This window comes from Miscanthus floridulus, chromosome 16 (genome assembly GCF_019320115.1).
Source record: "Miscanthus floridulus cultivar M001 chromosome 16, ASM1932011v1, whole genome shotgun sequence".
Lineage (NCBI taxonomy): Eukaryota > Viridiplantae > Streptophyta > Magnoliopsida > Poales > Poaceae > Miscanthus > Miscanthus floridulus.
Window position 1 is genome coordinate 28,781,739 of NC_089595.1, and position 71,472 is coordinate 28,853,210.

At 46.9% G+C, this 71,472-nt stretch overlaps 4 protein-coding genes across 4 annotated transcripts; 3 read left to right on the forward strand and 1 right to left on the reverse strand.

Annotated features, from left to right (window-relative positions):
- The first annotated feature begins 3,251 nt into the window (after positions 1-3,251).
- Positions 3,252-5,322, forward strand: LOC136510485 (phosphatidylglycerophosphate phosphatase PTPMT1-like). The gene is made up of 5 exons (XM_066504912.1): positions 3,252-3,482; positions 3,750-3,872; positions 4,292-4,385; positions 5,143-5,225; positions 5,263-5,322. The coding sequence occupies exons 1-5, from the start codon at positions 3,252-3,254 to the stop codon at positions 5,320-5,322; spliced, it is 591 nt and encodes a 196-aa protein (XP_066361009.1).
- A 4,719-nt stretch (positions 5,323-10,041) lies between these two features.
- On the forward strand, positions 10,042-14,088 carry LOC136511833 (triacylglycerol lipase OBL1-like). The gene is made up of 4 exons (XM_066505865.1): positions 10,042-10,529; positions 11,594-11,940; positions 12,880-12,913; positions 12,999-14,088. Exons 1-4 carry the CDS (start codon positions 10,187-10,189, stop codon positions 13,886-13,888), a joined length of 1,614 nt encoding a protein of 537 aa, XP_066361962.1. The 5' UTR covers positions 10,042-10,186; the 3' UTR covers positions 13,889-14,088.
- A 2,899-nt stretch (positions 14,089-16,987) lies between these two features.
- On the forward strand, positions 16,988-18,272 carry LOC136510486 (uncharacterized). Its single transcript, XM_066504913.1, has 2 exons — positions 16,988-17,021; positions 17,737-18,272. Exons 1-2 carry the CDS (start codon positions 16,988-16,990, stop codon positions 18,270-18,272), a joined length of 570 nt encoding a protein of 189 aa, XP_066361010.1.
- Positions 18,273-29,099: 10,827 nt separating this feature from the next.
- LOC136513005 (MDIS1-interacting receptor like kinase 2-like) lies at positions 29,100-31,755 on the reverse strand. Its single transcript, XM_066507008.1, has 2 exons — positions 29,703-31,755; positions 29,100-29,596 (listed from the first exon to the last, which is right to left on the reverse strand). Exons 1-2 carry the CDS (start codon positions 31,747-31,749, stop codon positions 29,220-29,222), a joined length of 2,424 nt encoding a protein of 807 aa, XP_066363105.1. The 5' UTR covers positions 31,750-31,755; the 3' UTR covers positions 29,100-29,219.
- Between the last annotated feature and the right edge of the window lie 39,717 nt (positions 31,756-71,472).

The window sequence follows — 71,472 nt, forward strand, 5'->3', positions numbered from 1 at the left end:
CTTATCAGTCTTGCCAAACTTTAAACAAGCATTTGTTGTGCCACGAAGGTACCTGAAAATCCACTAAACAACCTTCCAATGTTCTTTACCAGGATTAGCCATGTATCTACTAACCAAACTCATAGCATATGATAAATCAGGACGAGAGCAAACCATGGCATACATCAAAGAACCAACAGCACTAGAATATGGAAATCTTGACATGTACTCAAAATCCTCATCCATACTAGCACATTGTAATGCTGATAATTTAAAATGAGGAGCAATAGAAGTACTAATAGACTTTGCATCATGCATGTTGAAATGATGATGAACTCTCTTAATATAACTTTGCTGACTAAGAAATAACACACTAGAATTTCTGTCTCTTGTAATCTCCATACCTAGAATTTTCTTAGCAGAAACCAAGATCCTTCATCTCAAACTCACTACTCAACAGTTTCTTCAACGTAGTGATTTCTTTCTTGCTCTTGGCAGCAATCATCATACCATCAACATATAACAACAAGTATATAGGTGATCCATCAACAAATTTAATGTACACACAGCTATCAAACTCAGACCTCTTAAAACCATGTGACATCATAAAAGAGTCAAACCTTTTATACCATTGACGAGGAGACTGTTTCAAACCATATAAGTACCTCTTTAATTTGCAAACATGATCCTCCTTACTAGGTACTATGAACCCTTCTGGCTGGTCCATGTATATCTCCTCCTCGAGCTCTCCATGTAGAAATGCAGTCTTTACATCTAACTGCTCAAGCTCAAGATCTCGCATAGCAACAATACCGAAAAATGTACGAATTGAACTATGCTTTACAACTGGAGAGAACACATCATTATAATCAACACCAGGAATCTAACTGAAACCTTTTGCTACTAACCTTGCATTAAATCTTGGAGGCTCACTGGAAGATAAACCCTCCTTTCTCTTGAAGATCCATTTGCAATGAACGGCCTTCTTTTGTTTAGGCAAGCGCACAACATCCCATGTGTCATTTTTCTCGAGTGACTGCATCTCCTCTTGCATAGCGGAAATCCACTTCTCGCGGTCACCAGAAACAACAGCTTCAGTGTACGTAGCCGGCTCATGAATGTTCCCCACCTGTTTAGCACAACTAAAGGCATAATAAACCATATCACATTCCTCAATTAAACGTGGACGAGATCCACAATTCCTCTTTGTTTTGTGATCTGCAATAGACTAATTTTGAGGCTATAAAACAGGAGGTGAATGTTGAACAATATCATGAACATTGTTATCAACAATTTTAGTTTCCCGATCATCTACGTGCTCCACCTGCACTCTAACATGCTGCTGCTCCTCATTAGAACCAACTAGAGAAACATCTGTGGATAGGCTATCATTAAACATAACAGATTCATTGAAAACAATGCTCCTGCTCATGAAAGTCTTTTTAGTTTTAGGATTCCATAACTTATATCCTTTAACTCCAGAACCATAACCAAGAAACAGACACTTAATGGCTCTAGGTTCTAGCTTTCCATTATCAACATGAGCATAAGCAGTGTAACCGAAAACTCTCAACCGTGAATAATCAGAAGGCATACCAGACCATACCTCAATGGGTGTTTTCTTATTAAGTGGGATAGAAGGTGACTGGTTGATCAAGTAATAGGCGGTGTTAGCAGCCTCAGCCCAAAAATGCATGTTCATATGAGCATTGGACAGCATGCAACGAGCCCTCGAGATGATGGTTCGGTTCATGCGCTCAACCACACCATTTTGCTGAGGAGTGTATGGGATGGTGTGGTGCCTGACAATGCCTTCTTCCCTGCAGTAATCATTAAAAGCATCCGAACAGAATTTACCGCCATTGTCAATACGAAGCAATTTTACCTTCTTTTTAGTTTGCCTTTTTATCATAACTTTTCACTCTTTAAAAGTAGCAAAAGTATCATCTTTACTTTTTAGAAAGTAAGGCCACACTTTTCTAGAGTAATCATCAATAATGATAAGCATGTAACGAGCACCACCAGAAGGGGGCTTACGAGACGGCCCCCACAAATCAGCATGTACATAGTCAAGTGTACCTTTGGTAGTATGAATAGATGCATTGAATTTTACCCTCTTGTGCTTACCAAAAACACAGTGCTCATAGAACTTCATCTTACCCACAATGCAGCCATCCAGAAGGTCTATCTTGATCAATTCTGCCATACCAAGTTCACTCATATGCCCAAGACGTATATGCCAGATATTAGTCTTACTTGGTTCATCATTAGAAACAATAGCAGCAGTGACGGAACCATGTAAAGTACTTCCTCTAAGAACATATAACTTTATAGAATTCATATCATCTATCATATGAATGAGAGACCCTTTTGATACCTTACACACTCCACCTGAACCGGAGTGTTTGTACCCCTTAGCATCAAGTGTGCTAAGGGAGATGAGATTTCTGGCCATTCCTAGTATGTGTCTCACATCTTTCAGTGTGCGTATCATGCCATCATGCATCTTGATCTGAACGGAGCCAATGCCCACGATCTCACGTGGGTTGTTATATCCCATGCACATGACATCTCTACTCTGCACAGACTCGTAAGAACTGAACCAATCTCTGTTAGAGCATATATGAAACAAACATGAAGAATCAAGTATCCATTCATCATGACCAGCAACACAACTAGCAACACTACACCACAACCCACCTTTCCCTACAATTATGTGTTGGTAAATCAAGGGTTTTGGCAACACATAATGTGTTGGCAATTCTTTACTTTTTTAGCGTCACTTAAACTGTCGGCAATAGTAATGTAAGGCTACAACTTATATGTCGGCGTTTCTCCTTCCAACACATAAAGTGTCGGCGAAAGTTTTTAGACAAAAAAAGTGTCGTTGTAGCCTACCTAAACCACTGTCCAAGTGTCGGCGAAGGGGCTAAGCCACTAAAACAGGAGGCCCACCCTTCATTCCTTACTCCCTTTCCACTCACGCAGACTTTAGAAAAAAAAAGAAAAAACTCGCTAGCAGGGCTCCACTGCAGGGCGCCTCCAGGAGCTGGTGCCGGAGGCTAGTAGCTGGGTTGTTCACTAAGCCGCAGCCGCCCCCCTTCCTTCCCATTTTGGCGTCTCGAAGCCAGTAGATTAATCCTCTCTTGATCCACAAATCCCTCCCCTCTCTCTATCTCGCTCCCTGAAATCGAGGAGCGCGGGAGGATGCCGCAGATTGAGGCTCCTAGGGTTTGCCGGTTGGATTGGGGCTCCGATCCGGGCGTGCGGGCATGAGGATTCGGGAGCTCCGGGATGGGCTGGAGGTGGAGGACGATGAGCGGGAGGAGGAGGGATTGTGGGGTGGTGGCGGCGATGGGGAGGTGGTCGCGGTTGTGCGACTGCGGGCGAAGCGCGTGCTCGTCGGCGCCGGCGCGAGGGTCCTGTTCTATCCGATGCTTCTCTACAACGTGCTCCGCAACCGTTTCGATGGCGAGTTCCGCTGGTGGGATCGCGTCGACAAGGTGCTGATCTTTTGGCTGTCTCCAAGTTTATGTTCTGGTTTCGTTATTAGTGTTTAGGGGGTGCGATTTTGAGACATGTTTTTGGGGACAGCTAGCGGCCTAGTGTTGTGTGCCCGGTTAAATTTCATCAAATATACGTGCAGTCTTATTATTATTGAGGTGTAAGAGCTGATCAGTTAAATTGGTGATGGAATAATAATAGTCATTCCTTCTTAATGTACAATAGACATTTTAGCCTGATATATCCTTAACCCCCTCTATCTTCAGTATGTTTTGCTAGGTGCTGTTCCGTTCTCTAGCGATGTTCCCCGCCTAAAGCAACTTGGTGTAATAGGTGTTGTTACACTGAATGAAGCCTATGAAACTCTGGTTCCAACATCCCTATACCAGGTAGATGTTCCTTTACCTCTCGTAGCTGCAGGAGTAACTTTATTTGTCTCTGAACTTATAATGTTATTACTTGACCAAGAGAACTACAGGTTATATTCTAACCTAATAAGTATGTACATCGTGAACTTACTGACACTTAAGTTGGGAAGCTGTAGATCCAGCTTTAGGAGGCACTTATTTTTTAAGCCATTGTAGAAGTAGGCAAAAAAAAATCCTCGTCTTTGCATTCTGATGATGTACATCATTTCATTGCCTCCTTATGAATTGTGCAATCAACAAAATCACTTGGTTAGGTTGGCACTGGTGCACATGAGATAGAGAGGTAGGCAGGTAGCAAGCAAGATAGTGTTATGGTACCATACCATATCTGGCAGGTTTTACAACTTATGTCTGAATAATCATATAATTCTATTTTTCAGGCTCATGGAATCAATCATCTCGAAATTCCCACAAGGGGCTACCTGTTTGCCCCCTCCCTGGAGCATATTTGTCGGGCAGTGGATTTTATCCATTGTAAGTATGTTTTGAACCATGTTTTCATTTTCTTTTTGCTTCTTAGGGTTTTTGGAATTTTATGTGTGCTCCATTAATCCATCATCAGGCAACTTGTCTGGATGATGTCATCTCAGTTTTAGGTTGCTAATTTAGTGGTGTCAGTTCAGATCTGGCAAGTAGTTGTAGTGGTCAGCTACGGTTTATGCAATGCGTCATCTGTGTTACTTTGATATTATCTTTGGCTGTTGTTGGGCATTTTGTCAGCTTGAATGTAAAGGCTTATTCTTCAATTGAATTATGATTGCTATTATAAAGTTGTACTCCCTTCCAAATTATAGGTCACTTCAGCGTTGTAGGAAAATTCACCAACATCATTTCATTAAATCCACCATGAAATATTTCTTGATAGTTTTCTTATTTTGTGCTGCATACATCAATGTATTTTTCTATAACCTGGTCGAAGTTAGAGAATTTTGAATTAGGACAAAGCTAAAGTGATCTATAATCTATAATTTGGAACAGAGGGAGTCTTTTTTCAGTTATCATGATGCATGTCAGATGTGACAATGCTGTGAACTAATCCGTATGGTGTGATTAAAAGTGGTAGTTCTTTAATTAGTCAAGGAGCAGGAAAGATAGCTTATAAGCTGTGCTAACCATTGTTGTCAATTGTCATTGGTATTAGTTTATAAGATTTGTACTATGCATTTCTATTTGACATTAATGCTATTTGACATCAATTGACATTAATTGTCATTGGATGCTCTTTTTCCAGGTAATGAAATGCAAGGTGGTAGCACCTATGTCCACTGTAAGGCTGGAAGGGGACGAAGCACTACTATAGTTTTGTGTTTTTTGGTAGCACCTATGCTCTTTTGGTACTTATTTAATGCAGATCAAGTATAGAAATATGTTCTGTTCTTGCATGGTAGTGTTACAGAATCTTCTGCAGTAGTGTACAGAATTTTTAGTTTACTCGTTTTATTTTAGTTAAGTTTTCAGTTTGACTTTAGGTTTCAGAGTATATAGACTTTAGTTTCAGGTTCAGTATAGTTATTAGTTCATTTTTTAATTAACTCTAGTTTTGTTTTAGTGTCGTTTTTTAGTTCTAGTTCAGTTTGCAGATTTCAGGTTCAGTTCAAATCATATTTAGTTCAGGTTCAGTATTGTAGAATCTAGGTTTATGATTTCAAGTTCAGTTTAGTCAATTTTTTTAGTGGTCTTTTTTCAGCTTGTTATTCAGTCCATTGTGTTGTCGGATAGCCTATAGTAATCGTTGTAGTTCAGTCCTCTTTTCAGTTTTTTGTTTTTCAGTTCAGGTTCATTGTATGAGTTTTAGTCTACTGAATCTAGTTCACTTCAGGTTCAGCGTATGAGTTTCAGTTTAATGCATTTGGCTTCAGAGTTCAGGTTCCTGCACTTGTTTTCAGTATACTACATTAGAGTTTCAACTAGCTGCAATAGAGTTTGAGTGAAGTTGCAGTGAACTACATTATGTTGATTTGTAGAATCTAGGTTTATGATTTCAGGTTCAGTTCAAGTCCATTACATTATATTTTCAGTTTCAGTTCAGGTTCACTTTTTTCAGTCCAGTGAATCTAGGATTCGTTTTCAGTCTAGTAACCTGCATTAGACTTTCATTGAACTGCAGTAGATTTTGAATGTTTAGTATTTCAGTTTCATTGCAATCTGTAGTTTGTTTCAGAGCTGCAGTGGGTGTGTTTTCTCATGTCTTAGTCCTCTTAAGCATTGCAATCCACAGTTTTGTTTCCAGAGCAGCAGTGGGTGATTTTCTCCTGTCTTACTTATTCCTTTTTCTAGCTACAGTAGTAAAAAATTCAAGTACCCATTATGACTTTTAATTGGCTGGTAGCTTTCTGTGCAAACTGGCAGCCTCAATGTCCTTATATTTGTTCAGTAGCAATTTCACTCTGTTCTTTCATTTGTTCCTAGTCCAAGTGGCATGTTGCCTCTCTCTCTCTCTCTCTCTCTCTCTCTCTCTCTCTCTCTCTCTCTCTCTCTCTCTCTCTCTCTAATTCATTGCCAGAAATTAGCCATGTTTTGGTCTCACAAGCAGAATTTTGTTTGGGTTGTGTACATAAGTACATTAGGAGGTATTCAGCTTGGAAAACCTAAGACCATGTACAATTTGTCCAGTAATATATATTCCGTCTAAGTTTTAATTGCACCAAGGCAATCATCATTTTTATTTTTCATTATCCTAGTTTCAGTTTAAGTAACTCAACCCTATCATGTTTCAGGTACTAAGTTTAAGTAACTTCGTGCATCAGCTGTAGCTTGGCTTGATCAGAAGCAGCTGCTGATTGCTTGATTCAGCTGCAGCACCATCATTCTAGTGTCATTTGCTCCCGATTATCTCGGGCTCATGAACTGCATTTGGAGATCCAGAGGCAAATGATTTCTCAAGCGGCAACACAAGCATTCTGTAACTGACTAATCTATATCTTGGACCTATATGACTCTATGTACTATGATCATCACTTGACCTGCTGTATGTATATATATATATATATATATATATATATATATATATATATATATATATATATATATATATATATATATATATATATCAAGTTGGTGTATGTATGGAAGATCTAATATATTATTTATGGAAAAATCAAGTGAATTTGTTCAATGTGATGCCTTCTATATGAGCAAAAGTGGATTTGTCAAATTATTTTAATTGTAATTATATCTATGCAGTTTTGCCGACAGTTTTTTTTGGCAGGGTATGGTTTGTAAAATACTCTGGAAATGGTTTGGCCAACATACAAACTATCGGGAAAGGTCTTAACTGTCGGCAAAAGGTTAACTGTCGGCAAAGGTTTCAACTGTCGGCGTAGGTAGACCTTTTGCCTACACATCAAGTGTCGGGGATTCTGTTAACTGTCGGCAAAAGTTTCGCCGACGGCTTCTAGCGCGACTGTTTCTAAACTGTCGGCAAAACTTTTCGCGGGAGGTTATCTGTCGGCAAAGGTGCCCTTTGCCTACAATAGAAAGTGTCCGTAAAAGTATGTTGTGTTATAGTGCAAGAACAATAAGAACGTCTCCTGAATCAGAACTATCAACAGCAGAGACAACAGAGGCCTTACCATCACCATCAGATTTATTTTTCGGTTTATACATACCGTTTCTTTTCCCCTTATTATGCAGCTTCCAACAATCATCAATGATATGAGTATCTTTCTTACAATACCTGTAGAACTTATCCCTGCCTCTGGACTTCGAACGGCCTTTACCGTTCTTGCTCTTGTCTCGATTATTGTTGTTGTTGTAGGTTTTCTGCTCGGGCCTGCCTCTAACCTGCAACACTTCGCCCTTGGAGGACGACACGTCAGACTGAACCATACCTTTCATCTTCTCCCTCGATTGGAGGGCCTCATATACTTTCGCAAGGGTTAGTTCATTACGGATTAATAGTATGGTATCTCGGAAATTTGCAAACGAACTAGGCAGTGAGCATAACAGTAGAAAAGCTAAATCTTTATCATCATATTTTACCTCCATTGACACTAGGTCGGCAACGATCTCCTTAAAGATCGATAAGTGGTTCATCACCGAACCACCTTCTTGCAGCTTGTGCGTGAACAACTTCATCTTCACGTGCATCTTACTGGAGCCAAAGTTCGATTCCAGCTTGAGCCAAAGTTCTGCGGGAGTTTTCTCCTGCAGCACTTCTTGCAAAATATCATTATGTAGATAAAGTTGAATCAGAGACAGAGCCTTATGATCCTTCTTCTTCTCTTCAGCGGTCTATGACTTCTGCCCTTTGCCTTCAAAACCATCCAGCGCCTCATCAAGATCCGAAGATTGTGCCAGAATCGCCCGCATCTTGACTTCCCACAGCGCAAATCTCGTCTTGTAATCCAGCAGCGGTAGATCAAACTTCATCGATGCCATCGTGAAACCCTAATGTGAAACCAAGCTCTGATACCACTTGTTAAAACGATAGGCAATATAAACGATGAAGAACAGTAGATCAAACAAAGGGGACACGAGATTTTAACGTGGAAAACCCTCCCAAGGAAGAAGGGAAAACCATGGGCACCAGCCAACAAATCTTCACTATATCGGGTGAGGTTACAAACGTCGGGTCTTTACAACTTTTCTTATCCCAAGACGACGGCTTACAGGAAGTATATATAGAGATGAAAAACCCCTAATAGGTGATGATCCGCTTCGCTTCGGCCCAAGCCTCCTGGCGACGGGCCTCGTTTCGCTGCGTCAGAAGCTAGCCTTTATCTTATACATAACTGAATTTGGATCACAACTCAACAAGTGTTGGCCTAAGAAAACCGCCAGTGTAGACTATTTATAGTGGCGTTATTTAACAGAAAGGTCTGTAATAAAACTACTATAAATATTACTTCTTCCTCCCCGACAAGGAACTGTTCTGCCGAGCCATCTTCTATTGGTGGCGAACTTGGAGGTCCAAATATCACAAGATACAAAGGGAGAGGTTGTGCTCTTCATTTCTTTGAAGGAGGTCGCTCAAGAAGGTCAGTTAACGCACAAACATACAGCCGCGGCAAAAGCTAACTAGCATCCGATCCGATTGATGTGTGGGGTATATTTTTGGCGTCAACAGCGTCCACACTGAAATTCTCCAATAGGTCGTTGATCTTTAAATAATTTTTGTACATGTACATACATATATATATATATATATATAGGGAGAGGCTATTCAGAGACCAGCTACAGAATAAGTTATTCTGTAGCCACCTGCATTTACCATAATTTTATATACTAATTTACGATAATGTCAATATATATTTACTATAGTTGGGTTACTATAATACACGGGGATATTTACCATAACGTTGTAGTAAACCACTTAGTAAGGAGTTACTATAATCTCATAAATTAACATAGTAATTATCGTAACTCAAAGTGGCTACAGAATAAGTTATTTTGTAGCCAGCTATAGGGTAGTAGTTCTCTATATATATATATATATATATATATATATATATATATATATATATATATACTATGCTCAAGTAAACTAGAGGATAACTCCATGCAAAATTTAGTACTGACCCTATCTAGTTTTCTTTGCTCTTTAATTAATAATCTGAACTAGACATTGTAAGGGCGTGGACTAGGTCTCGTAAGCAATAATATCCTTAAATATAATCTACTAGCAAAACTGATATTACGTAATTCTTCAGTCCAGCATGACAATATACAATACAATAATGCATGATGGCGAAGTGAGGATTTATCACCATGATTATTCCTAAGTCTGTCCACTATATATTCTCTGTGCAGAGATGCCGTCAGCTAGCGTGTCAACAGGTACCACTAACAACCCCGGAAAGCAGCAGGACCACACATGCATGATACACGGGTGCTGAGTTGCTGACTTGACTTGGCCTCCAGCTAGCAGTCAGTCAATCATACTGTATTACTGTATCTACATGATCACATGTTAAGCATGCAACGTCCATGTAATTTTTTTGAGGGAAGCGTCCATGTAATTAACCCTAGAGACCGCCATCAAATCAATCGAACAACATGACCCATGTACAACCCCGGACCAGCCCAGCCCACGTCCCCTACCTGGATATCGACCCGGCCCAGCCCAGCCCTCTATGGAGCCCTATAAAAGGCACCCCATCCTCTCCATCTCAGCTTCGTGCCAGCTTGAGCATGTTCCACTTTGCTAGCCAGCATACTTAATTACACGTAGCTAGCTAGCTTACTCAGCTGTGGTGCACTCTGCGCTAGCCAGCTGGTGTGTGTAGGCCGAGTGTAGGTATCAGCTAGCTATAATCCTCGCCGTTCCGGCGACCATGGCGGCGAAGCAGCAGGCCGTCGCGGCCTCCGGCCACACCAAGATGGGGGAGGAGAAGCTGATCATCCGGCCGGAGAAGGTGAGGTTCATCGACGTCCTGTCGATGCTGTTCCTGCGGCGCCCCATCACGAGCTACGCGTTCGTGGAGGCCGGCGACCGGACCGCCGCCGACTTCGGCAGCACGCCGGGCGACTGGCTCGTCGTGCTCACGCAGCTCATCCAGAAGGCGCTGGAGGCCGCCTACTACCCGGCGCTCGTGATCGGCGCCGTCGTCGAGTTCCTCCTCAACTTCGTCGCGCTCAACAATGGCATACTCGGCATCTTTCTCAACATCTTCAAATGTACGTTGGTACACATGCATGAACGGTTTATATACATATACATGAACTAACATCGATCGCTAATAAGGTTATATTGTTTTGATCTTGTTAATAATTCATAAACACCGACGTTATATTTATAACATAACTTGATATTTATGTAACGACAAACATGGCACAAATGTATGAATGTACTGCGTGCTAGCTAGCTAATAAGGCTTTGCACATGATCAACTGAATAACCAGCTTCTGGACCTTTCAAAAAGAACTTCTGGCTAATTTGAAACAAATATAATGCAATTTAAATCACAAAATGAAGAATGGTCTATAAGCACATGTTCTAATTACTCAACACTAAGTCAACGCCGTGTTATAACATGCATCGAGAGAAAAATGCATATTGCTGTGTGCGAACGTCACAGTATGTCGTCCGTCATCAAAAGGCCGGTAAAGTCACAGAACAGTACAATATGACCCCAGAACGTCTCCCTCTCTTCCTCTCCTCATTGTCTTCCCATTCCTCATCTTTATTTATAGATTCTTTTCATTTCTTTTGTTACAATTTGTTTTTTTTCTTTTTCTTTTTGTTTCTCTCTTCATTACATATCCTTTTGCTAAGCTTTCTGTGTTAGTTTAAGGATTTGTTTGTGCTTAGCTCTTTGTTTCTCACATGTAGATTCTTTTTTCTTCGAACCATAATTAATAGAATCATTATCTTTTTGCAAGGAAAGGTAACCATTTGTTTGTGTTTTTTATTTTCTCTTCTTTATGGTTTCCCTTTCCATTTTTTTGTTAGTTTAGGCAAGCATGTGTCTTGGACAAGATCGAGCTCACAGAAAAACTGCCCACACCTGCTCCTCAATTTTGTATTGTCCATTTGGCAAGTTTTGTTTGTCGTTCAAATGCATGACACTTGCACACATACAGTATGATGAGAAGATAAGTTTGCATAGTAATCCAACACACGCATCCAAGATCGGATGCATGAATATATAATTTCAAAATAGTGATTAAATTATAAATGCCAAGTAAGCCCCGTGCATCTTTATTAAAAATTAAGAAATGCCAATGGACGCTATGGGCAGGTAAGCTGGTGATCCCACACCGGGAGGCGCCCAACTTCCGGTCCATGATCGGGCTGATCGACGGCAGGACGGAGCTGAAGCCGCTGCCGGCCGGGGGCGGCCCCGAGGACCGGCGGCTGCAGGTGGTGGGCGTCTCTGCCACCGGCGACGACGACTACTACGTGGACGTGGAGAGCGGCGGCGGTAGCACGGGCACGGCAGTGGTGCCGCTGGTGCAGCAGCAGTACGTGAACGGGCGGCTGATCCGGCTGCGCACCTTCAGCATCTTCGAGGTGAGCATGATGGCCGCCAAGATCGCCTATGAGAACGCCGCCTACATCGAGAACGTCGTCAACAACGTCTGGAAGGTACGGTTTTATATTACAGACGACCTATAGCTAGCTACAGATTGTTGAACGATTATTTGGAAATCATACAGAAATTTTAATTAATTTGGGCAGGAAGTTAGGCAAATTTAAAATCATTTTTTTGGAATAAAAAAAAGAAAATCACATTTTTCGCATAGTAAAATAATCTTTTTGGGATCTCAAATGACAAGATGATTCTTTCATGGGACGACAACGACAAACGAGTTTCCATCGTCGTTCAGTTCCTGCTCCTGGACAGCTAGACTTAATAACCAGTGGTCTCTGTATTTATCTCCAAATTAAAGAGAGAAATAAATTGGTCTGAATTTTTGCTCCAAGCCCAGCAGCAAATGGTTGTTCAGATCGGTTGCACACTTGCACCATCCATACTTGCAGTTCTGTGAATAACACATGGATTTTTTTTTTAACCTGATGCATGAGTCCTGATGAGAATAAACTGTCAACTTGTCAATTATGCATGACGACGGCAACACTAGTGCAGAGTTGTAGGTATCAACAAGGACACCAATCATTTTGGGACAAGTAGACAACTTCTTCCATGCATCAATCAAAGCCATGGACGACGCTAGCTAGCGCTTGCAATCTGGAGTTTCTTCGATCAAGATCTATGCATACGTACCTGCCCCATATATATAAAAACGTTCACAAGTCACTGCTGACTGTCACTATCTCACTCACTCCATAACCACGTGCATATAACTAATCTGTCATAAACAACTCTTAGATGCCACTTGCCACACGCACTGTCGTCTAATATGGCCACATTAATTAATTATATGATGATTAAATTGTATATACATACAATATTCTCCAAGTGCCAAGAAATTACCGCCCATATGATGATCTACTCTAGTAGTATTTGTTAATAACAAGCTAATGGATCTTGGTTCCATCTCTGCTGTGTGTCTGAATTTGCAGTTCCACTTCGTGGGTTTCTACAACTGCTGGAACAGTAAGTTCAATTCGATGCAATAATTCATATATATGCGGAGTGAAACAATTCAAATAATCAAGATCTACCTGGATGAAATATGCAGAGTTTGTGGGCGACCACACGACGCAGGCGTTCGTGTTCACCGACAAGGCGAGCGACGCGAGCGTGGTGGTGGTGTCGTTCCGGGGCACGGAGCCCTTCAACATGAGGGACTGGTCCACGGACGTGAACCTCTCATGGCTAGGCATGGGCGTTCTGGGCCACGTCCACGTCGGCTTCCTCAAGGCGCTCGGACTCCAGGAGGAGGACGGCAAGGACGCCGCCAAGGCGTTCCCCAAAGCCGCCCCCAACGCAGTCCCGGGCAAACCCGTCGCCTACTACGCGCTGCGCGAGGAGCTCAAGAAGCAGCTCAAGGCGCACCCGAACGCCAACGTGGTGGTGACCGGCCACAGCCTGGGCGGCGCGCTGGCGGCGATCTTCCCGGCGCTGCTGGCGTTCCACGGGGAGCGCGACTTCCTGGACCGCCTCCTGTCCGTGGTCACCTACGGGCAGCCGCGCGTCGGGGACAAGGTGTTCGCCGACTACGTGCGCGCCAACGTGCCCGTGGAGCCGCTCCGCGTGGTGTACCGCTACGACGTGGTGCCCCGTGTCCCGTTCGACGCGCCGCCCGTCGCCGAGTTCAAGCACGGCGGCACCTGCGTCTACTTCGACGGCTGGTATAAGGGCCGGGAGATCGCTAAGGGAGGCGACGCGCCGAATCCGAACTACTTTAACCCCAAGTACCTGCTGTCCATGTATGGCAACGCCTGGGGCGATCTGTTCAAGGGCGCCTTCCTGTGGACCAAGGAGGGCAAGGACTACCGCGAGGGCGCCGTCTCGCTGCTCTACCGCGCTACCGGCCTGCTCGTGCCCGGCATCGCGTCGCACAGCCCGAGAGACTACGTCAATGCCGTCCGCCTCGGCAGTGTCGCCACGGGCAAGGAGGAGGTCTGATGTCACCATCGATGACCACGAGAGCTAGCTAGCTAGCTTGGCTTTGGATGTCACTGCGTGTGTCGGTGTGTGGATGGACTGTGCAGCAAGAGGAAAGCAAGCTGGCTGTGACGTACTGCGTGTGTTCATTTCCATGTGTATCATTGCAATAATTGGATGAAATAAACAGCATTAAGCTTCAGTATTATTGAATATATGCATATCCACTCTCCTCTACATGATCATGCATGAACATGAACATGGCACGGCAGGCCACGTTGCTGAACAGTTCTAGTGCTTGGAAGAATGTATCAAAACTGTGAAGCATGTCCATGTGCACTCTTGTGTACTTCCCAGCTGTGAGTTGTGACTGCTTGCCTCTTGTCGCGAGACGATTCAGACTGTGCTCACTGTTCTGTTCAGCAGATCATCACTGAACTAAGGGCCCGTTTGGTGCGGATTCGGCAGCTCCGGCTCCCACTGCATTTTTTACTGTAAACAGCACTGTGTGACACTGTTAACCAGAGCTGATTTCCTCTCTCGTCTCTCCTCCGAGAGCCGATGGAGCTGAAAAATTTGGCTTCACCGGCTCACATGCCTGGACAATTTATTATTATAATATGCACACATGCCTCGTCTGCTTATTTTGTTTTTTTAAGGTGTACAATTCACATGGTTGGCCTATAGCAGACGTCAAATTAAAATGCCTTTTAATTTTCTCCCAAGTTGGGACAATGTGATATTTCTTTGTGACGGTAGATAAGAAGGTACAATATAAATTAAAAAATACAATAAAAATAGTAATACGATATCGATCATTGTTAAATCAACAAGGGTCGTAGGCAGTAGTTTCGTTGGTCTTGTGTAGCGCTGTTTGGAATTTGCTGTGGTCAGGGCTGCTATTTGTTATCTATATCAGGAGAGCGGATATGGGCAGAACAGCGGAATGCCCACGCATCTCATAGCCTGCTTTTGTATTGGGCCCAAGAGCCCAGCGTGCCAAGGACTTGCATATAATGCATGGCCCATGAGTATCTTGTTGCATTCCTCTTCTACTACCTGGTTGTCACCTAATGGGAACAATTGAATGTGATCGGTTTTTTTATTTTTTATATTTATATATAGGATATAGGAGTCCTTCTTTGTGTTGCCTAATGGCACCAAAAGATCTGCAATATCATGTGTTGGAAGGCGAGGGGACTCAATGACGAGGGAAAATGATCTAGCATTAATTCGTAATCATTTCATCAGGGGCAGTGGATGTGTGTCTACAAGAGACAAAGATGGAAAATTGGACTCCAATATTTCTCAAATAAATAAACGTTACCGACATCATTTTACATGATCGTTTCATCTGAGGTTATTTAAAAAATTCAAAAAATAAATAAAATTTAAAATGTGAGATTTTCAAACAGAATTGATGGGATCTAAATGATTTCAAATGAAAAGTCATCAAATACAAAGTTGTACATCTCTTCAAGGTATATAACGTTGATATAAAGTTGTCTTCATCAGGCTTTGTTTGAAAAAGTTATGAATTTGACTGTGCTACACCAATTTTTAGAGAGACCTCTAGTTCCAACTGCCTTCGCAAATCGATTTCTAGAGACGGGTCTAGATTCAGCCGTATCTAAAAATAGGGGCATTTTTAACAATTGATTTCTAGAGCTGGTCGTTTTAGGAACTATTTTTGGAGACGATTCTAGATAGAGCCACCTCCATTGAAAAATTAGAGGCGTTACTAAAAATCAATTTTCGTTGTAGTGCAGGCCGTTCAAATGGAGATAGATTCGGAGAAGTACATTTAATTAACAGAAAGGACTACAGGGAGGGTGCCGTCTCAATTGCCACTCTACCGCGCCACTGGGCTGTTGGTGTGCCTGGCCTGGCATCGCGCAGCTTGCAAGACTACGTGAACGCTTAAGCACTAGAAACATTCTTAGAACAAGGAGTATGAATCTAGAATCCTACAACTGCGAGCTCTGCTCTCTCTCGGCTGAAGAAACGGTTCAACACCTTTTCCTACATTGCCATTTTACTCATCAATATTGGGGTCTACTGAATCTGATTACCTCCCCAAATGATGGAATCTTTGAGAATGTATTGGCCTTCAAGGATCATATTCACTCCCAATTTTTTATGGTGGCTGTTATCCTCATGTGCTGGACGATTTGGATGGCTAGAAATGATCTGATCTTCAATGGAAATCAGATAAGCTTGCAATACTGCAGAGGATTCTTCTTCAAGGAAATTCTGCTGGTCTCCTTAAGGGCGAAAGCAAGCCTTTCAGTACTTTTTGATCAATGCATTCAGAGTCTTTGACTGATCCCGGCCTTAGTCATATCTTGAACGTTCGGCTGGCTGGTTACCAGCTGGCTGGCTGGTTTCATCTCTCACGAAATCACTGTTCACGTTCTGTCAGAACAGTATTTTTCTCTCACAGCAATCAGCCGGAACAGTATTTTTCAGTCCTGCCGAACATGCCCATCTTTTTTGTTTCTTTTTGTCTCTTGAATTTACTCTTTCCCTTAATTTTAATTAATAAACTGTCTGTAGAGGCTGCGGCCCCTCCGGTTTCCTTAAAAAAAAAAAGACTACCTGAACGCCATCCGCTTCAGCGGCATCGCGACGGGCAAGGAGCTATGATGATATTGAATTCTTCATGATCTGCTAGAGCTACCTACTATGAGCGGTATGAAATAGAGGAATAAGGGTTATTAGCTTTTTGCTGCAACTGCGTGGTCATTTTTTCCTGGTGTATCTTAGCAATAATTAGAACAAGTGCTGCTTACGTGGACATGGCAGGCCATGTCGCTGAACAGTTTAAGGGCTTACGTGGACACTAGTCCGTTCGCTTATTGGTTTCAGCCAAGGCTTATCAGCCATGATACAGTATTTTTCTCTCACAACAAACCAGCATCAACTGGGCTTATCAGTCCAGAAACCAACCAACGAACAGGCCAACATATCAAAACTGCCAAAAGCATATCCATGTGCACTCTTGTACTCTGCTGTGACATTGTGATCACAGTTGAGCAGATCAGTGAACTAGCCATGGTAACTCAACACCACCTCACTTGTCTCGCTATTTCATATTCTTGTTCTAGAAAAAATGAAACCATGGCACCTAAGCCAAGGTCATGGGAACTGCCAAGTACCTTTTAAATTATTGTTTGCACATGATTTGACTGGGCATGCCTGCCTCCTCTTCCTCTTTATTTTATTTTCTCCTGAGGTGAATAATGCACATGCTTAACCTAGCAGACGCCAGAGTGCCTTTTAATTTTCTCATGGTGGGACAATAAGGGATATTTCTTTGATATGGTAGATAAGAAGGTAACAATATGAAGTAAAAGATACAAGCAAAATATTAATATGATTCTGTTTGTGGTTAAATGAACAAAAGGTCGGCAGACTATAAATCTGTATGACCTTTCTTACTTTCTTACAATGGTCAAAACATGGGAACAGAGAGACTGAAAGAGCAAAGGTGGAGAAATTGATGAAAAAGGGAGCTGAGTTCTAATCTTCTACTTGTATTAATTTTCTATGACGACTCCTGTATCTCCAGCTCAAGTTACCCAAATTTCCCTGTTCTGTTGTGCATACGTCTTTTCTTTTTCTTAAAAAAAAACTGTTTTGTGTGTTAGGTTTTGGCTGCATGAAAAAAGGATAGTAATGGGAGGTGCCAGGACATTCAACTGGTTGCGTGGGTTGCTGAGAATCAGTCGATTGTTCCTTCAAGGACATCTGGCAACGTTTCTTGCACTACTACAACAGTTTTACTGCAGGCGGGCGTTTTTAGATTTCTGAGGCGGGCATCACGTCTGCCTAAGTCAAAACAATTGTGCAAATCGGTTTTTTCCTAGGCGCTCCGGCGCTCGCCTTCGAAAAAACAGAAAAAAGAAAAACCCATGACAAGCCCATCCATGGCCCGCAGAGCCCATCCACAGCGTCGACGCCGCCGCCCTCCTCGTCGTGCCTGCCGCAGTCAGAGCTCGGGCCACCGCCAGATCTGCCGCTGGAGCTCGAGCCCCAGCCAGATCTGCCGCCGGAGTTCGGGCCACCGCCAGATCTGCCGCCGGGAGAGGGACCCGAGAGCGCTGCGCCGGAGGAGGAGGGGGCCAGGCCCCTCCTGCCGCGCCGGTGGAGGAGGGGGGCCGGCCCTGGCACGGAGAAGGCCGGGCCGCCGGAAGAGGAGCGTGTAAGGGAGATGGGAAAGGGAGCCTCTCCGGGCTATGCCGCCGGATCCAGCGGTGACGGAGGGACCACAAGATCTCGCGAGCCCGCTGCGCCACTGCCGTATCCTGCTGGAGGGCGCCGCGCCCGCTGCGCCACCGCCGGAGAAGTGAGAGAAGGAGGGACGGTTGCGCCACCACCGGAGAAGTGCGGGAGGGAGAAGTGACCGGAGAAACGAGGGAGAGACCGCTGCAGGTGTACGGAGGGAGAGACCGCTTTCCATATGTTTCTGTTTTTGGCCGCAGTTTCTATATGTTCTAGTATTTTAAGAAACTGGGTTTTGTATTTGTCAGCATTTGTTTTATCTTCGATGGTTGTCAGTATTTTGTTGTTGGTGCATGGTTGTCCGTATTAGATTCGATGTTTTCTAGGAGTAGTATTGTTGTCGGTGCTTTTTAGTATTTTTCTTTTCACGCCTTCTATCTCCCGCTACAAGCTGAACAATGATTTCACGACTCTCTTTACACTGATGCATCAAGGGGTTGTTTGGTTCCCACGGACTAAACTTTAGTGTTTGTCACATCGAATGTTTGATACTAATTAAGAGTATTAAATATAGGCTAATTATAAAACTAATTGTATAAGCCATGACTAATTCACGAGACGAATCTATTAAGCCTAATTAGTTCATGATTAACGAATGTGATGCTACAGTAAACATATGCTAATCATGGATTAATTAGGCTTAATAAATTCGTCTCGCAAATTAGTCACAGTTTATGCAATTAGTTTTATAATTACCTTATGTTTAGTTATTCTAATTGATATCCAAATATTTGATGTGACAAGAACTAAACTTTAGTCCATATATCAAACACCTCGTAATCCACCGATCATCTACTGCTGCAACAGCGAGTACTTTGAGGCCATCTCTGCTCCGCCGACAGGTAATATCTATCACTGGTCACTACAGTAGAAGGCGACACAGAAAAGAGAGAATTATGTATTTGGCATTGAAACAAATCAGTCTTTCATATTTGACACTTAAAAATTTAAACTCTCTTATTTTGGGCTAATCCATTGTAACAGTAGTGTTTGGTAATGTTAATTTTTGTTTTTCTATGTTTAACATGGTAACCTTTTTAGGCCTTTAGAGCAAGCTTTGTGCTTCGTTTCTTGGCCAAATACTAAGATAATAGCACTACTAAAAATGATTTTTACAGATCTCCTTTTTCTAGAGGGCAGCTCTATCAAGAATTGTCTCTAAAAATAGTTTCAGAAATGACACAATTGGTGTTTTTAGCTGCCTCTAAAAATACCCTCTATTTTAAGAGGAGGATGGAAACACCAACCACCTCTAGAAATGTGATTTTCTAGAGGTGGTTGCTCTTTCTAGCTGTCCCTAGAAATGCCCTCTATTTCAAAAGGAGGTTGGAAACACCAACCACCTCTAGAAAATGCTCTATTTGGGTGGCAGACACCTCTAGATCCCTAGAGGCATTTCTAGATGTGGTTGGCAACGTGGCTCATCTCTAAAAATAGGTATAGCAAAAAAATATTACTTTTCCAAGTCAAATCAAATAAAGACACTTTATATGAAAGTTGTAGAGATCGAAGAGATCTATAACTTCTACAACTTTGTAGTTGACGATATTTTCGTTTAAGATCGTTTAGTGTCTCAAAATTACATTTTAAATTTTTGGATTTTGAAATATAATTTTTAATTTTTTTCAAATGATCTAGGATGAACGTACACGCAATACCCAAGAGAACTAAAATTTTGCAGCTCCAACTTTTTAATTTGAATTGTTTAGGGGCCAAACTATTCAATACAAGATTAATCAAAGTTAATATAGGAAAGCATGGTATATGTAGTCACAACTAATTGTTTAGTGTAGTGGTAAGGGTGGGTCGCGTGAGGCTAGTGGCGCTGAGGTCGAATCCTACGCACGCACAATAATTTTGTTTGCTTTTCCAGAAGGTGCTCCCTAATAGGCCGGCTCTCGAGGCTTTCTTAGAGCGCAAACTCAAATAGGCGGTTGTCCGTGCTCCAACGGCACGACCCTGCAGTCCAAGAGCTCGCCGGCGTTAGGGTTCCAGGGTTAGGCGATGTCCTCACCGGCAGCTCTAGAAGGGGGTTTTGGGGTAGTGGCTGCGACACGGTAGTAGAGGCGGGTGAGATGGCGGCGGGGCGGGGTGGCGGGGGAGCCGTCCACAGGGGCGGTGGGAGATGGCGGTTCGGTGCCCTGTGATTAGGGGAGGACGGGAGGTGGGTGGCACGGCGAGGCAGCGGGAGCCGCCGGCCGCAGATGGTGGAAGCCGTAGGCGAGGGCGGGGGCGAGGACGAGGATGGCGTGGTTAGGCGCTGGTCACGCATGCGGGGCTGGGTTGCACGCTCCCCTATTGCGCGACGGGTCGTGCGTTATCTGCCTCCCTCTTAGAGGGCACCTTCAGGATTTTTATTTTTGATGACTGGCTTTTATTTTCTAGAAAATGATTTTTAGAGGTAGGCTATCTTTCTCTGATTTCTAGAGACAATGGAGTAGAGACCGTTGGAAGACCTGCCTATAGAAATCGATTCTAACCGTAACTGAAAATGCTTTGTGTGATAGTGTAGATTACCCGCCTTAGTCATTATGAAAACAACATAAAGCAATTCCTAATAAATATGTATCTAAATTACTTACATATGTTATTATGAAAGATAATAATTTAAGGTAACCCATAAGTTGCACATTTCTTCATTATAATAAATAATCAAATTACGCAACCCATTAGTTTTCATCTAAATTAGCTACCTTGCCATGACTAAAAATAAACAAAATTATCCACTCAAACCTTCGTTTAAGATATCAATATATGCTATTACGAAGAAGAACAAATAACCATAAACCCTGTCTATGTTTCAAATTTATCCACTTCTACCATTATTAATATAAAAAACAAACTCAAAGTACACATACATGTCGTTTGTCACCGGGCACACGAATAAACATACATGGATGAGTGAAAAATGTTGTTTTAATGAATGAGTGATATTTTTTTGCAACGGAAGCTTTTATTAAACCAAAGAACAGTACATCGAGTTGATAAACAGACTTTGGAACACTCCCTACCTCTGCCTGACCAAGAGGCACACAACATAAAGGAAACAAAAAAAATCTAATGACAGTCAACGTAGACTAGACCGCCACCCAAACACCCAGGAATAGAAGACCTTTGCCACCTGCTGCGAGACCACTACAGCTATACCCTGCATATCCGACCGTCGGAGAATATCCCAAAAACGGAGTCGATGGATAGCTGCATAAATAACCTGCAAAGGAGAATAATTTTTCCTTTTTAAAAACAATGTTATTCCTGTGCAACCATATAGACCAGGCAATCACTCCAGCTCCCAAAAGAACTAAAGACCTCAACTCTTTTTTTGACACCATATAGCCAACTACCAAACATATGCAATATACTTGGGGGTTTTGCTAAATTCAACGCTATGTGAGCAACGCTCTAGACCGATCGCGCAAAACGGCAATCAATAAACAAGTGTTGAATTGTCTCGTCCTTGTGACAAAAGCAACAAGTTTTGTTTCCTTGCCATTTGCGCTTAATTAAATTATCCTAACACAACACCTCACCTGAGATACCACAAGAAACTTTTAAACTTAAGGGGAGCTGAATGAGTGATACATATATATTTCTATATATTAGCAATTATAAAAGTGTTTCCTTAATAAATCTTATATCAATAATATAGACAATTCACTTTAAATTATAATAATACCCCACTTTCGGGGTGGGATGAAGAGACGTGAGAGAAGATGAGGGAAATGGGTTGGTTGGCTGGGCCGAAGTCACATTTTGGCCATTGTTGTGGTAGGGTTAATGTTTAGGGCGTTTTTGGTTCAAATAGATTTTATGTGCATGTAATGTTGAATTTGACAAAGTCAACCATTCAAATGAATATCCAATTAACCCATTAGACTCCGAATGATTCATGCATGGTCCAACACACATCATATACACAAATTAATTTAGAAAATGAGAGGGCTGAGAATCGACTTATGATTGGTATAATTCTATATTTACGAATTCAAGCATCACACCTTTTTTTTGGCAAACAATAACATAGCACAAATCTGCAGTTTGTTACACGGCCGTGCCTCAAATAATCTTGTTTCTATTTATTTGTATGACGCAGAATACCTTTAGGGAGAACCTACTCTGTACTACTCTATATAAATTATATATTTTTTTAGAAACTCTATATAAAAGATTAATACAACAACACAAGTACATGGCAGAAAATACCTATTCACTACTGGACACGGGTTCTTTGCCGAGTGCCCTAAACACTCGGCAAACCCAAGTTTGCACTCGGCAAAGAGTTTGCCGAGTGTTACACTCGGCAAAGACCCGCCGGCATAGCTTTTGTCGGCAAAGGGTTCTTTGCCGGCAAAGGGTTCTTTGTCGAGTGCAATATATCAGGCACTCGGCAAAGCCTTTGCCGAGTGCCACGTCAGCACTCGGCAAAGAAAAGTTGACCTAACGGAGACCGCCCGTGTGACGTCCCCTTTGCCGAGTGGTGACGTGTCGGGCACTCGGCAAAATATTTTTTTTATTTTTTTCCAAAAAATTCTTTGCCGAGTGCCACGGCGTCGGCACTCGGCAAAGTGCCCAGTTTTGCCGAGTGCTATGGACCGAGGCACTCGGCAAAGTGCCCAGTTTTGCCGAGTGCTTTGGATGAGGCACTCGGCAAAGTGCCAAGTTTTGCCGAGTGCCATGACTATAGCACTCGGCAAATCTAGGACCTGAGCCAGTTTTGCCCAGTTTTGTCGAGTGCTTTTTTGCTTCCCATCTTTACAGACAAACAAATCACATATTCACAACCATCACATGCCTAGAATTACAATATATATCACATAAATGCCTCGTCCATAGCAATATCCATCACAATATCCATCACATACACGATATAGATCACAATGTATATCACATTCACATCCATCACAATATCCACATCCAACACAACCATCACAATATCCATCACAGGATCCAACACAAGTCTAAGTCCATGAAACATAAGAAAAGAGACCAATCCAAGGTACCTACTGCCACCCTTGCCACCCGGAGTGTGAAGAAGGGCCACCTGCCCCCCCCCCGGGCTGTGGAGGAGGGCCAGCTGGCCACCCGAACTGTGGAGAAGGGCCAGGTTCACTTGGATGCGTCGAGTAGTGCCCTTGAGGAGTCAGGTTCGAACCCGCGGACGGTGGCTGCGCAAAGGAAAAGTGAATTCATGAGTTTCTGCAGGAGGGTCGCACAAGCTAAAGCAATAAACAACCATACTCACCGGACTAGGATCAGGAGTACGAACCACTGGAGCGAGGAGCGAAGGTGGCACGGCTATACCCATCGTGGCCTGAAGGTTCGCCATGAACGCGTAAAGGTCCTGCGGCCTCTTCTCCTCGGCCTCCCTCCTTCGCTCTTGCTCCGCCTGCTCGGTCGAGTGCCTGGCCTCTAGCCTCTGCACCTGGGCCTGCAATATTTCACCTGCAATGTTTTAACAATGCAAAGGCAAGATATATGTAAAAGCAATGAACGATGAATAAAACAGGACTAACCCAGAGTTCCGCCACCTGCTGCTGTGCACTCTGCTGCCGAGGTCGTATAGGGAGGGATGAGCTCGTGCTCCTTGCTCGAATCTGGGAGAGGGTGGGAGTAGAGGCCGTGTCAACTTGGCTGTCCGCCATCCAGTACCGGCCATGCTGCTTCCCTCCTCCAAGCCTCGTCACGAGGTCCACATCCAGGGCTGGGAGGCCGGATCGAAGTCCTCCCCATGGCGCGTGCGAGCCACCGAGGAGTACTCGCTGAGCTTGCTGTGGACGCTCGTGTTAGTGTACGCCTCGGGCGGGTCCTCCGGGTTGTAGGTGAGGTCTGGGGCTGTCGCCTTGCCCTTTTGTGCCAGGGCGTACGCCATGAACTCGTTGCACTCCTGGCCACCATGTGACTGGGACTGCAAGGAAAACACCAAGATGATTACAAGTAATGAGAATTGAGCATTCGAATGAATAAAGAAATAAATATAAAGAGCGTTACCCATGTCTGGGCGTACGCGCCGAGGTGGCAGTTGCCTTGGTGGTGTGGCACACCACCCATCTACAGGCGGCAGTGTAACACCCTCGGTGTTATATTGTAATGTTTTTGCTTAAACACTGCATTAGCCCCATGCTTGTTTGTACATGTGTGTGATTTGGAGTATAAGTCGATATACGGCATTTGAAACGTTCATCCGAGACGAGAAATAAATGTTAAGTTTCATGTCGCTTTATATTGTTTAGTATTCTAAACGAATTTTTATTGAATAAAAATGATGTAGATCGTGTATGTGAACTTTAATAAAATTTGTAGTACGTACTCAGTAGTCGACAATGAAACGGGTAGCTCGGAATTGGAATTCGACGCGAAACCGTGCACGTCACCTATGTCGAACTATGCTGGACTGGCCACGGTCACCACTGTTGCCTCGGCTGCCTGCCACCGCACGCATGTGCACTACGCACGAGTCCTATCAGCTCTGCACCCGCGCGGACAGTCGCCTGGGCACGTCTCACGGTTCCCCGTCGTCATGTGCACGCGTACCCTGCGTTAATGACCGTGGATGTGCCAACGCCACTGTCTCCGCTGTCGCCATGACCGACGGGACCTCTCGTTTTCAATTCGCCGTGACCGTAGCGCCTTAGTGAAATTCATCACGTCTGCGGCTCCGCTAGACAGCCAGCTGCTCGATTGACATCACCTCGCCGATCGTAGCGTCTCACTGTGCTCCAATTTTGGATTCGTCGCTCCGCCTGCTCCATAAGACTGAGGTGGTCTGCATAGACGACATGCCGCACAACCATAGCTTGCCATTTTCAATCCACCATCACTGCTAGCTTCTCCTCCAGCTGCTCATCGCATTGCCCACTTCATTCAAAGCTCCACCGCCGTTTTGCGTCTTCTTCGTGGCCGGCGGAACCTCGCCCGAGCAGAGTGAGCAGGCGACCGGCGGTGCGTTACTGTTCATCTTAGCTTGCTGACATCAGCATGACGTCACCCCTACGTCACACGTGTTTGTGGCCGCTTTTCATGTAGGAAAATAAAGTCGTAATACGTTGAAATACGCCACTGGGGGCCGCTGCCGCTGGCTGGGCCGCGCTGCTCGCGCCCGCTGCCGCTGTTGCCGCCGCTGCCGCGCCCGCGTGCCCGCCCGCTCGCGCCTGCCCACGTCGCGCGCACGTCCGCCATTGCTGGGCCACGCCCGCGCGCCGCGCGTTGCTGGGCCGCGCCCGCTGCTGGACCGCACTGCCGCGCTAGGCCTACGCCGCGTTCGCGCCCGCCGAGCTGGGCCACGCCCGCCTGCTGGGCTGCGTCGGACCGTGTGGGCCGCGAGTAAGGTTTCATTTTCTTATTTCCAGCTAATTTGCTACTGCTTATTCAATTTAGTTTCAAGCTAAACTTCGATAATTAGTAGTAAATTGCATGGTTGTCTAAAAATAGTGAAACCAAGTTTGTTAGGTTCGCAAAAATGCCATCTACCTGTTAGTACAGTTAGTTCACCATTAGCTGTTAGGATGGTAGGCTCATAAGATTAACGTAGAAAGCTTAGCGGTATATCGCTCTTTAATTGCAGGATTTGTTGTGGTAAACCGACAATAGTTTTAGCTTTGAAATTGTTACGGTAGGGTCCTTAGACCTTTACATACTTGTTGTAAAATAGGTAGCCGTAGAGCGAGTCGCTTAATGGAGTAGTTATTATCCTTGCTTTAGGGTATGTATCGTAAACTGGCATTAGGAGTTGGAATATCCATAGTCACCGCAAGAATATATGACGCGTTCATACTTGTTAGTAGTGCTGGTATGTAGCTTACACTTTAGTGGGTAAACCTCACTTAGTAATTTAATAAGGGTACTTTTGCATTGAGAATTGCTGTTGCCATAGTGTTAATCATTGCATCGTCATTTCATGTAGATCACGAACAGGTAGACTTCGTACCCGTCGGTGAGCCGGAGTACGACGAGGTGATCGAGGAGTACGAGGAGGAGCTCTTCGCACAGGAGGGAGCCCAGGAGCCTGCTGGTGCTAACTTTGCTGACCCGGCACCTGCCCAAGGCAAGCCCCGGTGCATAACCCCTATTTTTAAATGATTACTGAATATATTTATATGATATGCATTTATGTTACAGGCATTTTATGGAAACTACATGCATAGATATATCCACCATGAGTCCTACTAGTGCAGGTCGAGTAGCTGCTATGCTCAGGATGTCGGTAGCGTGAGTAACCTGACGTTACTCGCAAATAGGTGATTACACTATGATATCATGATGAAATAATGGAAAGGAAAAATGGTGATCGGACAGGGATGTGGATTTGGTACTGGTGGGTGTGAGGGGTTGTGTCCTGCGGCCAACAGGGCATAGCCCGGTTACACTTTTTCCTTGTCTGTGTCGATTAAGGACCGATCGTTGCATATGACTCTAGGCAAGTCACAGACTATTGTCCCGAGCACATACTTGGGTATGGGTGCAGGGAAGACTTGCTGCTCTCTTGTCGCGGATTTGGCTCTTTCCGGACCGACTGATGGGAAGAGGAGGTGGTGGAGGTCCTTGCACCACACTGAGTCCGGGATTCAGAGGCAGGGGCTTGGAGTCCAAGTTTGGACGGGGACTTGGACACCCGGGACAGGAGAGTGGTGGGTTAGTCCTGCTTGTGCCTAGGGTACAAGCGGGGCGTGTGTCTTCGGGGCACCCAGCTGGGCACATTGATTCGCGAATCGCCGGGTTATCCGGTATGGCTTGTCTGCGGTTTAGCACCGTAGTAAGAACTGGAAGTGGAAAAGGAGAAGGAACAGTAACGATTGCTCAACTCTTTCTTGAAAGTAGCACAGGTGCTTATATAGATTGACTAGATAAAAACTTAATACGGCTAATGATAATAATGTATCAATAAGGACCCACTATTAGTTCTGCTTTTGGCTAAAGAGAACCAGCAACCATAAAGCCTAGCATATTCCTTGGAGTCAGGAAAGTATTCCCACTGATCGGATAAGTCTTGCGAGTACATTGTGTACTCAGGGTTTATTTACCCCTGTTGCAGGTGACGCTTGAGGAGTTCCTTGTGTGGAGGATCCATCTGGTGGGCTCAGACGGAATCCTCGTTATCTTATCGCTAGATGTTATCTTTTAATATTCCGTTGTTTATCATTTCGCACTCTGTATTTGGTATTGTAATAATGTACTTTTAAGAAATTCTAATGTATGAGATGGACTTGTGTTGTAACTCGTTTTCATTATTGGATCCTTGGGAAAAATGTGGATCTTTCGGATTCTCCCTCGGGGTGTGCCCGACGGATACCGCTCGTTGTAGTTGCTTTCGGGGTGCTTAGTGTCTGGTGGAAGACGAGCGCCTCCGTAAGTACGCTATTTCGGGTGGTTCTGCCACAGGCAGTCCCGATGGATGTTGTGCTTTTCCATCCACTCATTCGAGCACCACCTGTCGACAATGGCCGCCCAGCAGGCTCTGTCCTTGGCGCACCAATCAGGACACATCTGCAGACCATCAAGTATATAACATGTCAAAAGATAAAATGAAGCCTACCTATTCTTCATGGAAGGAATCAGTATTAATGTTTCGTACTAACCTGGAGGTACTGCTCCTTGGTGAGCGTCATGGTCCTGGCCGCCTGCTTCCTCACCACCTCACCAAGGACATTCCCGTTGTAGTTGATGATGCACTAGAGCCGCGTCTCGTGGTACAGGTCTGAGAGTTGGTTCCTGCAGACCTTGTCCTGCACTCGCTCCGCCCGGCCCTCGTACCCTGGGGCGCACCTGAAGAAGTCCTGCATACATGCATCATGTATCATTTCATTATTTTAAGAACGACCAATGAATACAATAAATTGACCAATGTAGTGCGATGAAGACTTACCCAGTGCTCCTGCTTAATCCGCGCCGCCTTGGTGCCTGCGACGTTGTCCTGGTTTGTAAGCATGGTACGTGACAACGTGCTCGAAACTTTCTCAAATTTTTACCACAGCCTACGCAAACGATAACACGGCATCTCCACAAGTTTCATGTTTTTTCGATTTCGTTTGCATTTTATGGAAATAAAAAACAACTCGCGCGCAATTTGGTGGCGTTGCCCCGTGAGCAAGTTGATAGAAATTTCAGGTCAGTTCCTGGATTTGGCCTAAACTTACACTCACAAACATGAATGTCATTTTTCGAATCATTCAAATCCAATATTCGATGCACCTGCAGTTCAAACTCGTATTTTTCGAAAAAATCAACAAAATGGAATAAACTAATGAAATATAGAAAAAATCAGTCAAAATGTGCAAAATTTGAATATGTGGTTCCTGGTACTGTTGTAGGGCTACCAAAAAAATTGGTGGCCAAAATAAAAAAAAAATATTTGCCTAGTGCCAATCCGTGGCACTCGACAAACTTAATTATTTGCCGAGTGCCTAACGCCTGGCACTCAGCAAAGTTGACGGCGTTGGGTCCGTTATGCCTCTAACAATATTTGCCGAGTGCTCTAGTTTGCCGAGGGCCTGACACTCGGCATATTAAGGTTTGCCGTGTGCCTATATTTTGCCAAGTACTAGGCACTTGACAATATAGCCTTTGCCGAGTGTTTTATTTTGCCGACGGCTGCACTCGGCAAACTGAGTCTTTGCCGAGTGCCCGATATTTGGCACTCGGCAAAGTATTCGACACTCGGTAAATTACCAGTTCCCGTAGTGATTTATTTAAGGAAGAAAAATTAGTTTCCGTGAATGTTAATTATCGAAGTTCAGAATTGGGGATTTCTATTATATATACTTGCACTTTGGTTTGAATGTTTGTCATGATTCATGGGTACAAAAAAGTTTCAGCATATAATACAAAAAGGTGACTAACTTAGGAGGAACTACCTGATTTTTCATTGAGAAGAAAAACAGACACCTAAATTTGAGTTGAAGAAGATTCAAATCCTAGGTGGTTGCGTGTATGACCACACCTTCTACCCAACCGGTTAAGTTAGACTCACTTCCTTCGGCGTATATACAATACAACATGTGTCTAGTATTGGTCACTTTTGAAACAAGAACAAATGCGGCCAAATTATTCCTGACACTTGATATTACAGTGGCCATCATATATTCTGTATGGTGTAGCAGAAATCATGCAAATCTTGTAACTTGACTTCGTGAAGTGGCTTGAGGATGGCTGCTGGGCAGCTTCTGTTTGTTAGTGCTTGGCACACCTGCTGCATTGTTGGCCGGGCTTTTGGACAGATTTGCAAACACCCAAAGGCAACAAGAAGGAGCAGAATGATATCCTTTTCTTCACTGCCTTTTGGCTGTACAATGCGCTTGTCCAAGATATCTTTGAGCTTTGTATGCTGCTGCGTTTGGCAAAAGAATGGAAGCAGAAGATCTCCTGGATGCTTTCCCATTGCCAATTCCATGATAACCACACCAAAGCTATATACATCACACTTCTCTGTTAATAACATTGTAGATGATAATTCTGTGACAAAAAAAAAATAGAAGAATCAAAATCAGGATATATCCTTTAATACTCATCAGTAAATCATGTAGCACTATAATAATTTTAAAGGATTAAAACCATGTACCTGGTGCCATATAGCCGCATGTCCCTGCAAAGATAGTACTCGAACTTGAGGAAATATGCTTCAACTTCCTTGCCATGCCAAAATCTGAGACATAACCTTTAAAATCACGGTCTAATAAGATATTACTACTTTTGATGTCACGATGTATAATGGGTTCATCACAGTCATGGTGCAAGTATGATAGAGCTTGAGCTACATCCCTCACAATTCCAACTCTTTTGGGCCAATCAAGCTCTCTGGCAAGCTGTTCCTCATGAAGAACTGATGCTAAACTTCCCCTTTCAATGAGATCGTACACAAGAAATCTGCACTGAGAGTGAGAACAGTACCCATACAGCTTCACTATGCATCGATGCTTTGTTTTTGTTAACACGTCAATCTCAGCACGAAATGTTCCTTCATCAGTGTAGTCGTCTTCCATTGCATGGAGCAGCTTGACTGCGAAGACACTTCCTCCTTGAAGCTCAGCTCTGAAGACAGACCCGTGTCCTCCAACACCAATGCAATATTTTTCATCAAAGTTTTCTGTTGCATTAACTATGTCTTGGAATGCAATCTTTCCGTTGAAATTGCATATGGAAAACATGTCTCTAGGCTTGCTTCTGGTCCTGCATTCTGCAATTTTTCTCCTCCAACAGAAGGCCGCAATGCTTCCTGTTACCAGAGAAATGAAGCCAAAGAGACCAAAAGCAAGAAGTAGTGCCAAAATAAGGCGTTTATTATGTCTTTTCCCCTCGTCGTTTCCATCAAGCCCTTGTGCTCCACAGGGTGTTAAGCCATACCGTTGATCACCACAGATATCAATATTGTGGTCAAGAGAAACTAAGGCTGAAGGGACAGATGTGCCCCCAAATTTGCCACCCAAACAGTTGAATGACAAATTCAGGCTCTGTAGTTGGTAAAGCTGCACAAGAGTGACCGGGATGGTGCCACTAAGATTATTTCTACTGAGATCCAACTCATACAGGCCAGTACACTCCCCAAGATCTTGTGGTATTGGTCCTGTCAGTAAATTGTCTGATACCCGCAGCTGCAACAGGTGGTGACATTGTCCTATCTGAGGTGGAATGCTTCCTGTAAATCGATTGCTGCTTAAATCCAGATGCGTGAGATTAACTAGAAATCCTATTTCTGGTGGCAGCAGTCCATTAACCTTGTTGGAGGCAAGCACAAGTTTTTTTAGAGATCTCAAATTCCAGAAGGTGGAAGGGATGGAGCCACGTATTTGATTGTTGGAAAGGTCGATTAATTCTAGCCTTGTTAGGTTCCCAAAGCTTCCAGGAATGGAGCCACTGATGCTATTTCCAAGCAGATGTAGGAATGACAACCTATGCAGCATTCCTAGTTCATGTGGAATGTCACCCGATAAACTGTTGAAGCTAAGGCCTAGGAAATTCAACGTGGTTAGATTTCCCAAACTAGGAGGTATTGGGCCAGAAAAGCTGTTACGGCACAGATCAAGCTTCTTTAGATTGTGTAGCATGCCAAGTGCAGAAGGAATGTGGCCGTTTAGGAACTGATAATTCTGTGAGAGATCCAGGAAAGTGAGTGCGGTAAGATTACCTATGGATGGTGGGATCGGTCCTGACAGGGAATTGCTTGAGAGATCCAATAAAGTGAGCTCACCAAGCGTACCGATGCTTGGCGGGATTAGCCCTGAGAGGTTGTTGTCGTTGAGGTCGAGATGGGCAAGACGAGGCAAGGACACAAAGTCCAGCCCATCTAACCGGCCAGATAGGTTACACATGGGAAGGGAGATGCTGGACAAGACTGGGACGACAGCGGCATCGTCGTCGTCACGCCAGCCACGAGGCACCGTGATGCTGCAGACGATGCCAGTCCAGGTGCAAGGGTTGGTGCGCTTGCTCCATGACTTGAGGCAGCCTGATGGCCTGGCGGAGTCGCAGCTGGATTTCCATCGGAGGAGGGCTTCTGCTTCCCTATCTAGTTGCGCTTGTGCCACCGTCGTCGAATTTGCACAGTAGGAAAGGAGTAGTAAGGAAAGAAGCAGCGCCAGAGGCATGATCTGGAAGGCCAGGAGACGCATATGCTAACTGTGTGTTGGTGATGAGGCTGCCCCTGCTGCTCTGGAGATATAAACACACTTAGGACGGGTCATTCACTGTGAATAAGTCACTATATGTCAGATATCGTCATCACAGACGCGTCATTCACTGGTTGATCGAGGACCACATGATACACGGTTACCTTGACTAATTATTGACTCAGTAGTTGATCGAGAACCACATGATGCACGTTATCACAGACGCGTCATTCCCACTTTTCTTTGGCCTTTTGACTAGAGTAGCTTCTTTCTCCTCACTAACGCAGGGGAGTGTAGAAAAAGCTAGGAAGCCGTACGTGGAACAATTCTGCGTCAGATTTCCACTCAAGGAGCTTTCTCTCGCTCCCCATTGCTTTCCAGCTGCAAGAAGCCTGCTACCCTCGTTCCTGCATTGCCGGTGCTGGGAGGAGGACAATTTAACAGGCACCGCGTAAACTACACGGAATAATATAATTGCAACACTGGGGAAGGCGATGTGCTGCAACCAGCATGGGGAAAGGATGTGAAACAAAGATGCACTAGTACAGAACACAACATTCCTGCTGGCCTATTATTGCCAGGTGTGATAGAGCTAGCAACGAGAAAGCTTTACTAACGGGTCGTAAGTGATCCGGATAATGATTGTGTAACACCCCAGAAGAAACACAACAATCCTCTAGAGAACTACCACACTACACTACAACAACAACATCTTCTACTATTCAAAAGGTACCGACAACAGCTAGGAGCATAGCCACAAAATGATTATACCACAGATAAACATAACCACATATATGTACAAGTGAAACAAGGGAGTAAACAGAGCATCTAAGAAAAATCCAACTCCTATCCAATAAGTGCAAGTTTGTCAAGTTTTAAAGTGAATCAAAATTTTAGCACAACAACTTAAGCCTAGAAACTATAACCTAGGCCCCGATTACCAACTGTAACACCACATAAGAAAACACAACAATCCTCTACGGAATGACCACGCTACACTACAACAACAGACTACACGGAAGCAAAAAATACGTCATCTAGATTAAACATTAAATTAAGTCTTCTACGATGACATAACAATAAACAAAGTTGAGCTACAACTAGCAACTTTGAAAGGAAGCAAAGATACAACTCCAACATCAAAGAGAACTCATTACAACATAATTGATTGTTTGAAGTGTATATCGACACGTGTGCAAACATGTTGCTACTCCCATCCCACCAAGCAAATCATGTACCTGAGATGAGGAAACAAGCGCATGAGATTTATGGAAAACCTCAGCAAGCAAACTGCTTCAACCAAGTTATTTAAATCACAGTTCGATTAAACATCAAATTTTAATTGCATAATAATAGAGACATCAATTGCTTCATAGAAATATAAATATACTTCCAAGTGCAATGCAAATGATGCAGTGCAATGCATGACTTCACTTCTACCCACATGTCCTAAGAAGAGGGAGTCAGGGTTGCAACCACAATGCTCATCAATGTGCGTTGTTGTACCTGTACTTACCGCACCAATTCGGCTATGGTTTCTTCAAATGCATACCAACGGGAAGAGTGCAAATGCAAATGTTGCAATGTATGCACTTCACATACTTCATATATACCTCATAATTCATAATTTAGAGAGCAATACCACAAGCTATGAAAAATAGCATACTTTAAAGTCAATAAATAACTTCAATTTAAGATTATCTGGCTAGTGTGAGAAACTAAAATTTAGTCGAGGCAATTCAAACAACAAAGCTAAAGCATGTGGACCACGGCGCCACGTTTACCTGCCTTTACCGACGATTCATCAAAAGAGCTAGGCACACTCCAATGGCAAACCACCTGATCACAAGTAATACTCAGTACCAACACCATTACACAACAATGACATGAATAAAAACACCCAAACCCATAGATTAAGCCACTACCAATGCACTTCGGCTCATAACACCAGCACTGTTGCTTCTCTATTTCGTACAGTTTGAACCATGTATCCAAAAATTCTCAAAATTTACCAGATGATAGGAAACTTCATTATCTACAACTTTGGTATAATAAGATTCAGCATAAGAGATCTCCAATATAGCATAAACAATCTCTGAACTTAACTGAATATTTTTGAAGATCAAAACAGAACAGTAAATTTATAAAATCCATAACTGGAGATATACTCATACAACAAATGTGTTCTTTAACAATATGGAAAGCTTAAGAAAACTCCTACAACTTTTGTTTATACCAAAAGTTCAGATTCTTCAATTACAATGGCCAAAAATTGAATAGATGTAAAACTGTCCAGATTCTCGTCGCTGAAAAACAGTCTAGTTAACATGATCATGTCTCGAAAGATACAGAGGCTATGAGGGAGATCTTAGTGTCGGAAGAAAGGTATTGAAGTCCTATACAACTTTGTCCATAGTGACAAAATTTATTAAGGCCACTAAAATGACCTAAAATGGCTATGAACAGAAACTGCTCGGTCTGACAGAAATTCCGAACAAGGACGAAAATTGATTTCAAGAATTTCGGGAATTACTCCAACTAAACCCCTTCTAATTCAATGATTCGATCCACAAAACTTGATCCAAAGAAGTAGATTAGGATTTGGCATCTCACCTAGGGCAACCGTAGCGAGAACGACGACAAATCCTGGAATATCCACACCTTCCTTCCTTTCTCTTCTCCTCCTCACGGCGATCTACGCCGGTATGACCGTCTCACGTTTCCAATCTACGACGAACGTGTTGTGGCCTTCATGAGCAGCGAGGGGAACAAGAAATTGAGGGCAAAAACAGGGTGAGAAGATGTCGCCTAACCAAAAATCAAAGGAAGGACGTGACCGCGAATGACGATGGAGGCGTGGCGGACGACAAAGGCGATGGATGACGGCAGCGGAAAGCCCTAAGCCCTCTCTTCGTCTTCCTTCTCTCTTGTCCTGTTTTTTCCCGTACATGAATACGAGTGGCGGCTATAGGTAAAGATTTCCAAATGTGCCGGCACGGCACTACACGGCCCTAGCCCGCCTGGGCACGGCACGGCAGGCACGGTTGATGAGGCATGCCGTGCCGTGCCACCGTGCCGGAGTTCAGGCCTAGGCACGGCACTAAACTTGCTGGACCGTGCCTGGCGTGCCGTGCCGGCACGGCAGCTCAGCGTGCCCGTGACGGCCCTGGCACTGAAATTACCAAAACATTCATTCAAATCATAAGTTCACAGAGATAACTTCTAACTCATTAAAAATATCAGACAATGCCAGCAAAAAACAGCAAAGAACACAGGCAAGCTTTGAAACTAAAACTAATTAAAGTAGGAGTTGTGCAATGGCTGCCTCATTAAAAACCTGTTTAGGTAAAACTCACCCTTGTGAGAAACCCTAAACAGGAAAAGAGTACAGCCAGCTCCTAAGATTGTTCATAAGTTCATTACATCCAGCCTCCAGCATGTCCAAGTCTTAATAGCTATTACAGAACCATTACATAAATGGGGAACTTAATCAACATCAAGATAAAGTGCTTCAAAGGCCTCTTCTGGCTCCTTATCCTCCACCATGTGCTGCAGTCTTGATTCAGCATTCTCCCAGTCCTTGATGCAGGTTAGTGCCTCCACAGTCTCAGGGGTCAGCCTCTGGCGACGCTCCTCGATGATCCTGCCAGTAGTGCTAAAGGTAGATTCTGAAGAAATGGTTGACACAGGCACAATAAAAATATCTTTTGCAAGAATAAAAAGTATAGGATAAGTAAGCTTGTGCTCATGCCACCATTGCATGAGGTCAAAATCATCATCTAACTGGCTGACTGTGTCAGAGTCCAGGTAGAATGCAAGCTCACTAGAGTTAGAAGCAGAAGCTACCTGTAGCAAAGAAGTGGCAGAAACACCCCTGGACTGATCAAGATTAGGAGGGAGGGAAGAACAGCCAGCTCCAATGTCAAGCTCATCATCATCATAAATGTCAGCCCAAGCTGTTCTTTTTTTACCAGAAAGGGATGCAGGAACAACCCTTTTGAGCCTAACAGAGCCATACATTGCATCATACCTGTTGTACATTCTAAAAAGAAGAGCTCTGGTGTCCAGCAACTTGTTAGTGCAATCAATATTAAAAAGAGAATTCAACTTTCTAAGCACTTTGGTAAAGCCCTTAATCTTAGCTCTTGGATCCAGTATGAATGCAATGGAATGAAGATCAGGTATGTTCTTCCAGTACTTATTATATTTGTCAATCATAGACTGCACAACAGATCTCAGATGTTCATCATGTTGATATTTATGCAGGTGAACAGCAATCTTAACAATATGATGAATCATAAGTGGAGAAGTAGGATAGTACACACCAGATAAAGTAACAGTAGAGTCATAAAATAGTTCAAGAAATTACAACATCTTAGTTGCCATATCCCAGTGATCATCAGTCAACAGGAAAGGACTACCTGTAGGTCTAGGGTAATTAGCCTCAATGAAAATACTGAAAGTACTCCTGTGAGGTAACAATGTTTTCAGCATAAGGTAGGTGGAGTTCCACCTAACATCCATGTCCAGTGAGAACTTCCTAGGTCTAACACCGCTAGCAATGCAATAACTCTTGTATGCAGCAATTCTTTGATTAGAGGAGTTCAAAAAAGAGATTGCAGTTCTAAAGTTGTCAATGAGAGGATTAACAGCAGCCAATGCTTCCTTAACAATCAGGTTAATAATATGACAAGCACATCGTTGATGCAAAAATAGATCAGCACCTAAATACTCTTTAAGTATAGGTTTCAGTTTATCCATTGCATTTTTATTGGCAGATGCATTATCCAAAGTCATAGAAAAAACCTTGTTAAGTATACCATACTCAGCAAGGACAGTTTTAACACACTCAGCAATGTTTTCAGCATTATGGGAGACATCAATCAACCTTAAACCAAGCACCCTTTTCTCTAATTGTCAATCAGCATTAATGAAATGAGCCACAACAGACAGATAATCCTCTTTGGCCTTTCTAGACCAAATATCAGAGGTAACATCAACAGATGAAACAACATTGTCTTGCAAACAAGTCATTAATTTTTCACGTTTACCATTGAAGTGCTTAAACAGATCTCTACCAGTAGTTTGCTTAGAGACAGGTACAAAGGCAGGGTTATGAGCAGTTTTAATGTAATCTTTAAAGGCATCAATTTCACCAATCAGTAAAGGTAAATCTAGCCTAGCAAGCATACGAACAAGCTCAACACGAGCTACATCAGCATTGTACTCCCAGCGACGAACAGAACCATCAGGATTAAAACCAATTTGAGTTTGAGACATGCGACATTTCTCACAATGCTGAACACAAACCTTAAGATGTCGAGTAAGATGTCCAGTGCCATTAGCAAAATAAGCAGAGTATTGTTTCTTGCAATGTTTGCAAGTGGCAGCATACCTGACGGGTCTCGCCTTACCTGGCACCTTCTTGAAGTGCTTCTCAAAATCATCCCAGACAGCAGAGGTAGAAGGCCGATTGGAGCATGCCACCTCACTGTCGCCACCGTCGGCATCGGGATTGGCCCCTTCCCCGTGGACCGGGACCGCATCTTGGTCACAGGGAAGGGGATCAGTAGCAGACCGCCCAAATAGCTCGGCGCAGTCCTCATGGACATCGTCCTCCTCATCATCCCCGGCTAACCCGCACATCCGCAGCTCATCGTTTTGGGAGTGATCAAACTCCCCTTCATCGGCGTCACCTACGCCTCGGGCCATCTTTGCCGTCTCCGGTTCCTCGATGGCTGCATCAATCAACAACAGAAAAAGACGGTTAGGGTAGGGGATTAGGGTTAGGGTAGGGGATTACACTTACCTCTAGAGCCGGAGCGCCGGAAATGACGATGAGATGGACTGGATGCACACCCCCGGTATCTCAACGGAGACCGGAGCCCCGGAGGTGGCGGCGGCCGGCGATGAGAACGACGGACAGAAGACGGAGATGCGTCGAGGATGCTATGAACGAGTCTCAATCGACTTTCAGTGATGAAGAACAAGGGAACAGATGGAGATTGAAGGCGGGAACCACCAGATCTGAGAGAGAAGAGGGAGATTGAGGGCAGAGAGGGAAAGCAGGGAGATCGAGGATGGAACCCACCGGATCTGACCCCTTACCCGCCGGAGAACGCCATGGACACGGCAGAGCAGGGGAACGAGAGCACGGCTGGGGCGGCGGAGCAGGCGAGACGAGAGCAGGTGAGACGAGAGCGGCATGGACACGGCGGAGCAGGCGAGACGAGAGCAGGCAAAATGAGCTAGGGTTTGGATGGTGGGGGGCGGCCGCGGCGGGTGGCTTATATACCGCAGCCCCGCCGGCGCCCAGAGCCGTGCCTGAGCCGTGTCGCCCGTTGGAACGGGCCATGCCCGGGCCGGCACTACGGCCCGACTCCTCGGCCCAGGCACGGGCAGGGCATCGGGCCGGGCTAGGCACGGGCACGGCTAGGGCGGGCTAGGGCCAAGCTAGGGCCGGGCTTTTTCGCACCGGGCTCATGCCAGCCCATTTCAACCGGCCCGTTTGGAAATCTTTAGCTATAGGGCTGGACGTTTTGGTTGGGAAACAAAAGACCCACGAGAACAAAAAAAAAAGGAACACGGCGGTCAGGCTAGAGGCCAAGTCAGTCACGGCAACAAGAAAAGTCACGTAATGCTCCTTTCCACTTTTGTTACTGTAGCCTTTATTTTTCCTTTTTCTTATTCTTTCACCTAGCGATGAATATAACTCCGTGATTTAAAATCCGATTAATATATATGAGTAGTCATTCAAAAGGCATTTGACAAGCTCTACGCATTGGCAGTCTCCATTCATCCTTCCGAGCAACGGATCAAAAAGTCAAATTACTAGTTTGTCCTCAAATCTGGTCAACCTTTGCTAAAACACACTTAATCCATATTAAAAAAAATCTGTATTTACCGTGCATTCTCGGGTGTTACAGATTGGATCCTGTTGACATGAAGGTGAGAGGTGTCTGGTCAAACCATGACCTGGTAGGGGTATATCACTGCCAGGTAGAGCCACGAGTTGGTAGTGATACGGGGATATCACTGTCGGGTCAGGCCACAACCCTGCAGTGACATACTAATGGCGGGTAGTTGTTTGACCCGGCAGCAACAACATGATATAACTGCAAGGTTGTGGATTGACCGAGCAGTGTCCTACCGCCGTTGGATTCACCTATCACTGATTACTCGGTTCTTCACCGTCGGATCCAGCTACCCTAAGCCCTCAAAGTATGTGACCGTGGCAAGCCGGTGCTTTATGGTGGAGTTTTGGGCTTCTTTCGGTCGGGACCATGCCCGCCGGCTTGCAGAGGATCATCGTGCCCAGGTTGGTGTTTGACTATTTGAATTTGTTTCCTTTGCTTTGGTTTTCATGAGGACGCATGATGCTTGGCAGGGTTCGAGGACCAAGGTGACTGCGAGGGCTGCCGGAGGCGTGTCTGCTGGAGATCAAGCCGGGGGTGATGCCACGAAGTTCCCGGTGATCAAAAGCTCAACAGCGGTTGCGGGTCGTGAAGCGGAGGTTCCTCCCGAAGGCTTCGCGCCAATAGGGACCAGTCCAAAGGTGTAGATTCTATCTTTAGGAGAAGACTTAGTTGCTTAACTTTTGTATAGGTGATGGGGTATTTTGGCATGCCTGAACATACTTTGTCCTGCATAGGTTTCCTTCTGTGGGCCTGTGTAGGACGTGAATCCCATAACAATGATGTATGATGGTTTATATGTTGACAGAAAGTTGTGGGAGTTGTGGAAATTGAGTCATGATCGGCATTCGATGGCCGACTTTTAGCGTTTCGTGGAGAGCACATATGACGAAGGTTCCGAGTTTACGAGATTGTTTGTGTTTCGTGTCGTTTGATAAATTTAGTTGCGGCCTTTTGGCGGAACGTTCGTTTATTTACCCTCGGGTTAATTTTCCCCCTCGTGGGCTCTTCCGACTATTGTAAGCTTTATGTATGTTTGTGTACTGTTGAAAGGAATGTGTTTGATGTACACCCCTTGAGGGCCCTCTTCATGTTTGATTATTCCACCTTCAGCGTCGCGAAGGTTGGAACTATTTTTGGGTTTGGATATCTTGTGCGACGTTTGGGCCTTCGGTGGCGCGAAGGTCTTACCCCCTTAGGGGTGTTTTTGAGTTACTTGCTGAGCATTTTCCTCCCTCATGAAGGATTACTGGCGACGTTTTGCGTGGTGCCTTTTTGGGGCGTTGCTCCCCTGAAGGTTTTTGACCGTGCAACTTGTCACATATTTCAAGTTGTGAACATAATCGAAGGCATTGCGTGTTATATGCCAAGGATAGAAGGTAAATTTACATTCGTTTTGGATAGAAGTGAGCTCGTTATGTGTTCGGGTTTTTCATTTCTAGTCTAGGTCTCTGGAAACAAAGAGGCTTTAGCCCTTCGGGATAGGGAAACACAGGCACTGGCTGGCGCCTTTGTATTCCCTGGCGTTTTGGAGGTTCGTGGTGAAGGCTGTTGAACTCATGCTTGTTGGGTTTCTTTGGCCTTCGTCTCCTTCGAGTGCACACTAGAAAGGTTGATGGTTGGGCGCTCTCACTGCTGGCTCGAGGTATTTTGCCGGGCCTTCGGCTTTCCACCGTCAGGTTTGGTGCGAGCTGGCATTGACATCTTCGAGGGGATGTTACGAGACTTCCCGTGGTATCCCTCGAAGGTCTCTGCCGTCTGCCAGTCCATGGCTGGTCGATGTCACGCACTGTTGGCTGGTGCAGGTGTCGCAGCAATTCGGCGCCTTCACCGTTTTTCCCGAGCTTCATGTTTTACGAGCCTTCTTATGGTATCTTTGGTTTGCCAGGGTCGAAGGTCTTTTGCTGTACATCAGACTCCATGTTTTGAGGGTGAGTGGCGAATTGGTGTTTAGGGGGGGCTATGGCAAGGTGCCTTTGCGTGTCTTGGAGGTGGTCGATGCTGCTTGTGTTGTGGGTTGGGGGGGTTACCTTTGGTCTCCTTTTATAGGCCTGAGGTGTGTGTTACATTTATGGCCTGGTGGTTGGTAGTTGTTATGTGGTCATTGGCCATGTTAAATGCCTAGCATTTTGCACTTTGGTAGGTGGACCTTTGATTGTTAGGCCTTCGATGGTTTTTGGTCCTATGTTGTAGTTTAGTTCTTCTTTGGTGAAGGTTTTTTAGTATTTTTAAGGATGAGCCTTGATACCTATTTGTGGACAGGACTTCGTTGGGTTGTGTCCTTTATGACAGCAAAGGGTCCTAAGGCCTGATTTGATCAGGTCTTTGTTGGGCTAGGATTTTTGAGCCTTCGAAGGCTTAGGTCCTGATGCCTGAACATGTCAGGTCTTCATCAGGTGGAGGCTCTTGGCCCCTCAAGATCAAAGGTCTCAATGCCTGATAGTGTCATGTCTTCATTGAGCGGAGGCTCTTGGCCCCTTGAGATCGAAGGTCCCAATGCCTGATCGTGGTCAGGTCTTCGTCGGGTGAATTTTCAGAACTCTTTTTTTGGGGGGTGAAGGTCCCGATGCCTGATTGTGGATAGGCCTTTATCGGGTAAGGCTTTTTTGGCCACGGAGGTCACTTCGATTCCGTGGACCTTTGGTTTCCTTGATTACGTAGGGACCTCTTTCTTGGTTGCTTAAGTCGAATGCTGTGGCTTCGTTGCTAGCTGCTTTCGACCGTGCAATTTTTGCTTCTTTCTCGTGGGGGAATACCTCTATATATTTTTAGAGTTTTTTACATAGGTCCTGCCTCATTAAAAACCTCACCACCATTAGGAGCCCCCTTTGTGAGGAATAGAGTATAGGACCTTGGATGCAGGGAAGGTAACGAATGGAAAAAACTTTTTGGGTGACTTTGTTTATATTTGCACGAAGCCACCCATACTATCAAATGTAGTATTTGCGGAGGTTGTTAATGTTCCATGCATGGCTGGTTTGGGGGTAGACTCTAGATTTCTGCTTGCAGGATTGCAAGTTGTTCCCTGACCTCGATTGCTTGTTGTGTTGTGAGGGCTGCTCTTTGATTCGCAGCTGCAGCTACGACCAGCCTGTCTCTCTGCTGTTGGGCTCTCTGCAACTTGGCTTGAAGTTGCTGGAGTAATTGCTCTGGTGTTAGGTCGAGGGTCGGTTGCGCCATCGTTGGCACTGGTTGTTCTTCCTCTGGTGCGTTTGGTTCCTCCTCTTCGACCTTCGGGTTCTCTTGTGGGTCAGGCGCAGCGGCATAAGTGCTTCGAGTGTTACGCCAAGGCCTTCCTCACATGGAGGCTTTTCTCTTGCGTGGCATGTTGGGTCTGGTTGTGGCCTAGCACGGTGGGTGCCAATGTTGGGATGTCAAAATCCCACCAGAGTACTAGACCTACTACTTCTCAACTCAAGCCGACGAAGGCCCTCGCATGGGGGGCTTATCCTTCACCCGGCTCAAGCACGGATACCAAGGCAAGAGTTTTTTGGTAGGTGTGCCAATTGATCTCTCTTTCAATGGGGTTTGAGTCCCCCTTTTATTGGGTACGGTTACATACAATTCCATGTACACAATTGCTCTTTGCCAGCTGGGGAATATTCTAGCATATTCTCCCTTTCTCAGAGTATAAGGCCCCAAGGGCTCAAGGGACTTTTACACAAGCAACTGCCTTTCTAAATGGGCCCTTGTCAAGCCATGGTACCAGCTCATTGAGCAACTTCGCCCTGCCAGGGCATCTCCGATGCGAGGGTTGCCTCCTTCACCAGTGAGGGGAGGGGCTGCTGGCACTGCCCATTGGTGGTCTTCTGGGGTCTGTCAATTCACCGTCTTTAGCCTCTGCTAGGGCTACTGGCACTGCCCGCCAGTGGTCTTTCGAGGTCTATCGATTCACTGTCTTCGGCCTTCGCTAGAATATGTTTGAGCTTCCTTAAACTTACGTCGGAGGCTTGGCAATCTCAGCGCGAAGGCTTAGTTAGATGTCCCTTGCCGAAGGTCCTCTTAGGCCATGGAGGACCTTTGGGCTAGTCAGGTCCTTCCCTAGAGTGCATCTGGCCATAAAACTTGGCCTTTGGCGCTAGCCCTCCGCTCGGTCATTGGCGGATCTTCGTGCTAGTCAGCTCCTTTGCTGGAGTGCCTGCGGCCATAAAACTTGGCCTTTGGCACTAGCCCTTCGCTCAGCCCTTGGCAGACCTTCGCGCCCGTCAGGCCCTTCGCTAGAGTACCTTCGAGTGTAAGGCTTCGCCCCCAACAGCATGCAAGTACACGGATATGCGGCTTCAATGCCTCGGAGGCTCAGAGTGAGCCGGATAGACAGCGAAGGATGGCTCAGCATAGCTGGCATCGGCGAGCCCCTACCATTCTCCAGAGCTCTTCCTCAGCTCTAGTGTCTATGACGAGCGGATTGACACATGGGGGCATGGCTGCATCATGGCTGAGCTCCTCGTTGGCATGGCCGTTTCTTTCTTCGGCTGCGGATCGGATGCCCAGGGCCTTAAGGGATTGATGCAGGTAGTCGGCGACAAGGGCCTCATGGAGTGGTCTGGGTTGCAGCATGTGGAGACGACGAAAGAGGTGAGCAAGTTCCTAGAGGAGTACTGCCAAGACAACGGCCTTTTGCGGGCGGAGTCCCCAAGAAGATGCTGTCACAGGCCAGATTCGATGTCCTCGATGGCTTGCTGCAAATCAACCCAGACCATCAGCTTGTTATGTAATCTGCTGCTCCCTTGAATGAACGCACGGCAGGGATAGGTGCTGAAAGGCTCCTTGTTGTTGCACTGTAGCCGCTGCAGGGGCAGGCACTGAAAGACTCCCCTACCACACTGTAGCCACAGTAGGGGAAGGCGCCAAAGTTAGCCCTGCTGTCACATCTAGTCACTGTAGCAGCATGGCATCATGATATATCTGTGTACTAGGATTAGATGGATAGAGTTGTATATATAGCTTCCCACTACAACTGAGTAAAGAGAGCGAGTTCAGTTTTGCTATCACCTCGGTAGAGCTCCGGTCAACGCTCGTGCTTGTGCTGTGTGTGTGTGCGCTCTGTTCTCCCTCCCTTCTTCTACCTCTAGCCATAGTGTGTGGTCAGCAATACTGGTGAGTGGTCAGCTCACCCATTTGCCAAAGATCCAAGGGCCAACAAGTGGTATCAGAGCCATACAAGCGCCGTCGCCAGACTAACCGCTGGTGATGATGGACGGTTTGGAGATGGGCGACAGCATCGGAGCTGCTATGGCTGCCCAGCCATGATAGGAGGTCATTGTGTGCACGATGCGGGAGGTCAGCAACACCAGTTGGCTGACATTGACTCGCACAAACTATGGCGAGTGGTCGGTGATCATGATGGTCAAGCTCAGAGCCCGACAGCTCTAGAATGCTGTTGACAAGGGCACCAACAATGAAGAAGACGACATGTCAGCATTGGAGCCTATCATCACTGTTGTGCCAGCGGAGTATAGGGAGTCATTGGGGGCAAAGAGCTCTGCTAAGGAGGTGTGGGAGGCCATTAGGCGATGCGCATTGGTTCCAACCGCGTAAAGAAGGCGATGGCCCAGCTACTGAAGCGGGAGTACGCCAACCTCAAATTCAAGGATGGAGAATCGGTGGAGGATTTCTCCCTTAGCCTATAGACGCTCATCAGCAAGCTAAGGAGCCACAACATCACCATCGATGAAGATGAAGCGGTCTCCAAGTACCTCCACTCCATGCCGGCGAAGTACATTCTGATCGCTCTCTCCATTGAGACAATGCTGGACTTGTCCACCCTCACCATTGAGGATGTGAATGGTCGGTTATGGGCGGTGGACGAGCACCTGGAGCAGGCAACAACCACCACGAACAGCGGCAAGCTGCTACTAACAAAGGAGGAGTGGGCTGCTTGGAGGAAGAAGTCCAGGGAAGCCTCCTCCAGCCGTGGTGGCAATGGCAAGTGCCGCGGCAAGGCTACTTCAGAGAAGAAGAAGAAAGTCAACCCAACACCTGCTGGCGCTATGGGAAGACGAGCCATTGAGCAAAGGAGTGCCCAAATCGTAAGCAGGAGAGGAAGGCTAAGGCTCATCTGGCACATGCTACTGATGATGATAAGGCCACTCTCCTGATGGCGACGCTTTATGCACTGCACGACATTGAGGCCATGGAGAAGGGAGAGGGGATGGCGGTAAAAGGGCATGGGAAGGCTCTGAAGGCCATCCACATCGATGAACTGCGCACCCAAGTCCATCTTGGATGTGTGGGCGGCGAGCAGGAGCAGTGGCGGTACCTGGACTCTAGCGCCAACAACCGCATGATGGGCTCTAAGGTAGCCTTCTCTAAGCTCGACGATGACGTGACCGGCACGGTGAAGTTCGGTGATGGCTCAAGGGTGGCGATCCAAGGGCATGACACCATCATCTTCAGGTGCCAGAATGGCTAGCACCATGCGCTAATGGATGTATACTACATCCTGCAGCTACGTTTAAGCATCATCGGCATTGGCCAGCTGGATGAGCGCGGTAGCGAGGTACTGATCAAGGACGGCATCCTTAGGATCAGGGACCGGGGGCAGCGCCTTCTTGCCAAGGTGAAGAGGTCCTGGAATCGGCTATACCTGCTCGACCTCAAGGTGGAGCAGCCCATCTACTTGTCTGCACGGCACACCGAGGAGCCATGGCTATGGCATGCCCAGTTCGGCCATCGCAGCTTCGACGCGCTTGGTCGGCTAGAGAAGATGGTCCAAGGGTTGCCCCACATCGAGCATGCAGGCGAGCTAAGTGATAGCTGTCTGGCTAGGAAGTAGAGGAGGCTATCATTCCCAAAGGCAGCCAAGTATCGCATGGTGGATGCTCTCGAGCTCGTCCACGGCAATCTCTGTGGGCCAATCATGCCAGCCACAAACGGTGGTCGGCGGTACTTCCTCCTGCTCGTGGATGATTGCAGTCGCTATATGTGGCTGCAACTCCTAATGAGCAAGGACAAGGTGGTGGCGACGATCAAGAAGTTCAAGGCATGTGTAGAGGTGGAGAGCGACTAGAAGCTGCACGTGCTGAGGACTGATCGTGGTGGTGAATTCACTTCAGTGGAGTTCGCTGCATACTGCGTAGATCAGGGTGTGGTGCGACACCACACCGCGCCATACTCTCCACAACAGAATGGCGTGGTGGAGCGGCGAAACCAGACGGTGGTTGGCATGGCTTGATCCATGATGAAGGCCAAGGGCATGCCGGTAAGGTTCTGGGGTGAGGCGATGACCATGGTGGTGTTCATCCTCAACCGCGTGCCCATCAAGGCCCTGAAGGGAAAGACATCGTTCGAAACTTGGTATGGGCGCAAGCGGAGCGTGTCCTTCCTCTGGACATCTAGCTGCATCGGCCACATCAGGAAGACAAAGCCGATCCTCACCAAGCTAGAGGACAGGAGCACACCAATGGTGCTCCTAGGCTACGTGGAAGGTACCAAGGTGTACTAGCTCTATGACCCACATGGAGGCAAAGTGCTTGTCTCATGCGATGTCATGTTCGATGAGAAGGCGACATGGGACTAGGACAGTCCAGGCATGGGGGAAGCTGGCGGCTTCACCAACACCTTCATTGTCGAGCACTTGGTCATCTATGGTGGTGGAGACGCTAGAGAGGAGGTGCCGACCACTCCAGCAACAGAGCTGAGCACTCTTGGGGTAGTGCCGAGCACTCCGAGAGGGGTGCCAAGCACTCAAGGAGTGGTCCCGAGCAGTCCTATAGTGGTGCCGACCACTCTAGGATGGGTGTCGAACGCTCCCGTAGCGGAGCCGAGAAGTCTTGCAGTGGTACCGACCACTCCAAGACTAGTGCTGAGCACTCCAATAGTGGTGCCGACCACTCTAGAAGTGGTGATGAGTAGTCCAGGAGTAGTGCCGAGCACTGCAGCCAGGATGTCGAGCACTCCAGGTGCAGTGCCGACCACTCCAATGGAACTGGGAACTCCATCGATGCCGATCGAGTTCGCCTCACCTCCAAGCAACATCACAGAGTTTGTGGATGCCTTCCACGATGGTGAGGAGGTGTAGTTCCGTAGGCTAGACGACATCGTTGGTGGCATAGGGCCTTCAGGCCTGGCGAGTGGACTGCTCAGTGACCCAGAGCTGCTTCTTGTTAGTGTAGAGGAACCACCCACGTTCGAGCTGGCCGAGCACGATGCAAATTGGCGATGGGCGATGCTGCAGGAGATGAAGGCGATCGAGGAAAACGAGACTTTGGAGCTCATCGATCCACCTCCAGGATGCCATCCGATCAGCCTAAAGTGGGTGTATAAGGTCAAGCGGGACGACCGCGGCACCATTGTCAAGCACAAGGCACGCCTTGTTGCCCGAGGCTTTGTCCAGTGCGAGGGCATCGACTTCGAGGAAGTCTTTGCGCCGGTAGCACGCATGGAGTCTGTTCGACTGCTTCTAGCTTTGGCAGCAGCGATGGACAGGCGTGTCCATCATCTGGACGTAAAATTGGCCTTTCTTAATGGCGAGCTGGCGGAGACGATTTTCGTCAGGCAACCTGTGGGTTCGCCGTCAAGGGAGCGGAGCACAGGGGGCTCCAACTGCGCAAGGTGCTTTGTAGGTTGTGGCAGGCCCCATGAGCGTGGAACGCCAAGCTTGACGCCGCGCTCGGCGAGCTTGGGTTCACGTAGTGCGCAACTGAGCACGCGATCTACACGCAACAATGGGGGAAGGAGGAGCTCGTCGTCGGTGTGTATGTGGACGACTTGATCATCATCGGCGCGCGTGCGGAGGACATCGACAGCTTCAAGCACGAGATGGTGACTCATTTTTGAATGAGCGATCTAGGCGCGCTCTCCTACTACCTTGGCATCGAGGTGAGACAGGGAAAGGAGGCGCTCACGCTCGGTCAGAGCGCGTACGGCTCAAAGCTTTTGGAGCAGAGCGGCATGGCTGAGTACAAGCCATGCGTGACTCCGATGGAGAAGCGGCTGAAGCTGACAAAGGCTAGTACCACGGCTGTGGCAGAACCGCCTAATTTAATGCCTCACAGGAGTGCTTGTCTTCCATTAGACACTAAGCACTCGAGGGAGAACACTAAATTATTTGGTTCCCTCGGGCACACCCCAGGGGAGAACCCAAAAATCCACATTTTTGCCATCTGGATCACAAATGAGAGAATAAAGCTTACATCATTCGTAACCATTTCTTACATCACTTTACATGTACATCAGAGTATAATATTTATTAACATAACAGCGGAATAAAAACATGTGAACAGAGTTACAGTGGAAATAAACTTCTAATAATGTCATGATGAAGTATTGATATATAGACTACGACAACAGATTATGAAACTTTCGTTTATAAAAGTATTTGGTGAGAGTTATAAATAACAACTACGATCGTAGCGTAAGGAAATCCTCTCTGAGCTCACCAGAAGGACTCCACACACAAAGGTCAGCTCAAGCGTCCATCTGTTACCTACAACAGGGGGAAATAAAACCCTGAGTACTCAATTGTACTCAGCAAGACTTACCCGACAAGAGAAAAGAAAAGACTCCAAGGATATGCAAGGCTATCTGGCTTGTGGGTTTATTGTATTTGCAAGAAGCATTACTAAGCGTGCGTCCTTATGTTCGATTTTTTTATTAATAGCCGCATTGGTTCATTAACTAACCATTCTATGTAAGCACCTGTGCTACTTTCAAGCAGGTGGTAAGCAATCAGATTACCTTTGTCCATCTTCCATCTTTCATCTTTCAGTTCTTACTACGATGCTAAACCGTAGACAAGCCGTACCGGATAGCCTGGCGATTCGCGAATCAATGCCCCCAGCTGGGTACCCCGAAAACACACGCCCCGCTTGTACCCCAGGCACAAGCAGGACCAACCCATCACTCTCCTATCCTGAGTGTCCAGGTCCCTGTCCAAACTAGGACTCCAAACCCCCACCCCTGAGTCTCGGACTCAGTACGGTGCAAGGACCTCCTCCACCAAAAACAAACCCTGACAGTCGGTCCGAAAAGGGCCAGATCCGCGACAAGAGAGCAACAAGTCTTCCAAGCGCCTATACACATGTATGTGCTCGGGATAAGAAGTCTGTGACCTGCCTAGAGTCTTATGCAACGATCGGTCATTAACCGACCAGACAGGGAAAAAATGGTGTAACCAAGCCATGACCCGCCTCCACGGCGACACATCTTCTTACACCCACCAATACCCAAACCATATCCCTGCCCGGTCACCATCTTCCTTTCCACCATTTTATATATTCCAAGTGATGATCATATAGTAACATATTTCCTATATCTCACGAGTGACAGTCAATCACTCGACTTCTACCGAGGTCCTGTAGCATAGCAATCTACACGATCCTGTCATATTAGTAAGACTCATAGGATAAAGATATATATGCAAGTGGGTTTTATTCAACTCCTTGGAACTTAATGCACAAATATAATTTAAACTGTAGAAAAGTAGGGGTTATGCACCGGGGCTTGCCTAGGAAAAATATAATCAGAAGTTAGCTTTCCATCATGGCGACATGATCTCCAAAAGCACCATTTCTTCAGCAACTCCTGATGACTCCGTGATCCATCGACGTCCCTATCATGATATGCAATGTAATGAATTGCAAGGGTATGATCAACTAACTGCAATCGTCACTCGTATAAATATGCTCTACGTCCCTCAAGTGAACGAGCTAGTTCTAACGACGACCGTACTTAGGCTACATATCCATGTTGTCGCATAAGACGTTATTTCTCAACAATTCTTTTAGTTAAATAAACCAACGGTGTTTCTTTATTTTATTCTATCGATTTAATCAGTATTCAAAATAAGACATCATTATCTATTTAGCAACTGATTATTCTAGAGCTACAAAAATTACAGTGAGTACCTAATATTCCTAGGAACTTACTGCAAAGATTTCAGATCCAATACTATTACCAATTTATCACGGAAGTCCCTACAAGTTTATATTTTACAATATTAAGTATCGTAGATTAATTATATAGCTTCCAAAAATATTACCAACCTACATGAACAAAATATACTAATATGTAGATCATGAATTTAGGAATCTAACAAAATTGGTTTCACAATTTTATGATTTTTATTTGATTTATTACGGATTTACAAACTTCAGCCATATTAAATAAAATAGCCAGCTCAGCAACCCGCAGTCGCACAAGGCCCAGCCGGCCATCAGGCGGTGGCCCAGGGCGTTGCGTGGCCCACCAACTAAGCACGGCCCAGCCAGGGCGCGCGGCGCGCGCGGCACGCAGAGGCGCGAGGCCCAGCAGATGGCCAGCCCACGCGGCGCGGCGGCCCAGGCGGAACGCAGCCACGGCAGGCCGGCCCAACACGGCCTAGGGCACGGCGGCGACGACATTTTTGCGAAGTGGCCCCTACGCTCTTCTCTAATCAATCCAAGGTCCAGATTACTGTTCAATGAGTCATGTATTTTGCAGAAAACACCCTGTGTATTTCTATTCCTTGGATTTCCACCCTTCCTCACCATGCTTTCTTCTTCCACGAACAGAGCACGACGAAGGCCATGGCGGTCGCACACGCGCTCGCGAGGGCTGGCAATGGACGGCAGCGAGGCGGGGTGCTGCGGCAAGAGGCAGTGGTGGCAGAGCTGGATCGAGGAGCAGCGGGACCGGAGCGCGGGCGGTCACGGCTCGATCGATCACATGCGCTCGCGCGGTGCGGCGCTCTAGGCGTGACGTAGAGCTGCGACGCCGGCAGGACAGCTCCGTGCACCAGGCGGCCGACCATGGCGCAGCAAAGCCCACGACACCGGTGGCGTGTAGTCCAGCGCGGGCGGCCGAGGAGCAGGGAGGTGCTTCGCGGCTCGGTCATGGGCAGCGAGGTCACGGCCACATTCAGCATGGGCGCACAGGGCTCGGCGTGGGATGGCGCTCCAGGACGGCGTGGCGAGGACGATGCGAAGCTGAGCCACGCGCAAATGCTGTAAGGCCACGGTGGCTCGGTGAGCAAGAGGGAGGCGCGAAGCTGCGCATGGGCACGCTCGCTCACGGGGGCGACCAGCACCAGTGGGGTGAGCGGCTCAGCGCGTAGTGGAGGTGGCGGTGCCGCTACAGGTGAAGGCCGGTACTGGCGGCGCGAGGCGCGGTGACTGCGAGCATGGCCCCGGCGAGTTGCTTGGAAGGGCGGGGGCCAAGGGCGTCGGTGCTCGATGAGGCCAAGATGGGGTCGAGGCTTGGCGTAGCCATGGCCTAGTGGTGGTGAAACTCGGCACTGGCGGTGGAGCGACCATGGCGGCTCGGATGCGCCTGCACGTGGGGTTCCGAGAAGCGGCGTCGACGACTGGCTATGGCGCGCTGCGAGTGCAGAGGCGCGAGGGCGTGCGGGCGGGCGTGTACAGCGGCGGGGTGTAGCGCGGGGTCACGGTTGGTGAGGCGGCGCGAGGAGCTCGGGCGCTCATGGCGGGCGCAAGGCAGGAACCGAGGAAAGGAGGTTGGTAAAGACGGCTCCGACTGCTCGCCTGGTAGAAGAAAAAGGGGAAAAAGTCGGGTAGACAAGGACAGCAGAGGACAGGCAGAGATAAGACACGGGCAGAGAAAGACGGGGAGGATTTGGCCTGGCCAAAGATGGCCGGCAGAGCGTGTCGGTTGGCACAGACAGCTCTAAGGAGGTGCACCTACGCGTGGTCAACTGCAACAGCGACGCGAAAGGACAGTGCAGGGACATCGATTGAAATAAAAAATAGCAAGCCAGAGATGGGGAAAACAGTGGGAAGGAGATAATAGCGACCAGTAGGCAGACAAGCGGAGACCAGAAATATCGAGGAGCAGTCGGTCAACTTGTACAGTCAAACGCTACAAGCATACGTTTGCTCTGCCTTCTAATCCATTGTTTACGCATACCGTCGTAACGTATATATACCTATATATATATCGTTCAATTTATTTATAGATTTCATTTTACTTATAAAAGTCGCTTTTCCTGCCTGATCTAACAGAACAAACCCTTCGTCATTTACTTGCTAAAATCGTTATCGGACATTCCTGAATATCCCTACGTACGGCGTAATTTAACTTGAGCGTGTATTTGAGTCCATGAAACTAAGTCATACAGGATTCATTTATCGCCTTGAGTACGTTTTAAATTAAAACCCGAGAAACTTGATTCGAAAATTTTTCCTTAGGCCTAAATCGCAGTGCTAAACGAGACCGTAACACCGAGGTGTTACAGCGGCGAAGGTAGATGCAACACTCTACTGGAGCATCGTCGGCAGTCTACGCTACCTAGTCCACACGAGGTCGGACATTGCGTTTGACGTGGGCTACGTCAGCCGTTTCATGGAGGATCCCTGAGAGGATCACTGGGCTGTAGTAAAATGGCTACTACGTTACGTTAAGGGGACGGTGGATCATGGGATCGTCTTTCCTAAGACCGGCGAAAGTGGGCTACAGCTCACTGTGTTCAGCGATGCAGACATGGCGGGGGACATCGACGGACGGCAGAGCACCTCTGGCGTGCTCGTCTTCCTTGGGTCGGCTCCAATCTCATCGCTGTCGCTAAAACAGAAGGTGGTGGCGCTCTCCACGTGCGAGGCAGAGTACGTGGCGACGGCCACAGCGGCGTGCCAAGCTGTGTGGTTGCATCGGCTGCTGGGCGAGCTGACCGGTGTGGAAGCTCACCCACCAACACTGATGGTGGACAACCAGCCCGCCGTCGCCCTCGCAAAGAATCTGGTTCTCTACGACCAGAGCAAGCACATCGACGTCAAGTTCTACTTCCTCAGGGACTATGTCGATGGAGGGCATCATCATTGAAACTGGTCGGCAACTCGCGTACGTCCTCACCAAGCCACTCGGCTATCTTCGGTTCATGGAGCTGAAGAAGATGATCGACATGATGGAGGTTATATGTTTAGCAGCAAGATTAGGAAAATAATTGTTAAGTAATCTGCTGCTCCCCTGTATGAACGCATGGCAGGGACAGGCGCCGAAAGGGCCCCTGTTGTTGCACTGTAGCTGCTGTAGGGCAGGTGCCGAAAGGCTCCCCTGCCGCACTGTAGCCACAGCAGGGGCAGGCGCCAAAGTCAGCCCTGCTGTCACATCTAGTCACTGTAGCAGTATAGCAGCCTGACATGTCTGTGTACTAGGATTAGATGGATAGAGTTGTATATATAGCTTTCCACTGCAACTCAGTAAAGAGAGCGAGTTCAGTTTTGCCATCTCCTCCGCAGAGCTTCGGCCAACACTGGTGCTTATGCTATGAGTGTGTACGCTCTGTTCTCCCTCCCTTCTTCTACCTCTAGCCATAGTGTGTGGTCAGCAACACTGGTGAGTGGTCGGCTCACCCGTTTGCCGGAGATCCAGGGGCCAACACGGCTCACCGCAGCAGCCGCGCTCATGATGCCATGGTTCCATCGCCATAGCTTTGCAGCTTGTTTCACTTTGCCTGTGTCATGAACTTCGATCTGAAGTTCTTGATCTTCCATCTGAAGATTAGTTTATATGTGTTTCAATAGTATCGATGTTGATCATGAACACTTGAATTGTTGACATCTCTTCTCTTGGATTGCTGTGCCTAGGCAACAGGCATGTGATTTTCCCAATTTTATTTTCCCACATTTCCTTGCCTATAATATTGCCGCGGGGGTCAAATCTTGCAGTATTCTTGCACCTAGATTTAGCAAAGCTCTTTTTTCCCCTAATTCTTGCTGATTCATGCACCTAGAGCTGACTAATTTAATCTTGCACCTAGATTTATTCTTGCATGACCGTAGTATTCTTACCTTGCTCCAAGGTTAAAAAGCTTGTTTGTCCTGGGATTTCCATCAATCAGTGATTCAAAGATGTTTGGAGGTGACCCTAGGGGGTCACTAATTTGCACCCCTAATGGACCCACTTTAAGGGGAACTGCTGGAGAGAGTAGAAACTTTATAGTTTTTTAGTTGCTCCCAAAAACTACTTTTAGGGCCAAATTTTATGGGGCGACACTCTTGGAGATTGCCTAGGCCAATGTTTTCATGCTCTCTGGTTGCCTAGACTAATTAATTAAGTGATATGAAAATAAAACCCTAAATTATCTCCATGACAATTATTATTATTTTCCTTAATCGAGCGTATGCCCATGATATGTTCATCAGAGGAACGTGCGATTTTACAATATCTATGATGGTGTTATGCCCTGATTCATCATATGAGGAGACTGGCTACTATTTACTTAAACCTATTTCTAACTTTTCATGTTGAGATTAGGTGATGGCTGAGCAGATTATAGCCATAACATATATTGTTAAAAAGTTTGCTGGGTTTTAATTAGTGAGATGGTTTGTATGCCCCTTCACTCTTTAAGTTTTGCATCAAAGTTTTGTATTGTTACATTTGTCTACATTGGATAATTTCCCTTGGGAGAGCATTCAATTTATCAACATCTGCCTGTAGGCATTGTATAAAAGGTGCAATACTGAATATAATTCAATATATTGTTCTGTGGTATATAACAAATTCTGATGATGAGGTTGATGGGCTGGTCTAATATGTAAAACTTGCTTTGGGCATCCATAGGGTCATAGATAAATTAAAGGAACTTCAATCGATATTGCTATTTCAAAAATTAACTTTGTTTGCATTTTGAGTTTATATTGTACATTTGAGATTCTACTAATCCTTTAATTTCCTTTTGACACATGTTTTGACAAAATTAAGTAAATTATTACTTTGCTATAGCTTTGACTAGGGAGCTCCAATTCATGAATCTGGCCTTTTGATGCATGTTATGGTAGTATCAGGGCCTGTTTGGTTACTTAGACCGAATTTTAGTCCCTATCCCATCGAATGTTTGGACACATGTATGAAATATTAAATATAGACTAAAAAATAACTAATTACATAGATTACGACTAATTTACGAGATGAATTTTTTAAGCCTAATTAGTCCATGATTTGACAATGTGTGCTACAGTAAAAATGTGCTAATGACGGGTTAATTAGGCTTAATAAATTTGTCTCATAAATTAATCTCCATCTGTGTAATTAGTTTTATAATTAACTCATGTTTAGTCCTTCTAATTAGCATCCGAACATCCGATATGACATGGACTAAAATTTAGTCCGTGGAACCCAACACCCCCTCAATGTCCTAATAAAAATTGTCGTGAGCTTGTACAAGAAGGACCCTGATGGAGTTCTTTGGCGATGATGCAGGCCCACCCTCACTGCCCTGTGGTCTGCATACACCGCTCGAGAGAGTAGCTGCGCCGCCATGGCATCGCGCACCTCGTCCTTGCAGCATGTACCGTCGTAGTTCATTGGCTCTATGACAACAGTTTCACGTTTTTATGATACTCTGTTAAGGTTTGTACCACCGAAATAGCATGTACCGCCGCAGGTTCATCTTACCGCGAACTCCATAACGATGAAGTGGTTCTCGGTCCAGTACTCCAGTCGTCGACTCGTCGTCGAAGGTCGCCAGGAGCTGCACGACGTTCGGGTGGCCACGGCACCAGGGGCGGAGCTACAGGGTGGTCCCTGTGGGCCGCAGACCACCCTGTAGATTTGGCCCAAAGTCTAATATCCCTCGGTATTTTAGCCCAAAGCCTATTCGCCTGTGCTGCCGATCGAACCTGGTGGAAGACTCGAAGCGACGTCCGCAACGCAAGACCGCGACCTGCCCCTTGGTTTCTGACTCCAACCGCTCAACTCGACGGACTGCAGCGTTGCAGTTGCAGCAGCGGAGCGCTGGAGCGGCCGCCGCCCGCCGCCCAGACGTCGGAGTCAGGGGCTAGCAACGCACTTCAGTACCTGTATGTTGATCCTGATATCCTTTCTTTACCAAAGTTCTATCACGTCTCTCTCTGTATCAAGTGATTAAGCCCTAAACTGCTAAACAGGAGACAATCAACGATCTAGTGATCTGCAGTTCAACTTCAATTCACGGCACATCCCAGTTTGGAGTTCGCCACTGCCGCGGTATGCAGAAATAATTTAGTTTCTATTTCATCGCAATTTTAAAATTTTATTGTAGCACTAAAATGATTTAAATATTTAATTAAAACATTGTATCATTGGACATTGGGATTATTTATTGCTCTTTCAGATTTGTAAAAAATGAAGAGTGGTGATATTGTCTCTCTTTTTCAGAAATATGAATCAAAGAAAAAGGTTTCTTCTCCATCTCCGTTCCAGAAGAACAAATTTGTAATATTTCAATTCTATGTTAAGAAAACTATACTCATCTATTTTATGAACTCTGTATGTCCTTTTATGCTTAATCGCATTTTGTAATTCATATACTTGTGTACCGACGAGTTAAATTTATAATGATTAAAAAAAATTTAGACAATGGACCACCATAGCTACAAATCCTAGCTATGCCACTGCGCGGCACGCCTCCAGAGCCATGGCCTCCTGCGCGAACTGATCGGGACCCTTCACCACGCACTCGTCGTGGGCCGGCGCGATGAGCTGCTTCACGGCGACGAGTTGCTCGTCGACGCTGTCCCAGGCCGCGTACACCCTGGTGAACATTCCTCGCCACACCATGGCCGTGTCCTTGTACCGATCCGCCACGGCCGAAGGCCAGCTGCTGGGAGCCGCTGCCTTTCCTGTTAATGCGCTGTCCTTGACGAACTGCATCTCGACGGCCGCCGAGACAGCAGCAGCAGCCATCATGGATGCAGTGGCAGATGCAGAATAGAATTGAAGAGGGCTGGCCTCTTTTTTTTCTCTCTCTTCATTTTTCTTTTTTTCTCTACCTCTTCTTCTCTCTCACCTTCCCAATATTTCCATTGATGCACCAGTTGTAGGAGGCTAGAGCCCCCCAGCCCCTTGTAGATACGCCCCTGCATGGACGCGATCTCTCTCCGCGCTAGGACACTATTGACGCTGTTCTTGCGACGAAACGAGAGGCGGGTGCCGGCGAGCTAGGGCCTTTTTTTTCTCTGGCTACTCTATAAACAGTTCTAGTTCTAGCTTTTCTGAAGAGGTGACTTCTCTGAACAAGTTGAAGTCCTTTTGAAAAAAAACGTTTGATAAAACAACTTCTCTTGTTTTTTTTGAAATAGATGAAAGACATCAAATGTCTATAACACCCCTACTTATTTGACTTGTTATATATAGATTTATATATGATGTTACTTTATAATGTGCAGAATAAATAAATATTATATATGAAAATTAAGATTAATGTTTTTAAGTAAGAATAATGTGGGACCCATGTGTGTGTATATATATATGACAACGCTATTTGGTAATAGTTACCCAGACCTATCTGACAGCCCAGCAACCAGCAGGCTGGGACCCCGGCAGATTTTTTTTCTGCCGTGATTTGAGGCTAGTTTTTCCATGGAGTGGAGCCCACGGGCCAATTCTTTTATGTCCGTGATCTGAGGATAGTTTTTTTCCGGTTCAATTTTTGTACTTACGTCCATGATTTGAGGTTAGTTTTTTTCGTTCAATTGTCCTGTGTGGAATTCATTTTAGTTTAATAAAATCATGATTCAGAACAGGTTGGTGTGGCTTATGTCGCTTAAAATTAATGAGATAACACAAAATAATCAATCAAAAGGCAGAAAAATAGATGAGCCATGCCTACTTATTCAAATTATTTTTGATGCTCTATATTCTGACCATACGGCAAAGACGTTGTATTACATTTGCGTAGTAAGAAGGCTAAAAATCCAGAATCATTTGCATATGCCAAAACTGGCCACATGGATCATAAACCTAGTAAAATGCGGGGCCTTCTCCAGATAGTAACGATTGTATACAATCGGATTGTCAAGGCTCATAATGGCCTCACCAGTCCCCACCACTGCAAAGTTGAACCCTCAGTGGACACAAGCTCCATGCCGCCTCTATGTAATTGTGTTCGAAATTGTGCTCTCTGCTTGCTTCTCCTCTCTCCACTTCACTATAAAATCTTCAGATACCTCCTTGCTTGGGTGCTGTTTAGTTCCTCTCATCTTGCAAATTTTTTCAAGATTTCCCATCACATCGAATCTTTGGACGCATACATAAAGTATTAAATATAAATAAAAAATAAAACTAATTACACAGTTTAGACGAAATTCACGAGACGAATCTTTTAAGCCTAATTAGACTATGATTGGACACTAATTGTTAAATAACAACGAAAGTGCTACAGTACCGTTTCGCCAAAAATTTCGCCAACTAAACAAGGCCCTGGGCTCTCGCCAATATGTCCTGAACAGTTGAACCCAAATCAGAAGCCATCTTTCCATAGACCTGAAGCTCATAGCCGCCCATTTCTCGCGTACACCGCTGGAGGCAGTGCATCGTGGGATGAGGGCCCAAGCCCAAGTATATAATACACCATACCATTTAGCTATAGTCCATTAGGATTTAGGATTAATGAGAAGATGCAGCGGCCCATCAGCAAAAGGAGTCGTCAGCCTCTTTCTTTCCAAAAGGCAAGGAGCCGAGCCGCCAACATGCGCACATAGCTATCGCGAGTCGCAACTTCCGGACTTCTGGCGAGACGCGAGACTGCAAGAGACGCAGCGCCGATCACCAGTTCACCACACGATCACCAGCGCAGATCACCGAGACACCGACACCCGAGTTCCAGTCTTCCAGAATCCAGACGACGACGGCGACCAGTGTGGCAGAACCGCCTAATTTAATGCCTCACAGGAGTGCTTGTCTTCCATTCGACACTAAGCACTCGAGGGAGAACACTAAATTACTCGATTCCGTCGGGCACACCCCAGGGGAGAACCTGAAAATCCACATTTTTGCCATCAGGATCACAAATGAGAGAATAAAGCTTACATCATTCGTAACCATTTCTTACATCACTTTTAATACAACGTCAGAGTATAATATTTATTAATATGACAGCGGAATTAAATCATATTATCAGAGTTATAAACAATTTACTTGAACAGCGGAATAGAAACATGTGAATAGAGTTACAGCGGAAATAAATATCTAAACCTGACATGAGGAAGTATTGACATATAGACTATAACAACATATTATTAAACTTTCATTTATAAAAGCATTTGGTGAGAGTTATAAATAAAAACTACGATCGCAGCGTAAAGGAAATTCTCTCGGAGCCCACCAGGAGGAATTCACACACAAGAGTCAGCTTTAGCATCCACCTGTCACCTGCAACAGGGGGAATAAAACTCTGAGTACCCAATTGTACTCAGCAAGACTTACCTAATAGGAGAAAAGAAAAGACTCCAAGGATATGCAAAGTTATTTGGCTTGTGGGTTCATTGCATTTGCAGGAAGCATTACTAAACGTGCGTCCTTATATTCGATTTTTATTAATAGCCGCATTGGTTCATTAACTAACCATTCTATGCAAGCACCTGTGCTACTTTCAAGCAGGTGGTAAGCAATCAGATTTCCTTTCTCCATCTTCCATCTTTCATCTTCCAGTTCTTACTACGATGCTAAACCACAGACAAGCCGTACCGGATAGCCCGGCGATTCGCGAATCAATGCCCCCAGCTGGGTACCCTGAAAACACATGTCCCGCTTGTACCCCGGGCACAAGCAGGATCAACCCATCACTCTCCTGTCCTGGGTGTCCAGGTCCCCGTCCAAACTGGGACTCCAAACCCCCGCCCCTGAGTCCCGGACTCAGTGCAGCGCAAGGACCTCCTCCACCAAAACAAACCCTAACAGTCGGTCCGGAAAGAGCCGGATCCGCGACAAGAGAGCAACAAGTCTTCCAAGCGTCCATACACAAGTATGTGCTCGGGATAATAAGTCTATGACCTGCCTAGAGTCATATACAGCGATCGGTCCTTAACCGACCAGACAGGGAAAAATAGTATAACCAAGGTATGCCCCGTGTCCACGGTGACACAACTCCTTACACTCATCAATACCCAAACCATATCCCTGCCCGGTCACCATTTTCCTTTCCACCATTTTATATATTCCAGGTGATAATCATATAGTAACATATTTCCTATATCTCGCGAGTGACAGGCAATCACTCGACTTCTACCGGAGTCCTGTAGCATAGCAATCTACACGATCCTGTCATACTAGTAAGATTCATAGGATAAAGATATATATGCAAGTGGGTTTCATTCAACTCCTTGAAACTTAATGCACAAATATAATTTAAACTGCAGAAAGTAGGGGTTATGCACCAGGGCTTGCCTGGGTAAAATATAATTAGAAGTTAGCTTTCCATCATGGCGACATGATCTCCAAAAGCACCATTTCTTCAGCAACTCCCGATGACTCCGTGATCCATCGACGTCCCTATCATGATATGCAATGTAATGAAATGCAAGGGTATGATCAGCTGACTGCAATCGTGACTCGTATAAATACGCTCTACATCTCTCAAGTGAACGAGCTAGTTCTAACGATGACCGTACTTAGGCTACATATCCATGTTGTCGCACAAGGCGTTATTTCCGAATAATTATTTTGGTTATATAAACCAAAGTGTTTCTTTATTCACAATAGGACATTATTATCTAATTAGCAGCTAGTTATTCCGGAGCTACAAAATTTACCACGAGTACCTAATATTGCCAAGAGCCTACTGTACAAATTTCAGATCCAACACTATTACCAATGTATCATGGAAATTCTTATAAGTTTATACTTTGCAATATCAAACACCTTAAATTAATTATATAGCTTCCAAGAATATTATCCAACTATATGAACAAATTAGACTAGCAGGTAGATCATGAATTTAGGAGACTAACAAAATTGGTTTCGCATTTTAATGATTTTTCTGCTATTTATTTTCAAATTTGGAAGAGCACTGACTTAACAAAAACTAACACAAAAAGAGTAAGGGCCTGAGCGGCCGGCTTGGCCCGCAGACAAATCGCGCGGCCTACTGGCCGGACACGGCCTAGCGGCGCAGCCAGGCCAGCAGCGCAGCAGCAGGCCAGCCAAGCAGGCGGCCTACAGGCGCGGTGGCCCAAGGCAGATGGCGCGCGGCAGTGGCAAAGGCACATGCGGCGCGGGCAGCGGCCCAGGCGGGCGCGTGAGCGGCCCACCAGCCAACTCACGCAGCCAAGGCGACTGGTTTAGCAGGGACAACCCACGTGGCCAACGCATCACCTTCTCCTACCAATTCGCGAGCAGAGCAGAGGAACGAGCGTCGAGCCTCACCGATGGCCGATTCAGCAGAGAAGGACACCATGGCGACGACAGACGTCCCTCCGCGACCCCAAGGCGGCCGTTGCACGGCCAAAGGCGGTGCCAGGCGTCGGGGCCACGCACCGCGGCGGCCGTAGAGCAGAGGAGCGCCGATGCGGAACTAATTCGGCGGAGTGGCCACCGGCGGCATCCACGTGGGACAGCACGGGCTCGGGCGCTGCGCGAGGGAGGTAGGGCGATGGCGGGACGGCGCTGGTCACCGGTGGTGTGACGATGGTGCACGCGCGGGGGAGGAGTGCGCGGTGGTGTGGAGAAGGAGGGGAGGGGCATCGGTGCTTCACGGCCCAAGCGCGCGGGGGTGGTACTACGGCTCGTGCGGCGGGAGCTCGCGGGTCGTAGCTGGCGAGGCGAGCTGAGAAGGGGCGGCGCCGTGGATCAGTAGAAATGGCGCGGCAGTGGGGCTCACGCGCTGGAGGGGGAGCACCGCGGAGCTACGTTATGGGACCCAGGGGCGCAGGCCAGGGCGGCTGCGGCTCGGGCGTGGAACCAAGGGAGCGGCGCGTGCTCAGGTGGCGAACCATCGTAGGCCGGGGGCACGTGCGTGGAAGGTCGGCCTGGCGCGGATGGCCATGGCATGGACGGGAAAGCAGCGCTGCTGCGGGGAAACAGAGAGCAAGGGAGGCGGTGGTGAGGCGCTGCAGTTGGATGAGCAGCGGGGACACAGGCGCGCCTGGCACGGACGCGCTGCACGTGGAGCAGCTGGTGCCACACGGGACCGTGGGGACGCCAGCGCGTGGTGGCTCGGGCACTGTGGGGAAGGGAGAGGAAGAGCAGCAGGCGGGCGTGGGGCCGAGGGGCGCGCGAAGCACGGAGGGACAGTGCTCGCGGCCTGCGCCCGGATTTCACCGCGGAGAGAAGGAGGAGAGGGGATGGGGGAAAAGTAGCGCTCGGCCAAAAATCAAAATGACGGGGCAGTGGAGTTCCTGGCTGGGGCGCTCCCTCCTCGGCACAACAGAGAAGAAAGAAAAAGAGGGGGGAAAGCGCTGGAGAAAATGACGACGCCAGACGCAGCCAAGGCTGGTGCTCGGCTTGCAAATTTCGTAGAGAGAGATGCAGATGGAGCCAGCAAGGCAAGCAGACAAGAAAAGGAAAAGCGTGGAGACTTCTCGCTGGCTCGCCCCAATTTCATAGACGTGACTGGGGGACAGTGGGAGGACATCGTAGCATGGTCGTTAGCTGCTCGCCTGCGTGCACACGGAACACGAAAGGACCTGATGAGGATAGGGCAGACAGCAGTATGCGGATCATGCATGTCGTCTACACACCGACACTATGAACACGTCAGGAGCTGAAAACATAGACAGCCAGCGACAGGCAAGGACGATCAGAGACAGAGCAAGCAAACAACGTGAAGGTTCGGCCAACTCCATCAGTGCAGAGACAGCGCGGCAAAATTGACACGAGTTGACTAAAAAACAGGACCACGTACTTCTGACTCAGGCACTCTTATATATAAATGGTCGTAATAGCACTTTGCATTGGAGCACGTTCATCCGTCGTAACTTTTACGCGGTTTACTAATTTACGTAAGCTTCACTTATCGTTCCCCATATATGTTGTGAATCAAAAATTCGAGAAACTCGTTCGAAAGTTTTACTTAGGCCTAAATCGCGGCGCTAAAAAGGATCGTAACACCGGGGTGTTACAACCAACCCCCCTTAAAAAGAATCTCGTCCCGAGATTCGAAACTGGAACCAGAAAAGGGGAAACACAATTACATTCTGTAGATCAGGGATTACACGAAAGACTACATGACTTCGAACACTAAACCACACGGGGATCTAGGGATACCTGGTTAAGAGCAACTTGATACACCCAAGACCTACTCCCAAAGTCGGGATAGACGAGGACAATGGAGAATCAACAAGAAGATGATTATCCAAAACATGGCGTAGCACCAACAAATCCAGAAACAGTCGACTAAGAAGTAAAACATCGTGAATCCTAAGGCCAACTAACCAAGGGGACTTGAACTTCTTCAACGAACCGGATCCTTTCTTCTTCACAGATCACACCATCACCTCAGACAAACGAACCTAGCTTCCCAACATCACCTAGATTTTGTAGTTCTGCTGTGAAAGCGAGAGGAATGGGGATGAAGAAGAGCAAGGACCAAGGGTATCTTATATAGGCGAACGGAGGTGGGAAGCAACACACCGGAGGCGGATGCGGCGGGGATGGGCTACACCGATGGTGCATGCTGTGGAGATAAGGTCTGAAACATGGCGTGCTTCCTGCGCAAGCGGCGGAAGGGAAAATAAAGAAGAGTAGAGGAGCTCCGCTCGACGAGACAGGCATGCGAGCAGTCGTGTCACCAAAAGAAGAAAGAAAGAGAAGGGGAAATGGGGGGGTCCGGTACGGAGACGAGCCGCGAGAGTCGGGAGCCGACCGGATGCTGGAAAAAGGAGCAACGCATAGTGCACAAAGACGGCGAGCACTGCACGATGCCGCAGCCATGCGAAAACGGGGAGCTAAAGACCCGATACAGACAACGTTCGTAGGGCACGCAACGAAATGACCCAGCATGCGAAGCACGGTCAACTAAAAATAGGGTTGGGACATGACGTCCACTCTGACTTTTCTATTACTCCCGGCTATCCACTGTTAACCTTCCTTACTACTCTTCTTTTTCTTTTCTTTACTCGACCACATCCGTCTTTCAAGTGGACTGGGACCATGTCATACTTTCTTTCCCCAAAACCATGTCTTGTTTACCTTGAGAGAACACCTCTGCATCAACCCATTGTGGAATTCCTGTTTGAACACCTGAACATTTCCAAGGAGAAAATTTTTAAAACAAAACGGTATGGCGGTGTAACTTGGTAAAGGTACTTGGTTAACAACCTCGATACCAGCGCATGCCGAGCAACGTCACATGTGGCAGTTGTTCCACACGGAGCCCTCGGTTTTGTCGCGGCACCATAAGCTTTTAACCAGGCAACTATCACCAACTTACACGCCATGAAGACGGTGGGGTCATAGACCACAGAGTAAGGGGAGTATTGCAAAGGAAAATTAAACAACAAAAGTTCCCTTCACAACAAGGGACAAGGAAATCCAAATCCAACGATGGATTTATTTTAAAGAAATTCAAGTGTTCTGCTGGGGCATCCATAATTAGTCGATACAGTGTCCAATAACATCCAATCGTGGCTGATCTGCTGGTATCTGAATGGCAACTTCTCTTGTAACTCACTTAACATCGCCCTTGAAAACTTGGAGCATGTCTAACGAGACTTGAAGTAAAGGAACACAATAAACACAACGAAATAATTAAAATGCATATTCCAATGATCTCATACGGGTACATCCTACAGGCATTCAGGCTCACATTCACGGCCTAGCATTCACCTACGGTCGGACGATCTCAACAACTATGGACGACAACAACGGCAAGAGTACAATACCGGGGACAGCAACAAAAAACACTAATACTACGGGCACAACGTCCTAAGGCAACTAGTCTACATCCTCACGGGGCAACGGTTGAGTGAGAGGAATCAAGGGTTCTTCTTCTGACACTACTGAGGGTGGAGGTGCTGGCGGTGCTGCAACACTTGTTCTTCTTCTTTCTAGTGGGTGGATAGGGATCCCTTCCAAGATCGGGGCATCCTGCCTTCCAGCAGCCAACGTCCTTCGTTCAGCCCTGGTGACAAGTAGGCCACCCGTAGCTGATGGACATGCCGATCTTCAGCCCCCTTTAGAGCTTCCTCCATGGCAGCCTCTTGGCTCTCAGCAGCTGCAGCGCTGGCATGCGCTTCGGCGAGCTGCACCTAGAGCATCCGATTGAAGATCTCGGCTTCCTCGGCGCGCCGAAGGCACACCCTTAGCTCCAAGGCTTGACGGTCGTACTGCTCATCCAGAGCGAGCAGGTACGTGGTCAAGTGCACCATGGTGGGACTGTCCTCTTGCATATCTTATCCTTGCAAAGCCTCCATGCGGGCCCTCCATGCCCACCGATTCTTGTCCAAAGGAGGAAAGAACCACATGGGGGTACGGGCAATGGGCTCCTCATAGATCTGGCAGAGGTATCGCAAGGCTTTGCAGGCCACAACCTGGTAGGTGCCAACGAAGAGAAACCCGATTGCGGTCACACTCCATGCTTCAGTGAGGTCGGGGAACTCCTCACTCTTCCCGATGTAGATGGTAACCTCACACTGCTCAGTGCCATGCTCCTCATACTCACGGCCCTCATACTCGGGGCGATCATTGACTCTGAGCTTTTGCAGGGTGGCATGCAGGATTTTGGGAAAACCCACAATGTTCATGCAGTAGGTACTAACCTAGGCTCCTGCCATCTTTGGCGGTGGTTGCAAGGAAGGCTGAGCGAAAAGCTGGCTCAAAGGAAAAGCTAAGCGAGCTAAAGTGCGCCGAGTGGTGGTACCAATGGCTAAGCTAGGCTCTATTTATAAAGGCAGAGCGCTCAGTGGTCCTGGCGCTGTTCACCAGGGTTCCCGTGCAAGATCACTATGATGAATCGACCAAATTCCGCACGTTCGAGGCGAGCGACATGTGGTGCCATTACTGACTAGTACGACTACAGGGCAAGGGTCCGATAAGAGCGCAGAAAGGGGTATGGGGAGACATGGGTCATGACCAGCGTGAACCATGGGCGAATGCGGAGCACGAAGTCATAGTGCGGACCTAACTCTAGAACAGGAACGAGTCATTCGTGCACAATACGACATGCGTGACACCTATGGATGGTGTATCTACCAGCAATATGAGCGCTACAATGCACCAACGAAATATGCATGAATGCACGTCCTATACATCCTTCCACTGTTGCCAACATATAGGGCAACCGTTCTCAGATTTTTGGCACAGCGTTCTCTCCCTGTAACTAGCCGATACTATTGAACTATGCTCGAGTCAGTGTACCTGCAGAAACTTGATTAACCCTATCTAAGTCAGCTGAGTGCCATCTATCCTGGATACATAACCATAGTAATAGGGCTACTTATATAACTTCGCATACAAACGTCCTAACTTTTTGCAATAATGGGTTGTCAAATTTTAGTTTAGAAAAGGTTTTCGAAGCCTTATTTTCTCATTTGCGCTCTGATACCACCTGTGGCAGAACCGCCTAATTTAATGCCTCACAGGAGTGCTTGTCTTCCATTAGACACTAAGCACTCGAGGGAGAATACTAAATTACTCGATTCCGTCGGGCACACCCCAGGGGAGAACCCGAAAATCCACATTTTTGCCATCAGGATCACAAATGAGAGAATAAAGCTTACATCATTCGTAACTATTTCTTACATCACTTTTAATACAAGCAGGTGGTAAGCAATCAGATTTCCTTTGTCCATCTTCCATCTTTCATCTTCTACTTCTTACTATGATGCTAAACCACAGACAAGCCGTACCGAATAGCCCGGCGATTCGTGAATCAATGCCCCCAGCTGGGTACCCCGAAAACACACGCCCCGCTTGTACCCCTGGCATAATTAGGACCAACCCATCACTCTCCTATCCCAGGTGTCCAGGTCCCCATCCAAACCAGGACTCTAAGCCCTCACGCCTGTGTCCCGGACTCAGTGCGGCGCAAGGACCTCCTCCACCAAAACAAACCCTAACAGTCAGTCCGGAAAGAGCCGGATCCACGACAAGAGAGCAACAAGTCTTCCAAGCGCCCATACACAAGTATGTGCTCAGGATAATAAGTCTATGACCTGTCTAGAGTCATATGCAGCGATCGGTCCTTAACCGACCAAACAGGGAAAAATAGTGTAACCAAGCTATGCCCCGTGTCTATGGCGACACAACTCCTTACACTCACCAATACCCAAACCATATCCCTGCCCGGTCACCATTTTCCTTTCCACTATTTTATAGATTCCAGGTGATAATCATATAGTAACATATTTCCTATATCTCGCGAGTGACAGGCAATCACTCGACTTCTACCGGAGTCCTGTAGCATAGCAATCTACACGATCCTGTCATACTAGTAAGACTCATAGGATAAAGATATATATGCAAGTGGGTTTCATTCAACTCCTTGAAACTTAATGCACAAATATAATTTAAATTGCAGAAAGTAGGGGTTATGCACCGGGGCTTACCTGGGTAAAATATAATTAGAAGTTAGCTTTCCATCATGGCGACATGATCTCCAAAAGCACCATTTCTTCAGCAACTCCCGATGACTCCGTGATCCATCGACATCCCTATCATGATATGCAATGTAATGAAATGCAAGGGTATGATCAGCAGACTGCAATCGTGACTCATATAAATACGCTCTACATCTCTCAAGTGAACGAGCTACTTCTAATGACGACCGTACTTAGGATACATATCCATGTTGTCGCACAAGGCGTTATTTCCCAATAATTATTTTGGTTATATAAACCAAAGTGTTTCTTTATTCGCAATAGGACATTGTTATCTAATTAGCAGCTAGTTATTTCGGAGCTACAAAATTTACCACGAGTACCTAATATTGCCAAGAGCCTACTGTATGAATTTCAGATCCAACACTATTACCAATGTATCATGGAAATTCTTATAAGTTTATACTTTGCAATATCAAACGCCTTAAATTAATTATATAGCTTCCAAGAATATTATCCAACTATATGAACAAATTAGACTAGCAGGTAGATCATGAATTTAGGAGACTAACAAAATTGGTTTCGCATTTTAATGATTTTTCTGCTGTTTATTTTCAAATTTGGAAGAGCATGGACTTAACAAAAAGTAACACAAAAAGAGTAAGGGCCCGAGCAGCCGGCTTGGCCCGCAGACAAATCGCGCGGCCTACTGGCCGGACACGGCCTAGCGCGCGTAGCCAGGCCAGCAGCGCGGCAGCAGGCCGGCCAAGCAGGCGGCCCACAGGCACGGCGGCCCAAGGCAGATGGCGCGCGGCAGCGGCAAAGGCTTAGGCGGCACGGGCAGTGGCCCAGGCAGGCACGTGAGCGGCCCACCAGCCAACTCACGTAGCTGAGGCAGCTGGTTCAGCAAGGATAGCCCACGCGCCAACACATCACCTTCTCCTACCAATTCGCGAGCAGAGCAGAGGAATGAGCATCGAGCCTCACCGATGGCCGATTCGGCAGAGAAGGATGCCATGGCGACGATGGACGTCCCTCCGTGACCCCAAGGCGGCCGCTGCACGGCCGGAGGCGGTGCCAGGCATTGGGGCCACGCACCACGGCAGCCGTAGAGGAGAGGAGCGCTGATGCGGAACCAATTCAGCGGAGTGGCCACCGGCGACATCAGCGTGGGACAACGCGGGCTCGGGCGCTGCGCGAGGGAGGCAGGGCGATGGCGGGATGGCATGGGTCACTGGTGCTGCGACGATGGTGCACGTGCGGGGGAGGAGTGCATGGTGGTGCGGAGAAGGAGGGGAGGGGCATCGGTGCTTCACGGCCCAAGCACGCGGGGGTAGTACTACGTCTCGTGCGGTGGGAGCTCGCGGGTCATGGCTAGTGAGGCGAGCTGAGAAGGGGCGGCGTTGTGGATCAGCAGAAACGGCACGGCAGTGGGGGCTCACACCTTGGAGGGGGAGCACCGCGGAGCTGCGTTACGGGACCTAGGGGCGCAGGCCAGGGTGGCCGCGGCTCGGGCGCAGAACCAAGGGAGCGGCGCGTGCTTAGGTGGCGAACCATCGTAGGCCGGGGGCACATGCGTGGAAGGTCAGCCCGGCCCGGATGGCCATGGCGTGGATGGGAAAGCAGCGCTGCTATGGGAAACAGAGAGCAAGGGAGGCAGCGGTGAGGCGCTACGGCTGGATGAGCAGTGGGGATGCGGCCGCGCCTGGCACGGACGTGCTGCACGTTGAGCAGCTAGTGCCACGTGGGACCGTGGGGACACCAGCACACGGTGGCTCGGGCGCTGTGGGGAAGGGAGAGGAAGAGCAGCAGGCGAGCATGGGGCTAAGGGGCGCACGAAGCACGGAGGGACAGCGCTCACGGCCTGTGCTCGGATTTCGCCGCGAAGAGAAGGAGGAGAGGGGATGGGGGAAAAGCAGCGCTCGGCCAAAAATCGAAACGATGGGGCAGTGGAGTTCCTGGCTAGGGCGCTCCCTCCTCGGCACAGCAGAGAAGAAAGAAAAAGAGGGGGAAAAAGCGCCGGAGAAAACAACGACGCCAGACGCAGCCAAGGCTGGTGCTCGGCTTGCAAATTTCGTAGAGACAGATGCAGACGGAGCTAGCGAGGCAAGCAGACAAGAAAAGGAAAAGCGATGGAGACTGCTCGCTGGCTCACCCCAATTTCATAGACGTGACTGGGGGACAGTGGGAGGACATCGTAGCGTGGTCGTCAACTGCTCGCCTGCGTACACACGGAACATGAAAGGACCTAATGAGGACAGGGCAGACAGCAGTATGCGGATCATGCACGTCGTCTACACACCGGCACTACGAACACGTCAGGAGCTGAAAACATAGACAGCCAGCGACGGGCAAGGACGATCAGAGACAGAGCAAGCAAACAATGTGAAGGTTTAGCCAACTCCATCAGTGCAGAGATAGCACGGCAAAATTGACACGAGTTGACTCAGAAACAGGACCACGTACTTCTGACTCAGGCACTCTTATATATAAATGGTCGTAACAGTACTTTGCATTGGAGCACATTCATCCATCATAACTTTTACGTGGTTTACTAATTTATGCAAGCTTCGCTTATCGTTCCCCATATATGTTGTGAATTGAAAATTTGAGAAACTCGTTCGAAAGTTTTACTTAGGCCTAAATCACGGTGCTAAAAAGGATTGTAACACCGGGGTGTTACAACCAGGCAGCTGAGGCAGGGCTCGACGAAGACGACGACATCTGGCCTCAACAAAGCTTGTCCAAATGATCACTTTCCTCTACCACGAATAGACCAGATAGTCGACTCCACCTCGGGTTACGAGATCCTCTCCTTTCTGGATGTGTACTCGGGCTATCACCAGATCACGATGAAAGAGTGTGATTAGCTCGCAACCTCGTTCATCACCCTGTATGGTTCATTCTGCTACTTAACCATGCCATTTGGCTTGAAGAACGCTGGCGCCACCTACCAAAGGTGCATGCAGTAATGCTTCACCGACCAAATCGAACCGCTTGATTAGCCTGACCAAATCGAGCGACCAAGACCAACGATCACCGTCTATGTTGATGACATAGTGGTCAAAATAACTCAAGCCTATGACCTGATCGCAAACTTGGCCGCAACGTTCACGAACCTCCGAAGGTTCAACTTCTGGCTGAATCCCGAAAAATGTGTTTTTAGGGTTCCAAAGGGGAAGCTGCTAGGATACATTGTGTCCGAGCACGGCATCTAGGCCAACCCTAAAAAAATCATGGCCATCTCCAACATGGGTCCCATACACAACATCAAAGGGCATGCAAAGGCTCACCGGCTATCTGGCTACCCTAAGTCGATTCATCTCCTAGCTCGGCAAATGGGGGATGCCACTCTATAAGCTCCTCAAAAAGATGGACACTTTCATCTAGACCGAGGAAGCCCAGCAGGCCCTAGAGAGCCTCAAAGCGTCCCTGACGTCAGCCTCGATCCTCGTCGCTCCTGAACGAGAACCCCTTCTCTACATCACAGCCAGCAACCATGTGGTAAGCGCCGCGCTGGTCGTCGAAAGGGAGGAGTCGGGACACCAACTTAAGGTCTAGCGGCCCATATACTTCGTCGACGAAGTACTCACCGACCCCAAGGTCCGGTACCCCCTGGTGCAGAAACACCTATACACCGTGCTGATGGCAACCAGGAAGCTCCTGTACTACTTCACCAACCACAAAGTCATGGTCGTCACTTCATACCCACTCGGGGACATCATCCACAACCGCGATGCCGCGGGACGGATCTCTAAGTGGACACTCGAACTCATGGGCCATGACATGAGGTACATCCCCTATACCGCCATTAAATCTCAGGCTCTTGCAGATTTTGTCACCGAATGGACAGAGGTACAGCTACCGATCCCGGACGTCACCCACGAGTATTGGACAATGTACTTCGACAGGTCCGTAATGGCGCTAGGCTCGGGGGCTGGAGTGGTTCTGATCTCATCGGACAGGAGTAGGCTCCACTGCGCCATCCGCCACCACTTTTTAGCCTCAAACAATGCCACAGAGTATGAGGCCCTCATCAACAGACTACGCATTGCCATCGAGCTCGGTGCTACACGACTCTATGTTCGCGGTGACTCGGAGCTAGTCGTTGATCAGGTCATGAAGGAGTCCTCCTGCAAAAGCCCCCTCATGGCAGCATACTGCCAAGAGGTGCACAAGCTCAAGGACAAATTCCAAGGGATCGAGCTACATCACGTCCCTCAAAGGGACAACAATGCCACCAATTTTCATGCGAACTTGGCTGCTAGGAGGGATCCATCCCCAAGCGGGGTCTTCATCAATGACGTCCACAAGTCATCCACCCACATCCTAAAAGGTCTGATCCAGACACACCCCCGATGCCCAGCCAGCACTCGAGGGCTCCAACCCCGATGCCAAGCCAGCACCCGGGGGCTTTGACCCCAACGCCAAGCCAGCGCTCGGGGTCTCTGATCCCAGAACCTCCATGACGACATCATGTGCAAACGTTGTCGTATTGGCACTCGATCAAACCAACTAGCGAACAGCACTACTCGCCTACCTCCTCAAGGAAGTTCTCCCACCCGAGAGGACTTAAGCCCGATGGATCACTCGACGCGCCAAGACCTTCATCGCGCTCAGTGATGAGCTCTACAAATGGAGTC

What these genes read in the sequence shown, in the direction of transcription:
- LOC136513005 (XM_066507008.1), bottom strand. Translation starts at nt 31,749, where the DNA reads ATGCGTCTCCTGGCCTTCCAGATCATGCCTCTGGCGCTGCTTCTTTCC. An exon ending in ATGCGGCTATATGGCACCAG is followed by an intron (nt 29,597 to 29,702) that starts GTACATGGTTTT and finishes TTTTTGTCACAG; the next exon opens with AATTATCATCTACAATGTTA.
- LOC136510486 (XM_066504913.1), top strand. Translation starts at nt 16,988, where the DNA reads ATGGCACCTAAGCCAAGGTCATGGGAACTGCCAA. An exon ending in AAGGTCATGGGAACTGCCAA is followed by an intron (nt 17,022 to 17,736) that starts GTACCTTTTAAA and finishes GTTTTTTCCTAG; the next exon opens with GCGCTCCGGCGCTCGCCTTC.
- LOC136511833 (XM_066505865.1), top strand. Translation starts at nt 10,187, where the DNA reads ATGGCGGCGAAGCAGCAGGCCGTCGCGGCCTCCGGCCACACCAAGATG. An exon ending in TCGTCAACAACGTCTGGAAG is followed by an intron (nt 11,941 to 12,879) that starts GTACGGTTTTAT and finishes CTGAATTTGCAG; the next exon opens with TTCCACTTCGTGGGTTTCTA. An exon ending in TTTCTACAACTGCTGGAACA is followed by an intron (nt 12,914 to 12,998) that starts GTAAGTTCAATT and finishes TGAAATATGCAG; the next exon opens with AGTTTGTGGGCGACCACACG.
- LOC136510485 (XM_066504912.1), top strand. Translation starts at nt 3,252, where the DNA reads ATGAGGATTCGGGAGCTCCGGGATGGGCTGGAGGTGGAGGACGATGAG. An exon ending in GGTGGGATCGCGTCGACAAG is followed by an intron (nt 3,483 to 3,749) that starts GTGCTGATCTTT and finishes CTCTATCTTCAG; the next exon opens with TATGTTTTGCTAGGTGCTGT. An exon ending in CTATAGTTTTGTGTTTTTTG is followed by an intron (nt 5,226 to 5,262) that starts GTAGCACCTATG and finishes TATTTAATGCAG; the next exon opens with ATCAAGTATAGAAATATGTT.